The sequence below is a fragment of the Vigna unguiculata genome, chromosome 8, assembly GCF_037176805.1.
Source record: "Vigna unguiculata cultivar grain cowpea cultivar isolate G323 ecotype 2 chromosome 8, ASM3717680v1, whole genome shotgun sequence".
NCBI lineage: Eukaryota > Viridiplantae > Streptophyta > Magnoliopsida > Fabales > Fabaceae > Vigna > Vigna unguiculata.
Genome location: NC_140799.1, coordinates 4,838,109 through 4,910,197, shown reverse-complemented (window position 1 = coordinate 4,910,197; position 72,089 = coordinate 4,838,109). Strand labels below are relative to the sequence as shown.

Below are 72,089 nucleotides of genomic sequence, written 5' to 3'. Positions count from 1 at the left end.
TATCCACCCTTATTTTAAGACATGTATGTCAACTTTCTTTGGATATGGAGTTAGGGTTTAATGTGATGGTTAGGTTTTAGGTTTCTGAGTGGATCAATAACTCCTTTTAAAGACTTAGATTCCTTATAATATAAGAGTAATAAGGTAAAGGAAGTTATCTTAATTTTTACTTTTAAAAATTACAAGTAAAAAAGATTTAACTTGAAAAAGACATTTTTCCTTAGAAAATTGAAGGGCTTAGTTCTAAATAATGATGTTTACTTTACGATTTATATTTTTGAGTATGTATTTTGTGGGTTGAAAAATATACTTGAGTGTTAATAGGTAAAATGTTGAAAATTTAAGAATTTTGTTGATTTTGAAAGATTTTAGGATTTGAAGATAATGATAAGACTATATTATACTTATGAGTCGTTCATCAAGACTAATTATCAACTTTATATCATTGATGGATTTAATAAGGGAAGAATTCATCGGGCCTTTTATCTTCAAAAATCATCATTAATGAGACTTGAACATAACTTAGATAAAGAATTGACACCACATTATACCAAAAATCTTGAGACAATGAATTCATAAATTTTTTTCTTTATATAAATTAAGTTTTCTCATTTTTATCTAATGTGAAACTTAGACTCATATTTCGACTTTCAATTTTTTTTCTTTTCTATTAATTAAACACCACTACTCCTCTTTTTGAATTAAATATTTTCCTCTAATGCAACTTCTCCTAAACATTAGAGAATATGAAAAGTTTCAACAAAAAACTTGGAAAATCACTTGCCGATAACTCATAACCAACCAAACATACTACCTTTTTCACCAATATAGGTAACGTATGAATACATATTTAGGTGTTTTCTATGAATTCAATATTAACATGGGAACGTAGGTGCTCCTTCTTTCAAAGAATTGTTAGAAAACTATTCAAAGGTTTTATCTTTCACGTTACACACGTAAGAATCATCCAAAAATTCGAATAGCCAAAAAAGGTGGCATTATGTGTATCGTGGGGCTCGTGGTGCTGAAACTTATATAAAGTACCTTGAAACGAATTTGACCTAAAACCATTTACATGGCTTTTCTGGAACCATCACTATTTGAACAAGATGAGGCACTGATAAATGTGACAAAGCAACAACACCACCAAACTAAATGACATTGACTTGTAAATACAGAATCACAAAGCAAATATCACTATATATGAATAACAATTTTCATAAACACCTTTCATTATTTAAAGTTTCCATACTTTTCTTTTTCCATTTCATACATTTTTTATCAAATACTTTTTTTTATCAACAATAACAAATATATTGAGAATATGTAATTATTAGGAATTTAAAGATGAGTCTAAGTCTCATATTGGTTAGAGATGAAAAAATAGAACACTATATAAAGATAAAGACTCATAAATTCACTGTCTTTTTGGTTGAGAGTGATATCAATTTTTTATGTGATTAAACTCAGATCTCATTAATATTGTATCTTCTAAAAAAATCGTCTCTATAAACCTAACAGCAATAGGATTATCTCAATCCTTACAAAAACAAAAGAATGGAGAAAAAAAAATAGAAAATACATGATGATAACCGAATAAAAATCTTTTCCATATAAGAAAAATATATTTGAAACTCGAGAATTTATTAAACTTCAATAAATATAAATATAATTACAACCATAATCCCTTATCAAACCCACAAAACATTTATGTAGAAACAACTATTTATAACTTGTAGAAAAGGATATTTATAAAAAGTGGGTTCCACGTATAATTTGAACAAAATAAATTGGAAATTTCCCAGAAAATTTGCGGTAGAATATTAACATGAGGCGTTTGATCATGTTACGTCATGGGATGATGCTTATTAGTGACTTCATATTTATGTCATGTTCACACTTTCAAGCTGGTTTAGTTCACACACTCGTGTAAAAGTATAATATGTTTTAAAAATTAATAAAATATTGAGACTAATTGGATTCCGTTAAATATATTATATTTTAATGTTTTCTTTTGCCATCTTTTCATGTGAAGTGGAAATCTTATATAAAGAAATCGTTCACAATTTACTAAAAGTAATGAAATTTCATCTGGTTTTCAATCAAATATTATATAAAAATGAATTCAAGACTAGTTAGCTTGATAAAAAAATAGTATATATCATTAAGATTCACACAATTGGGATTCATGGAAGTAGGAATGGCAGTGGCGGGTGGACGGAGATTCATTACTGTATACTTGTTGTCAAAGAAAAAACTCGTCTCCATTTTATTCATTTTTATTACAGTGAGTATACATTCGTATATTCATATCTATTTTTTATTATTTTAGTATTGATTAATTAATTTATAAAAAACAAAAAATTATGATAAAAATCATAATATTATTAAATATTTAAAAACAAATTCTAATTATATATTTTAAATTAGAGTATCAAATATAAAACTTTATGACAACTATTCGGAGTGGACTTTTAAGCCTAACTCAACCCCACAAAATCAGTTTTTAAGATGAGGTTTGTACCTCACTTATATATTATGAAATTGTCTTATTTTTAGTCCATGTGAGATTTCTAACAACAAAAATATTTCTTAATTTTGCAAACGTTAATGAAACAAAGTTGATTATTTTTACTTCTTCTTTATATTTTTATTTATTGTCTATCTTTGTTCACGTAAAAAAGTTTGACTTTCAATTTCAAATTTTCAATCTTGTTAGTCCTTCATTTAATGGTTAATATAAAAACTAATCTTCTGTATTCTGTTTTATAATCATAATTTTTGTTTTCTTTGATTTTTTTTTCTAAAATAATTTTTATTATCTCTCAACAGTTCAACTATTTTGATATTTTTGATATTTGGAAATTTTTATAAGATCTCTAAAATATTTTCTATATTATTATACCCTTAATTGTACATTTTGTTCGTTGTGTAATTTTATTCAATGGTAAATGAAATCGTTTGATCATTTTTATCTTTTTTTTTCAATATTCTTATTTGTTGTTTAGTTTTATTGTGTAGAATAGTGTTTTGATAATTTTTTATATAATTATTCTTATTTTCTAATCCATTCTCATAAATATAATTTTACCATTACAATTGCATAACAATCATTCATTTACTATAATATAATAATTTAATATTTTTTTCATAAATCTTGTTTACACCATTCAACATAGATTAAAGTTCAAAAGATAAATATTTATGTCTAAATTTGAATTATTATTAGTTTAATATTTTTTTCTCGGTGTGATTTCATTCAATATAATCTTTATTGATCTTTAAGAAAAGAAAGTAGTAAAGAGAAATTTGAAATATTTTTAAATTTTTTTGATTTTTTTTATAATTTTTAAAAATACTTTTTTTAACCGTATCAAATCTTCATTAATGTATGTAAACTTTATGGATGTTTTGGTTCTTATGAAATCTTATTTGTGTATAATTGTGAAATATTTTATATAATATTCTTTCACTTTTATCCAATTGTTATTTGGTATGAAATTTAAATAATTATAATTTATTTTTCAATATTTCACATTGAAGATATGACAATGTCTTTTCGATATTGAATATTTGATAATATTATGTTTCTTTTGACATGATTTATACTATTTTTATAAAAAATAATTAATTCATATTGAAACCGTAAGAAAGCGAGTATGAGCACGAATACGAGTTTTCCCTTATTCGATGGGAGATAAGGATGGGATGGGATGAAAATCTTATACTCGTTGAGTATGTGGGATGAGAATGAATTTTTACTTTGGGGATGAATACGGAATAATGAAATTTGTTTTCGTTCCGTTTAGTTGCTATCCCTAATCACATAAAATAAAAATACTATACAAATTCAAATTTACTAAAACATAACAAAATATATGTTCTTACCAGAAAAAAAACCCTTATTTTCCTTTAGACCTCAGTTGAGGGTTTGTTCCAATACATCCAATAGTTCAACATTGCTTAAGAGTCGAGGTCAATGGTAGTTTACATACATCTTGTTCCTTCAACCTTTTGAAGTACCTTTTAATAACAAAATTGTGACAGAGCTTTGAGTTCCAAAGTGTACAATATACCTTGGATGCAGTGATTGACCTAACGATGTTATCTCAACGAACTTGAAGTCAGAATATTGGTGTTGTGTTTGAGGACAAAAACTCTCCTAACCCTCAACTAGGGGGCTTGTTTCAGTACACTCAATAGTGGTGCGTCGTTTAAAAGTAAAGGCCAAGGGAAATTTAAATACACTTTTCTTGTTCAACTCTCTAGGGTGCCTTTTAAGGACAAAATCATAGAGGAACTCCGAACTTCAAAACGGACAATACCTTGGATGTGGTGATTGACCATAACAATGTTATCTCAATGGATTTGAGGTTGAAACATTAAGAACAATTTAAAGACATATTTTTCTTTCAATCCTCTCAGACACCTTTTAAAAACAAAATCGTGAATAAATTCTAAATTCTAAAGTATATAATACCTCATATGTAATGATTGACTTTGAAAATGTTATCTCAACAAACTTAAGATTAAAACAATGTATAATGTTAATATAAAAATATGATATATTAATTGTAAATTATCGATTTAGATTTACGAAAATAATTATCTTGATAATATAATATAAAATTAATGGTGAATTTAATACTCACAGAGTGTTTTTTATTAATGTCATCCAAATAACTCTGATTGTAATTTCAAAAATAAAAGTATCCAAACAAGTTATATCAAACTTACTTTTAATTTAAAATCAAAATAAAGTTTAACCAAACTTGATATTTTAAACACTAATCTAACCACATCCTAAATTATGTAGACTGCGGTTGTTCAAATAATTCCATAAGAAATTGCATAATTTGTAATAAAATTTACATAACAAAAAAAATTTATAAATATAATGTCATTTAAATTGTCATTGAACTCATGAGTCGCAAAATGTGAGTCTGAGTAGATCCGGTACGGCCGACTTGAAGCCCGTGGGTCCGCAGCTAGCCTGCATTGATGACTACATTTTTTGTTTCTTGCGCACTCATCAGTTTCAAATTATAAGTATTTTTCTTAAATTAAAAAAATATACATTTATTTTGTTAACAAATTTTTTAAAGTTTAATTTTGAATTGCATTTAACCCTTCAGTTTTAGTAATTTTTATCACTTCTTCATTGCTTATCAAAGCGAAGGAGTTTGATGTATTTTTATTTAAAAAGTTTGTCCCGATTTGTAATAAGACAATTTGTAAGATGTTTTTTTTTTTCATAATTATGTTTAAACTTTACTTTTTCGTTTAGTTATATGACATTATAATTTCCTTATAATAAAATACGCAAGAAGATGTCATCTGAACATGTCATCATGATGACCACACATTACTATAAAAAGGATTTGGTAGTTTGGCATGACTTGACTTGCTTGATTTTGAAATATTCTTTTGAAAACCATATTATTATGATTGACCTAAATCACCAATTTATGGTCTTTCCTGCATTTATACACGAAAATGCATTGCATTGCATGTTGTATGTTGTCGACATGATTTATTTAATATGATATTTAAGGTTCCATACTCTCTTATTAAATAAATTATTGTTTCCTTAGATTATTTTTTTTTTCTCGTTTGAATCTTAATAATAAGTGTTATATTAAAAAAATGAGTTAAACAACATTAATTGACTAAATTAAAAAAAAAATCATTTAATATGATATTTAGTTCATGAATCTCATGAATCTGTCTTAACTAATGAACTTTTTTTTAAGTATACTCTCTACTCTTATGATTAAGTTTTCATAATTATAATAATAGAATAGAAGTTTCATTGAATATATATACTTATGTATTTTAAATTTTTATTTTCATGTATTTTTACGTGAATTTTATGTTGTGTACAAAGACTATTCAAGTGTGTAATAATGCATCAAAATAATATTTTATGAAAGTGATTAGTTTTTAACTTTTTGTGTGCATGTTATGATAATAGTGTGACATGATTAATATATATTTTATGTATATTTTGTTATGATAATAGTGTGATATGATTAATATATGTTTTATGTTGTATGTTGTTTCTTTTAAAATTAACTCACTCTTTTTCTTTTTGATATGTATTGTTATGATTATATTTGGTAAGACAACACATAGTATTAAAGATGGAAGTAAAAAAGTTAACTGAAATTAGCTCAGTTTTTTTGTATTTTTGTATTTTTGTATTTTTGTATTTTAATATTATATATTTCATCTAGCTAGCTGAATAGATAATAAAGCACGTTACATGTAAAAGAAGTGTTATTTATAAGCAAACTAATATTGACCATACTTTTTAAGGAACACGAGATTTTTTATTTTACTTTTAAATAATGTGAGAATTTTGACCTCAATATTTTAAATTATTTAAGACTCCTCGCTTATGAAAACAAATATCCTTATTTAGATAATTTATCTATGGCTAGTATTTCAATTTTAAGTGTAATGATATATTACAATTACTATATGCTGTAAAATTTGTATTTGAGTATTTAATTACTTTGTTAAGATTAGTTTGGTTTGAGAAAGACAAATATTTATAAATATATAAGAATCTCTTAAAATATCATAGCATATATTATAAAGTATATCACGATTATTTATTTTTAAACACTAAAACTCAATATGGTACACCAACAAATTGAATTAATTCAGTAATATATTAAATGCAAATTCAAAAGCACTTTATGAAAATTTAAGATAGAAACAAACGTACCCACCCATTTTTCCAACACCTAATTAAGTGTGGTGGCACGAGTGTAAGTAACTAAGAGTTTAATAATTGAAAAGTTGGGAAATTAATTAATAAAAAGTTATTGACTGAAAGCAAGTGCAACCCACTTTCCATTTTCATCAAAGATATGGAATTTCATGCACAACACTATTCTTTGATTTAGACCCGCCATTAATGGAGGATAAAAATCAACGTCGAAGAAAAAAAAAATGTTTTGTGTAGAACAAGATGCTCAAAAGAGAGAGAGAGAGAGAGAGAGCAATTTCCTTTGAGATAGGAAAATATGAAAACGACTGAGATATTCGTTGGAAAGAAAAAGAAAGAACAAAGAAAATTCAACTTTTTCAAAGTTTGGTAATTGAATCATGTGGAAAAAAACATAGAAATAATTAAAGAACCTACCCTAACGTAATCGAGTGACGTGTAAATGTCCACGATTGAATGAGGTGTCACCCAGATTATTTTCAAATTATGATATTAAATTGTTAATTAAGAACACGTATTGATCTTGATTAATATTGGCGTTGGAATCCAAAACCATAGTTGTTGTCAGTTCAATAATATAATTGTCTTAACTAATGTCTCTAATTTATAATTAAAATAAACTCGGATTTTTGATTTGACGTTTGTTTATCTATCTAAGTTGATTTTTTTTTTAAATATTATTAATATACTCTTTATTGATTCAATTACAAGAAATAAAAACAATATTTTATAATAAAATATAAAAAACAGTTAGCTACATTTGTTATGTTATCTCAAAATCCCTTCAAACAATTGAAATTTTATTCTCCATGCCCTGTTTTTTATTATCTATGGAAAAGTACAAAAATCGCAATAAATTTATTTTTCTTAGTGCAAAATCCCAATATTAAGTCATAGGGAAAAATATTTCAAACAATCCATTTTAATTAGTAAAACTAAATAATATCAAGTTTAATTAATAATTTGGTCTTTGTTTTGGTTTTTTAATTATTTTTTACTAAATTGAGTATCAATTTTTATTAAATAGAATGAATATGATTGACTAAATATGCCTAAATATAGGAATTAAATTATTATTTAATTTTTTATTGGACTAGCATGTACCTTTAAAATTATGTTAATATCAAATTAACATATAAGATTACATTAACTGCATGAGACTCAATTGAATAAAAATATAACAAAATAACTAAAACAATCAATTTTCTAAATACAAGACTCACATTACTAATTATGCTATAATATTAACTTATTGTTTATTTGTATGAAAGTTTGACAATTTTTATTATAAATATTGCTTATGAAAAAAAAAATCCTACTATGATTAAGTCCAGATATTTAAAACAATTTTATATATTAAATTTTGAATTTAAGATATTTAAAAAATTTAAAACAATCACGTGTAATTTGATATATGTAGTGGATATATTTAAATGCGTTGATTAAATTGGAAGATATTGTATTAAAAAAATTACATAGAAGAGAAATTCAAACGTTCATATGAAACATTTAAACTTCTTCTTATTTTATGATGTTTTTGACTAATTTGATTTGTTATAGCAAAATTGTGGGTCTGACCAATTTAATAGTATCATGACCACGTGTGAACCTAACATATAAAATTAAACTCATTAAATTTATCTACCAAACTAAGATTCTTGACAAATGATTAGTTATTAATACTATTAGAAATGGTAAAATGCAATCACCATACTTTAGTTAACCGAAGATGAAACTATAATAAATAGGAGGTACACATGATACTAAATAATAAGAGTTATTTTTTTAGTAAATTAGTAGATGACCATACTTATACATTTTCAAACATTTCTAAGAGATTTATTTATAAATTGAATAAGAAATATTTTTTCCTAGGTTATTTGTTAATTCTTAATTATATTATACAACATTTGTGATTTGCGAATAGTTTTTCAATATAAGGCTTCTCCCATTTTAAATAAGGTCACGTTAGATATCACTATAAACTTTAACATTTCAATTATGTTGACACCTCATAAACTTATCAATATTTTGTCATCATATAAAATTTATTAAAAATAAAATAAATGAATACAAAGTATGGAGGTTCACACTAAATTCATAATAAAAATTACCCTCCGCACAATATAAGCAAATTATACTTATTATAAAAAAAATATAAATAAATAGTTTTGTTTGAGTTATTTTTAGGAGTGTCAAAATGGGCACTAGCACGTACCAACCATCAACTTGTCAAAACAGGACAGATTGAGTTGCAATTTTCAACTCGCCAGTCCATTTTGGTCCGACTAGTCTAGCCCGCCAAATTTAACAGGTTAAGAGCGTAAATATGCAATACTATTATAATTTAAATTATTAAAATTTACAAATTAAATTTTAATTATTAGTTATAAAGAGTAATTTAACATAATAATTATTTTAATTTATCCAATTAAAAATACCAATTAATCAATTCAAAACTTATAAAATATTTATATAATTAAATATACTTTAAATATTAATTTCTAAGTATATATACAAATAAATTAAAATAAAATAAAATAATATATATATATATAATAATAATAATAATAATAATTTGATATGATTTTAAAAATTGAATTTAAGTTCAACTTAACTCCACTAAACTGACTTATAAGAGTAGCTTACTGAATGATACTATATGTCCAATAAATAACATTTTTTATTGCAATGAATTTGAAACAATTTTAATACCATTTTAAAAAGTGAATTTAAATTTAACTCAACTTCTAAAATAATGTTTGCACTGACTTAAATATGTTTTTGTTTTTTTTTTCTACTACAATGTTGAGATGGGATTATTTTAGATTGATTCAAAGCTTACATTAAGCTGAAAATATGAAATCAATATTGGAACTTAATGATGAAACTTCATTGATTTTGTTTAAAATTTACCTATTCAAACCTAAATCAAGTAGTACTTAATTATAATTTCGTTAAATGTGTTGAGTTCACAAGTTAGTTTGAAACCATTTAATATTTGTATTCCGACCACAACCATAACCACGTGGATTTGGCGACTCCTCAAGCTTCTGAAAAGTGAATGCAGACAGTTGCACGAGATTCATATTTTAAAAAAAGTTTATTTTAAAAAAGGTTTATTTTATGCAAGGGCTAACTCAAAGACACGTGTTGCATGAAATAGTATAAGAGATTGATTTGCTTAGTAAGTACCAACTATTTTATTATTTACTCATACATTAAGATATAGGGATTTATTTATTTATTCATTCATATATATCAAAGTGAGTTGAATTTGGTGAAACAAGTTGGTATTTTTAACCTTAAAATTGGTATTAAAAGTAGACAATCAATATTGAAAATTTGTGACTTTTCAATAGTCGTGTCAATAACCATGTTGAAAGTAACACATTAATTCAACCTTTTCCGTAATATTTTTAAAATGAGTTGCTATTTTGGATGCAATGTGAAAAACATAAAATCCATATATACAATTTATTCAAACATCACCCACCATACTACAATACAATATATTCAATAATATATTGCACTATCCTTGCATAAAAAAGTTGTACATTGTTACAATGTTTCAAAATAGTTACAAATCCCTAAATATTGATTCATTTTTTAAATGTTTTGTGTGAATAAGTTAATTCAAATATAGTGAATTTTATTTTCTTGTTTGGATGAAGTATTTTAATTACACTAAATGTAAAAATTATTTAAATATTAAATAAAAGTAAAAATTTAAAAATTCTAACATTGATGATATTTGGTAGTCAATCTTAATTGATGTTATTTTTTATCAACGTTTATAAAATAAAAAATTAACTAATATTTATGAAACTTTTCTCAATTAATGTTAACAAATATTGTTTTAAGTTGATATTTGCTATAATTGTTTAGGTTGAAATCAATTAATGTTATTTTTTAGAATGTTGATAGTTGGGTGATTTTAGCCGACTTTTTATTGACGTTGGCTAAAAATTGCCTCAACTGATATTGATAAAAAAAAAAAAAAAACCATACTTAATGTTGTCTGAGAGTTTTTGAGATAACATTAGATTTTTTTTTTTGTAATGAATTATTAATAAAGAATAACATTTTGTATCTCTCATAAAATGATAAAAATCAACTTATACATTGATAAACAAAATCATGCCAGACGTCAATTAAAAGAAATATAATTCACATATGTAAAATAAAGTAATTTTCCTGACATACCGTCCGATAAAACTCTAATTAATATCGAGTAATATATAATTGTGATAAAAAAATAATTTAACAATTTAAATCATAAAATAATTATTAATTAATACCAGTAAGAAAATTCCATTTAATACACTACAAAAATATTATATATTATCACTATTATTTGTCAGTAATAATAAAAAGTCATTATTTGTTGGTAACAACCAAAATTTATCGGTAAATTATATTTATCAAGAATTATCGACAGACATAAATTTATCGGTAAAATTTTTTATTAAATGCACGATAGGATCTCTTTCTTCCTCTTTATTCTTTTATTTTTTTTTACCTCTTTTTTTTTTCCCTTGACAATCGCACCACCACCACCGGTTCAGATTATTTTTATCTTTTTAGGTTTCATTTTCCATCTATTGTTAATAAATATAATGATAAAGTATTGACAATCCGACAAATTTTATTGATTTAGTTTGTTTCAATAGAAATATCCATCAGTAAAATTTACATTCAAAATCCGTTAATAAATTAAAATTTATTGTGAAAAATATTGATAATAAACAAAATTCTTATAATTATATTAACTTAAAAATGATTATTTTGATAATATCTCGATTTTAATCAAATCAATAATGCACAAAAAAAGTTGAACTATGAGAAAAATACGAATATATAAAAGAAAATGATAGCATATAAATTTTTTCAAATTCATCTTTTAAACTAAATGTGAATTTATCTAATTTTAAATAATTTTATTAATTTAATAGAATTCTAAAAATTCCAATTTCTTTTAAAACACCTTATCCAAATAACATCTTTTATTGTAAAATATTTAAAATCCTCTAAAAAAAATAAACAATTTTTTTAAAATATTTATCCGAACAAACTCTTTGTTCATTCTAAATTTTTCAGCTTACAAAAAATGTTTTCTCTCTTTCTACGATAGATAAAGTTGGATCCATAAAAACTTGATTTTTAAGTATAATCGAACTTATCTAAATTTATGTCCTTTTTTTTATTCTTCTCAAATGAATTAGTTAAGGAGAAATTTTCCATCAAGAATATGTTGAAACTACTTACCAGTGTTTTAAAAACGTTTTTTTTTTTTATAAATGCTTCAACTAGCAAAAAAAATCATCAAATACTACTAATAAGATCACACGGAAAGACAAAATATTTATCCTGAAAACTTAAATTATAACATTACTTGTATTTTACATAACAGTATTTCTTTTGCGGGAAAAGTTAAAACCAAACAAATGAAATTCACAAAAATAAAGTTATCTTAATTTATCTTCCAAACAAATATAATTAAAATGTTCAGAAAATCAAGAGGCAAAAACGTGTTTTTTCATCAATAATTACATGAAAACAGAAGATTGAAGATTCAACACATGTAATATTTTTTATAATTATTTTTATCAGAAAGGACAAGCTATGGTTGTTTCAATTTTGTGTTTATGCATGAAACGTGATGCACTTTTTTAAATAGAAATTATATAACTTTTTAAAGTATACGAGGGAGGAGTAAAAATAAATAAGATAAATACAATAGTGGTAGAAAAAAAATATCACTGACTCTATACCTCCTTTCTCCTTTTTTTTCCACATTTTTTTTAATTTTATCCTTTGTATAATTTTTTTAATTAAAATAATTATTTTATTAATTTTATCCTTTAAATAATATTTTTTAATTGACTGTTTTTTAAAATTTAATTATTTTTTAGTTATAAAAGTACCTACAAAATAAATAAAAATTATTTTAAAAAATCACAAAAAATATTTATTTTTACAATAAAATTATAAAAAAAATTATTCATAAAAAAATGAAAAGAAATACAATACTGAATATTTTAGAAAGACTTCATTATCAATGAGAAATGAAAAGCTTAAAATGTTACAAAGTCAAAGAGGTACTCTTTTTATTTATTACTGATTGAAAATTAATATTTCTAAATTCAACGTCAACAATTAATGTTTAAAGAGATAAGCTTAACCACTTGGTGAAATTAAATTTTCAAGCACTCTTAGAAGATCAAACATCAACGTCTTTCCACACTAATATAGTTTGATGTGTTTTTTTTTTTTTAATAAAATCATTACATATTTCAGCTTATGAAATTGTTTTAGAATCACTCGTTAATTTGAAATGATATATCAAAATATTAATTTATAAATTTCAAATTTATTTTAATACCAATTGGATAAGTTGATGTTAACTAAATTTGAAAAAATAATATCGTATTTTGTTTTTATTTATGAGAAACAGATGATAGTGTTATTAAAATGTAAATGTTGTAACACTATCATCAAATCAATTTAAAGTTAAATATATTTGATGAAGTTGTTGATTTTTATCTTTTTTTTTTAAATTATGCTAACGATTATTTTTTATTAGTTGGTGGTAATTAGAGATGGCAAATAAACCCGTCCCCGTGGGTATTGTCCGAACCCGTCCCCGTTTTGACGGGGAATCCCCGCATTGACTGGGTATGGGTATGGGTATGGGGAATCCCCGACTTTTTCAGTTGGGTATGAGGATGAGTATGGGGATGTACATATACCCGCCATAATACCCGTCCCCGCCATATCTTCATTCTCGTTTAAATTATTAAAATATTCACAATTAATCAAGTAACCCATATATATATATATATATATATATATATATATATATATATATATATATATATTATTTTTTATTTCTTTTAATTATTTCATTTGTCATTAAACTCATTCTCATCTCCAATATATTTTTTATCTTATCATAACCTTTATGTAATTATGTTAAAATAATGTATGTTAATAAAAAAAATTATGCCTTACATTTGAATATTTATATTATTTTTTAATATTTTTATTTATTATAAATTTTCCTTTCACATGAGAATGTTTATACTCTCAATTTAAGGTAATATAAAAAAAAATTTTCACTTATTATTATTATTATTAATTTTTGTTTAATTTGAAGAACTCTTTTGTTTCATTAAAGTAATTTTCGTTATTTTTCAACCATTAAGTATATATGTTGATATTTGAAAAGTTTTCTTAGTTCTCTGAGATATTTTTCGTCTTATCATACCTTAGTTATACATTTGATTTCCTTTGTGTGATTTTTTTCGATAGTCTTTCAAATTATTTCTAAAACACACATTTGTTAGTTTTTTAATATTTTTATTTATTGTTTTTATTTTCATCATGTAGAATAATATATCATAATGTAATTGTTTCACTTTAAATTCTGTTTGAAGTGGTTAAAATTATATATATATATATATATATATATATATATATATATATAATGATATTTAGGAATAGTATATGATAATTCACTACAAGAAAAAATGAAATGGTGACTGATTTAGTCAGTAACCCATATCAGTCACTATTTTTCGTCATTGGTGGTAGTAGTTGATTTATTGTCTAAATTAGTGACTGATTCAATGATCGAATCGGTACTTGATTTAGTGACCAATTTAATTACTAATTTATTTGTAATTTAATGATAAATTTTTTGGTCACTAATGATATTTCTATTTATTTTTAACCACTTCAAACATAATTTAATAATTAGTTCTCTAAGGTTTTTTTCATTTTATCATACCTTAATTATACATTTGATTTCCTTTGTGCGATTTCTTTCGATAGTCTCTCAAATTATTTCTAAAACACACATTTGTTAGTTTTTTAATATTTTTATTTATTGTTTATTTTCATCATGTAGAATAAAATATTTCGATATATTCTATCTAATTATTTGTTATTTTATAACTCACTATTAATCATACTGTAATTTTTTTTACTTTAATTGTATAAATAACTTTTATTTACTACAATATAAAAATTTAATGTAATTTCTATGAATATTTTTTTGTCACTATGCAACATATATTGAAGTTCAAAAGATACAAAATCTATGTCAAAATTTTATTATTATGTTTATTATTTGTTTTTTGTGTTATTTTGATCAAGTGATGTATTATAACTTTTTATTAGTGTATAAAAAAGAGATTCATTATAATTTAAAAAATTGAAGTAAACAAATATTTAAAATATATTTTAATTTGAATATTTGTTCTTTGTGTCATTTTGATCAAGTGATATATTATAACTTTTATTAGTGTATAAAAAAGAGATTCATTAGAATTTAAAAAATTGAAGTAAACAAACATTTAAAATATATTTTAATTTGAATATTTGTTTTCCTTTTATACTTTTTTGAAATATTTTTTAATTTTATCAACTAAGTTCATTAATGTTGTAGTTTGCAAATTTAATAAATGTTTTGGTTCACATGAAATTTTATTTGGTATTCTAATATAAAATATAAACAATTATAATTTATTTTAATGTATTTGGCATCGAAGAAAATCCTCCTAATATTGAATATTTCATAATATTATGTTTTCTTTACCGTAATTTTTTTTCTTTTATAAAAATTAATATTGAAGTAGTTAGAACATGGGTACGGGTATGGGTACGAGATTATACCCGTTACCCGGTGGGGATGGGGATGGGAAAAAAGTTTGATACCGTTGGGTTTGGGTATGGGGATGGGGATGAATTTTTTATGCGGGGATGGGTATGGGATAGTGAAACCCGTCCCCGCCCCGCCCCGTTGCCATCCCTAGTGGTAATACAAAATCATAATAACCGTTAATAGAAATTAAAAAAAAAAGTGTAGAAAATGAAAAGGAGCGAGATATAGAAGAAGAAAAAAGAGTGATATAACAAATGATGTGATAATAGAAATAATGAAAAAAGAGAGGATAGAAGTGTGATAGAAGACCATTATTAGGCGTATGTTTGTCTACTTTTTTTTTTCTTATAACAATAAAGTATAAAAAATAAATTACAATAATTACTATTGAAATACATTATATTTTTAAAAATAACGAATAATTATTAGAATAATTATTTAATTACTTTTACAATTTTATCCTTGATAATTTATTTACTGTGGATAGACTTACTTAATTTCTTCTTCATTTCTCATCTATTTTAAAATGTGATAATGTCACGTTGAAATTGAGGAGCTAAGGAGTATTTTGAACATATCAGATTTTAAAACAAAGTAAGTTTATTTTTGTTCTGTAAAATGGTTTTATCTTTTCTGGTTATTTTAGTTATCAATATTAGTGGGATCAGTTGATTTACATTACTAACTAAACTATTACAAGTTACGTATTAAGCAATAAATCATCACATATTATATATAACATGTATTTATAATCCTCCATGAAATCTGAAAGATACATTTCTTTGAATATATAAAGATTTTCAATCGAATAGATAAATGAGTATGGTTTGAAATTACAATGGTTATGTGAAACAAGAACAAGTTGGAGGTTTTGTTGGATTATGTTGAATGAATGATTATTTGGTAGGAATATATTAGTTTTCTGATTGACATTGTAATAGGCCGTGTAAATCTAGGTCGATCGTGACATTGTACTATAAGACTACATGACAGTGCATGACTTCATTCATATTCGACTTAATACATGTTATTTTGGAATTGAGTCTAAATCATATCAATATTTTGATGAATGATAATTATCTAATTCAAACACGAAAGACGTAGTATGAAATGCATGAAAGAAATTCATAAATAAGTTTACCCTTTGTTTTTGTGGTGTGTGATATCTATTTGCGATAATCGTATATTGTACGTGAACAAATGATAATACATGTGAGAAAGATGAACAACGATGAGACTATTGAAGGTTGAATAGTAAAGAATTATACCTTAGGTATAAGAATTTTATATTGTAGAAATCATCCTCTTTATGGAATTTTACATATGTATAAAAGTTTTAAAATATAATTTATTGTGGAATAGTATAATATCTACTTATAAGTTTAACTATGCTTAATACTTTGTGATACTATAATTAATAGGATGATGTACTTAATTGAATTGTTACATATAGTTAATTAAATCTAAAAGAGAAAAATAATTACAAAATTTAAATAAGATAGAATTGTGAATTTATATATATATATATATATATATATATATATATATATAAAGTAGTTATGAAAAAATATTAATGATGTAATTATTATTATTATTATTATTATTATTATTATTATTATTATTATTGTTATTATTATAAAAGATAAGGAGGTTATACATATTATTTCTAACTTGGTTGTTTTATATTTAAGTAGGTGATTGCGTTAAATATTTAAATTATATATTTTTTCAATAGTACAAATGATTTAAAAAAAATTCATCTCCGAAATATTTTTTGAATATATTTTAAATAAAAATTTCATACATTTTTTTTTTGTATTTAAAAATTAAATAATTGTTAATTATAACAAGTAATATTTTATTTTTAATATAGTAAAAGATTACAATTTTAATAAAAAAATTATTATCTCAATTATTAATAAAATTTAAATAGAATTAATAAAGTTAATAAAATTAAAATATATATACTAAAATTATACATTTTTATTATAATAAGTGTTATATAATTATAATTTTATAACATTTATTATAATAAACATATTATTTATTCGATCCTCAAAATCATGTTACATAGTGTTTCAATTAATGAAACAGTCTTCAAATGAATTCTTTAATGTCAATGAAAATATTAATCTAGATGCTAAATTAATATACATTTTAATACTTGAAAAGGAACTTAAACAGTTTTATTAATTGGGAAAAAAAGTGGTAATTCACAGATGACATATGGAAGGTAGAAGCTGAAATAAAATATGGAAGAAGTTTTGTTCTAACTTTGTCGTGTCACCTGTATATAAAACAACCGACAAATAAAACGACGGTTTATTAAGGGGATAAATATTTTTTTAGTTTTTAAATTCTGATGCAAAATTAAAATTTATTTTTGTGAAATTTTTTTATATATTTTAATTCTCAAATTTTTTAAATAAATAAATTGTTTTGAAGGATTAAATATGTTTTTTTGCTTAACATTTGGTAAATGTTGAAATTAGTCTATTTCAAAACTTTGGACCAATTTATTATGTTTCGAAATACATGTGAATTTAGTCATTTTAATCAAATCTTGTTAAGTTTATTTAATATTTCAAGCACATTTCATAATAATATTTAACTTAACATTAAAACAAAAATATGTTAAACAGTATAAACAACTCAAATACAATCTCGAATGCATACGAAACATTAAATAAACCTAACAAAATTTGATTAAAAGGACTAATTACACATATCTTGAAAGATGAAGGACTAAATTGGTCAAAAATTTTAAAATAGACTAATTCCAAAATTCATTAAAAGTTAAGAGATCAAAAATATATTTAACCCTTTCTATAATTCAATTATTTTTTATTGTGTTAAGTTTTTTTTAACATATTAATTGTTTATATAATTTAACATAATTTCACTTTAGAATAAGTTAAAAAATGGATTTAACATTTAAAAAAGTTGAACTAATTAAATAAAAAAATTATATTTATTTATTTGTAAAATTTGAATCAAATTTTATACGAACCTAAATTTTATTTCATGTAAAATTTTAATAACTAAAACAGACTTAACCTTTTATTAATATATAATAATAATGTTTCAAAAACAAAACGTGTATGCTTAAATATACACCAAAGCAAAGCAGTGACGACATTTGGGTGACGTGAGTTCATCATGTTGCTTTTTCTTCTCATTTCCTGCAACTTTCCTCTCTTCTCCTCACTCTTATATATCTCTCCCCTCACTTTCTCCCAAACATTAATTTCATTTTCTCTTCCAACAATCTTCAATGGAACCAACATGCTTGGATACTTCACTCAATCTCAACGTTCATCCTTCTTCTCTTCACACGGTCAGTACATATTCTCATACACAAAAAGCATCAGTTTTCTGTAAGAATCAAAATTGTTGTTGTGTATGAAGGTTTGTATCCAGAAAAGGGTACAAAAAGAATCATTTTACTTCTTGAATTTCTGACACCGAACATTCTGTGAGCAGGACATGGTTTTGGAGGAAGAGTTGCAGAGGCTGAGACGTGAGAACAAGAGGTTGACTGAGATGTTGACCCACTTGTGTGACAGCTACATGGTTTTGCAGAAGCAATTGACCCAATTGATGAACACAAATTTAGAGCAAGAGCAACTTGAATCACGCAAGAGAAAAGCAGAGAGTGAGTGTTGTACCAACAAATTTGGTGTTGTTAACAACAACAACAACAACAATGGTGAGTGCAGCTCCATAACAGAGGATTCCTTCAAAAGGTACAAGGATTTCAGCTCCTCCCCAAAGGTTCAGAAGGTTCTTGTAAAGACAGAAGCTTCTAATAACAGCTTAGTAAGTTACTAAACTTGTGATTAGCATCTTCAATTTTGATTAGTTATCTCTGAATAATAATACTAACAATCTTGATTTTGTTTTTTGGGTGTAATTGAAGTATGTGATGGATGGATATCAATGGAGGAAATATGGTCAAAAGGTCACTAGGGATAACCCTTCTCCTAGAGCTTACTTCAGGTGCTCCTTTGCCCCAACCTGCCCCGTTAAAAAGAAGGTAACTTTTTTCACACTTTAGTAGTAATTCAAAATCACTGTTAAAAAAACCGATAAACTCATTGTATTAGGTTTTAGACGAGATTGATATTAATATCTTATGTAAGTTTATCTTAGTTATTGGTGAAACTTTTTGTAACTTTGTGATGAACAAATATTGTGCAGGTGCAAAGGAGTTTAGAAGACCCTACAATACTTGTTACAACATATGAAGGAGAGCATAACCATTGTAATGAAAGAGGTGAAATTGGTTCAAAGCAAAGTGAAGGAGGAAAAGGGTCAAGTCCAACTGTAAGGCTTGATTTGGTCAAATCAGGATTGTTTGAAAGTGCCCAAAAGTCATCTATCCAACAATTTTTGGTTCAACAAATGGCTACTTCTTTGACAAGGGATCCCAATTTCACTACAGCACTTGCCACTGCCATTTCAGGAAAAATTCTAGAGGCCAAATGGTGAATTCGTTCACACACACACACACATTATTAATTTTAAAAATAATCTTTTTTTAATTGGAACAAGATTGAAAAAGGTTATTTTCTTAGAATAAGTTCAACCACAGCATGTATGCTCTTAGCAGGGAGTATGTTAGATTGTTTGCTTCTTTCTCAGAGGCTGCAGAGTCAAATATATATATATACACCGTAGGATTGTATATAAAAAAGTGAAGTGGAAAAAAAAGGTTGAAATTCCATTGGTATTTGCATTTCCTTTCCAATAAATTTGTGAACTTTTTTTCTTTTTCTGACCAGCGAAATTAGTTTCACTTAAATCTTAAAGTATTGTGAATCCTTTGTCAACTTCTTACCACTAGATACATTCATTTATATGGTTTGGGTTATTAGTGAAATCTTGTATAACTAACCTTCACACTAGGGGTGGCAATATGGATTTGATATGACCTGTCGGACCGACTCGCATCGGCTCGCAGACCTGCAAAAATAGCATGGGGCGGACCAGGATAGTGAACCCGTAGGCTCATATTAACCCGTGGTTCGCGCGGGCTGGCCCACAAAGCCAGTATAAATAAAAATAATAATAATAATAAATTAAAAATTAAAAATTTGTACTTGTGTATATCAATTATTTTTTTATGGACTCTTGCATTAATGTTTCAAATTCTTATATGACTGATAAAGACAAGTATTATGTATTGTTTACTGTGCTAAAATTTAAAGAATAGATCGTGTATGTCATAGTACGAACATGATAAAAATGTTAAATTATCAATTTATCATCAAACTCTCCCAAAGTCTTTGCTTAATTTTGTGAACTTCTTAAAATTTTCCAATTTTTTGAATATTGAAAGTTTTATCATCAGAATTTAAAAATAAAAAATAAAAAAAAGCGGCCTGGCCCGCGAGCCCGTAGTTATGCGGGGCGGGCCAAACATTTCAACCCACAATTAAAATGTGGGGTAGGGCGTGCCAACCCGCATTGTACGTGCCAAATGTGGGGCGGGGCGGGCCGCATTGCCACCCATACTTCACACCACTAATAAAATTTATATTTGAATTTCCAATTATTCATTAGAAGACAACCTTTAACTTTTCAAGAATGAAATCAAAATACCATATAACAATACAATTATATACAAATCATATCATATGAAAACACCTTTAAATAGCAAAACATATAATACAAAAATAGGAAATATTGCTGGAACGAGCTACCTTCAATCGAGCGATTTGTTCTCACTTAAACGATATAATCCTAAAAAAAGAATGCATTTAGTCTTTTTTTTCACTTGAAAGATGAATTGTTACTTCAGTGACACTTCATTGTTCAAGAAACATCATTCAATAAAAAAACCATAAATTGAATGATGAGTTATTGCTTGAATGATGTACCTCATTGCTTGCAAAAAAACTCCATATTTGGAAATCAGTATTCAACATCTATCTCACTTGAGTAATAACTAATCAAAGTGAGACATCTAAAAAATAAAAATCATAAATCACTTGCACTTAAGTCAATTAAGTGAGAGATGTAAAAAATAAAAATCATAAAACACTTACAATTAAGTCATGTGAAGGTTTTCACATATCAATACACACATGTCTTTCTATTTCATTCAAAATCACATCATTAAATCAACACTAATACAAAATCACTATCTCTTAGGTTAGCGATCTAAAAATAAAAATAAAAGAGTTTGAAATCATATTTTCACATTTTTGTTCATTCAATATTGTAAAACTACTCCAAATTTAGCTAAGAAAGTTTTATTCCAAAACTTCATTAATTCAATACACTATTACGATTCCAAAGGCTTGGTAAAGAACCACATTGAAATCCTAATTATAGAAGAAAAAAAAACTTCTCCCAAAAAGAGATAAAGAAAGAGTTTTAAAGAAATAAAGAAAGATAAATGAGAAATAAAAACATTTATTTTTTCTATCTTAACCTAAAAACATAACTACCATTTTCTTATTTAACTTTTATAAATCAACTCGTATTTTCTTTTTGTCTCTGATTGGTGAAAAAAATTATATCCATCTCATGTTTAAATTAAAAGTAAACAATATATGTATAGTGTTGGAAATCCCATATCAAGTAGAGATAAGACAATTTCATAATATATATGTGAGATGCAAATCTCATCTTACGAACGGGTTAAGACAATTGCACCTGCTATCGAACCGCTAACAGACCACCCATTAATTTCTAATCTAATAAATGAAAAGTTTGTTTTTGCTTATCTACATACTTATAATACATAAATTATAATATATTTCAAATAAGTAACACTCAGTAACTCTTCTTCAAATTTATAAAAAATGTTATTTGATAGACAACACACAAAATTGAAACAAGTTCAGAAATACTCATTTTATCATTTTTTTTTATTTGTGATAGAAATAAACTAAGGTAAGAACAAATATTCATTATTGATTTTAAATGTCATAAAAATCCAAAAGACACAAGTTTTTCTTACCACTACAACATATTCTTAATGTGACAAACATGATATACAAACAACAAGACGCTCACGCAAAACCACAACCGAGTTCTCTAAGAAATAATCACAATCACGATCACAAATTAAAAGGAAAAGTTTAGCAAAAACAAAACTCAACGACGAAACAAATTGGACAAAAGTTGTCCAATAGAAGCCCATCATACAAGAAGAAGAAAAAGAAGACTTGGTCAGAAATGAATCTCAAACTAGCATTATTTCATCATTAGAGACAAACTAACTCGAAAAAGCATTTTTGACATGTTTCGCACAATGAAAAATAATGAGAACCTATATATGATATATAAAAGTAAATTTATGTCAAACTCCTTATTGGTTGACTAGACAATTTATGTTAGACCCAATAGTATTTGACATAAATTATCTTATTTATGTGAGCTAATAAAGAGCTTGACATAAATATCTTCTACTTATTTATAAAAATGTTATTACGCTTTTTTACGTGAATTATTTCACTAGACATAAATTAAGTATCAGATAATTATTTCTCTGTTGATGAACTATCAGATCGAATAAAATGAAATTTGGAACTAAGAAAATCGGTAAAAGTAAAAAGAGAATTTAAATGTAATTAAACTCATTTTTATTTATTTACTATGCATTTAGTTTGTGAATAATGTTTTCAATTTAAAAATTGTGTTAGGAAATCATTATTGACGTGATGGATATATATATATACAAATATCATATAAAATGTTAAAATTATTTATTGCTTATTTTACTTTTACTTTTAGAATAATTTATTATCTAATTTAATTGGAACACTTTTCATTCCAACTTAATCTACTTTGTCATTTTTTATTGACAAAAATACATGTAGTTGTGTTGATCTAAGAATGAGCAACATTTAATTCAAATGACAAATATATGTATTGAATTTAAGAAAGTTGATTGCCTATCATGTAAATTAAGCATTTTTGTTTTTTATTAGTGATCTGAATTAAGAATATTCTATTATAAACTAATATTTGATTAATTTAAAACAAAAATAATTTATGAGTGGATCTCAACTTTACAAGTCAGGATATTTATTGCACCAACATTCCTACATCCACCAATGTGTTTTTGGTGTTCAAGAACTTTTTCTTCTTCTTTTATCACTTAATATTTTAATATCAATGGTTTAAATAATAAGTTAAACATATATCTCTATTAATTATAGCTTCTTGTGCTTAATTAATACTTATACTTTACAAATTAGTCAATATATTTTCACCAGGTAACCTCAAATGATTTCATACAATATAATTTCATGCACTCAATATAAATTGATAATTATTCAAATGCAAGTCCAACTCAGGTAAATATTATGTCATTAAACATTTATATATTATACACACATGTCATTCAAATTAATTTAAGCTTAAATATACATTTCAATTCAATCATAAATTGTTTGCAAACTACTTCTCTAACATTTCAGAGTAATCTCAATACATTTTAGGTTAAATTACCCTTTTGGTCTTTCTATTTGTCATGAAATTTCATTTTGCTTCTTACGTTTTTCGTTGTCTCAATTTGGTCCTCATTTTTTTAAAAATGACTCAATTTGGTCCTCACAGTTAACTTTGACCAGACGGTGTTAAAGTCAATGTCACTTTGACCAGACGGTGTTAAAGTCAATGTCACGTGTCAATTTCTAGTTTTTTTTTAATTTTTTTAATTTTTTTTGAATTTTTTTTGAATTTTTTTTTGAATTTTTTGAATTTTATTTTTATTTTTGACACGTGTCATTTCACCGTTGTGCCACGTGTCAAAGTAACTCAATTTGGTCCCTATATTTGTTTTTAGTTTCAATTTAGTCCCAATTTTTATAAAAATGAAGCAATATTGTCTCTCCTTAGATTGAGACTCAATTTAATCTTTGTATACAACTGATGATGATATTCTTAATAAAATTGACATTTTTATTAAATATTTATAGAAATATTTTTAAATAATTTTTTTTAGTTTTATTATTAAACAAAGTGAAACCCCAAACTTAATTTCAAAAATTAACAATTTTGTCATCATATATAAAGGCATCAAGTGTATCATATTATACAAATTTGGTAAAGATTAAAAATCAAATAACTTGTCACACATAAATTTAGGAACTAAATTTCAAGTTCAAAACAAAATCAAAGTCTAATATTTTGTGTAGAATTTAAAGTTAATTTAAAATATTTATAGAAATATTTAATAAAAACGTTAATTTTAGTAAGAATATCACCATAAAATTTATAAAAAAGTAAATTTAGTGTCAATTTGAGGAAGGACAATATTGCTTCATTTTTACAAAAATTGAGACTAAATTGAAATTAAAAACAAATATAGGGACCAAATTGAGTCACTTTGACACGTGGCAAAACTGTGAAGTGACACGTGTCAAAAAGAAAAAAAAAATCAAAAAAAAATCAAAAAAAAAATCAAAAAATACTAAAAAAATAAAAAAAACCAGAAATTGACACGTGGCGTTGACTTTAACACCGTCTGATTAAAGTTAACGGTGAGGACCAAATTGAGTCATTTTTAAGAAAATGAGGACCAAATTGAGACAACGAAAAACGTGAGGACCAAAATGAAATTTCATGACAAATAGAGGGATCAAAAGGGTAATTTAACCTACATTTTATTACCTAGTTTGCAACCTATACTAAAATTATATATATTCAACTACCCCAACTAAAATCATATTCGCACTACAACAAAAATCACTTTAGACAACAACATAAAATTATGATATAAATTATAAAAACCGTGGTCTAAAGATTAGACCACAATTTTTTAGGCGTGGTGTAGGTGAGTGTAGCTATAAGTAATAGACAACGGTTTTTAGTATGACAAGATTTTTAAAACCGTTGCTACAAATTCTCACAATAAACAACAATTTTACATGTTGATTTTATACCTTACCTATGTTTTTAGACCACATTTTTACTAGTTTTGCCCACATAGTTTAAAACAACAATTATATAATCATGAACTTTCATGATATTTATATATCATTTATAAAAATGTTGTTTATTATATGTTTAGACTACATTTATTTAGCCGTTGTCTATTTTAGTGTGGTCTAAATTATAAATTGTTGTAGTGTCGAAATCAAGTACAATTTAGTATCCACCCATTTAAATCCAAAGAGACCACAATTAAGTTTTAAAATTCCAAACCAACTACTATGTTCCTGGTCAACAACAACAAAATCACACATGTTTCGATTCAAACACCTCAAAGTGTAACATCAATATATAATAATTCATAAATTAGAATCTAATTCAAATTAGTTTTCTTACCTAACAATATACTTTGTATTTTGACCATCCATGTTCATGCTAAGCGACATTGAAGAACCATACAATGATGACTCAAGCTTAGGTATTACTTGGGCAATATCAGGCAAAAGTAAAATTTCACCAACAAATACAACATATTAACTTTTAATACTAATTTCTAAACTCTATACCTTCAAGTTCATATTTTAAACATCTCACAACTATACACATGCTTATATACAATCATTTCCACATGCATATTTATGCATCAAGATTACATTTTTAAGTCTTTGTTTCGATATTTCTATTGAATATTATAAAATAGATACTAAAATAATTGTCTTAGGTAATGAACCTATTAAAAAACTTTCTACTGTGCACTATCAAAATAAGATTTTAATGAACACAATGTACCAATCCTTACATTGATCCCTAATCAAATTATCAAAGAAAAGAAGAAGAAAAATTAAATACATATACTTATATTCATAAAAAAAAAATCTAATCAGTTTATTGTAATTCTTAAGTTATTATTTTCTCAAAGTTTATATTATATATTAAGAAATGGACTTTAAATTTAATTTAACCTAATAAAACCAATTTGTAAAGTTTGATTTACACTATTTATATAATGTAAATTTATCTTATCTCTAGTCGATGTAGAATATTTAACACATCATTTATGCTGAGACATATACATATCGAACATGAAACTTATGAATAATCCAATATCAAGTCAATAACGATGTCTAACAAATACTTGATAGAATAAAAGTATTTTTGTATTTTTGTAATAAAATACAAAAATATTTTTAAAAAATGAATTTTAAGTTTAACTCAATCTTATAAAAGTATTTTTGTAATAAAAACAAACTTAAAACAATGAAGGATTAATACAAATACAAATATATCTAATAATATCTAACTTATATTATGTTGTATAAATAAATAACTTCAACCTTCAAAGTCGAGAGAAGATTTAGAATAAACCTAATTTTAGCATTTTCTCTGCTATTAATGATTAAAGACTAAAAAAACACTCATATATTCTAAAATATCTTTCACAATATCCAAATTAATTTTCCATTTTCTATTTGTTTTTCATAAATATCTTTCGGCGTCTACATATGTGTTTCACGGGTTTGATCTCTTCTTTAAAAAGCAAGACACATAATGAAGTTGTCCATGTTACACCGAAAGAAGAGATAACTGATATCTCACGCGCACACATATATGAAAAGGTTGCTTACAATTTCTAACCTTCGAAAAGTAATGGATGACAATTTTGTATCCATCATTTTTCCTGTCAAAAAATTTGAGTCACCTTGTCAAAAAGATAAAGAGAAACCTATGTGATGCTTTTTTTCCGTACAACCTCGATGCTGTGACATACTATAGCAACGTGATTTGGAAGCAAAACATGTGGCCAACATTTTTGGGAATCGTGGCTTAACCACAACTATGCATTCATTCCTTAACAAAGTAACATCATTAAAGTGAATACTATTTTGTGAGTTTGTGTTTGGTTGGACAAGTTCTTTATCCACAGGACGAAAAGATCACTACTCAAAATTTTTATATGATCTTTTTGTGAATTTGTTAAAAAAAAATTATTGAAAAGGATTTTTTTTTGTTATTTTTTTTAAGAAAACAAATAATTTTTTTGAGAATAATTATTTTTTACAAAATTTTAAAATTAACAAATATTTTCTATAAAATTTATTGTCAAAAGTGTTTCATACAAAATATTTTATAAAAAAATTGACAGTAAGTTTTTTAAAAAAAATTTTATAACAAAATTTATAAGTATCTTTTAAAAAAGAATTTAAAACAAATTGATAGAAAATATAAATATTTTTAGTAGAAGAATTCATGTTGAATTTGACTATCTTCGTTCCCATTTATAAAAAAAAAAACAATCTATCATACTACATTTACATGTTGTTTTAGTTGTTCATGTGTGAAATTGTTCACTACCTTTTCTCTATAAATAAACCTCTTAATGATGAAGTTGAAATTTCAATAGACCGGTTGTTTGTTAGGTTGAAGTTATTAAAACACAAGTGTTTCGAAAATCGATTAGTTGATCAATGTAGAATAAAAAATCGAATACATTTATATATGACTTTATAAATGTATGTGTAAAAAAAGAGTTGTATTTATTATATTCATGAATTAAAAAATTAGGCATAAGTTGAAGTATTATTCACATAACATAACCAACCCCAAAAGAATAATAACTATGTCTACTCACTCCCACGTCAGATTTCACACTTATTATAATTTTGACAGTAATAAAGAAGTGATGATATTCATTCACATCACAACCAATCTGAACATAGAGTGTGGAGCCTTTACTTCGTTATAAGAGTCCAAATTATGTTTTTCTTGTTGACATTGTAATTGGAGATGAAAGAAAAATTGTGTGAGTAATGTTTAAATTGTTTTTAATATTAATGATTGACATTTGGATTGCTAAATTATAAGTAAATTAATAATAGAGTATATAGAGGAGGGCGACGTAGGTAAATATTTGATTGTTTTTATTTTTATATAATTTATATTAAATTTTTCTTACTTTATTTGATATTTTAATGTAAATGAACTAAGTAATTATAATTTTTTATTGTTAGTTGACATTGAAGAGAAGATGTGTGGGTTTTTATATTGAATTTTTTTATAATATTATGTTTGTACTATTTTCGTAGAAAAAATTGATAAACATTTTCGTAGATAGTGTGCCAATATAAGTGTACACATTAATTAATAAAGATGAAAATAAGATATAAATTTCATAATTATGAAGTATATAAAATAGATATTGGTACACTTGGTTTACTTTAAAATAACTTGAACCAGTTGATTGTCATTGTTGTGGACGGATCGTTGTGGAAGCCGAGGTCTTATGGTCCTTCAAATTTTTAAAAGTTTTAAAATTCTATGCAGTATATGTTGAGAATTTATAGCGATTAAATTAGGTTTTTTTTTATAAAGTATATAATTTAATTTTAATAAAAAAATATATAATTAAATATAATAAAAATAAAAGAATTATTAGCATTTTTTTCATATTTTTTAGCTACTCATCAATTGTACTAATTTTCTATTTTGACATGCTTTCTTTTTGTTTATATAAAAAAATTATTATTTTTGTTTTCATTCTACATATGTTTTGTTCTATTTGTAAAAGTAAAAGTAGCACTCTTTTATCTCACTTGATATTGAAATATTAGTTTATAATTAATATTTATTTTTATTTCAAGAGCTTTTTGTATTTGTGAACATAAAATATAAATTATCTATTATGTGTTTTTTTATAACATAGATTTTTAATTGTGCCTAATTATCATAACTTTTTATTTTATAAATTATGTCTTAATTTTTTATTCAATTTTGATAAATTATATCTTAGTTTTAAACTATGTTTTTTCTTTAAAAAAAATATATTGATAAAAAAAAATATTTTCGTTTTTTACGAGTGAAAAAATGAAGATATATGTAAAGATCAAAACAATGCATATTTAACTTTTTTGCATATCTTGAAATATGAAGTATGATACTACTCAATTGATTAGAGCAAATCTTTCTTATTATTCAAATAATATAGGTGAGAAATTTCATATTAATTATTTGTGATCCAAGAAAATATTCTCCTAAAATATGGGAATATCCTCAGTAGAGCCAAAGCATAAGAGGGGTGGGTGCCCCCTATTTTTTAATTTTTTATATTATATGTATATATTAGGAATTTTCAAATTTTTCTAAATTTTTTAAAATTATATGTAGTATACATTGAAAATTGATGGAAATTAAATTGATTATCTTTTTATTTTAAAACAAATTTTTAAAATTGGTCTTATGGTACTTCAAATTTTTAAAAATTTTAAAATTTTATGCAGTATATGTTGGGAATTTATAGCGATTAAATTAGGTTTTTTTATAAAGTATATAATTTAATATTAATAAAAAAAATATAATTAAATATAATAAAGATAAAAGAATTATTAGCATTTTTTTTTCATATTTTTTTGAACTATTCATCAATTGTACTAATTTTCTATTTTGACATGTTTTTTTTTGTTTATGAAAAAAAAATTATTATTTTTGTTTTTATTTTACATATGTTTTGTTCTATTTGTGAAAGTAAAAGTAGTACTCTTTTTATTTTACTTGATACTGAAATATTAGTTTATAGTTAACATTTTTTATTTCATGGACTTTTTGTCTTTATGAACATAAAATGTAAATTATCTACTATGTATTTTTTCATAACTTAGATTTTTAATTGTAAAAAAATGAAGTTACACGTAAAGATCAAAATAATACATATTTAACTTCGCATATTTTAAAACATGAAGCATGATACTACTCAATTAATTAGAACATATCTTTCTTAATATTCAAATATTTATAGGTGAAAATTTTCATATTAATCATTTGTGATCCAAGAAAATATTTTCCTAAAATATGGGAATAGCATAAGAGAGGTGGGTGCCCTCCTATTTTTTAATTTTTTTATATTAAATGTATATATTAGAAATTTTCAAAATTTTCAAAATTTTATTAACTTATATGTAGTATATATTCAAAATCGATGGAAATTAAATTGGTTATCTTTTTTATTTATTTTATAAAACACAATATTTAATATTAATAAATAATAAAACATAAAATTAAATATAACTGAATAAAAATATTTATTAAGATATTTTTATTTTATTTTTCGTTGTTTTTTTTAATTTTCACAAATTGTACCGAAGAAAATATGAACACAAATTCATTATTTATGTTCTCATTTCTCATTTATTCTCTACCATTCTTGAAGAAAAAAATGTAATTCTTTCTTCTCGCTTAATAATGAAATATTTGTTTAATAGTTAGCATTATTTTTTATCTCACGAGCCATTTGTTTATTTATTTTTTATGAATATAAAAGAAAAGTAATGTATTATGTATTTTTTTCATAACCAATTTTTAATTGTGACTTTATTGATTATTGTTTTTTCACTTAATAAAATATTTGTTTTATAGTTAGCATTAGTTACAATTATACTAGTAGTTACAATTATACTAAATTATGTTAATTTTTATTGTATAAATGAACTAAATTTTGTATTAATTTTTATTGTATTAATAATAATAATTAAATTTATAAATTTTGAGCGTGTTATTTTTTTGTCATCACAATTATTTGTCAAGATCCCATTGATTAATAAAGAAATGAAATTAGAAAAATTTATTTAGATTGGGGTTCATATTAAATGCAACTTAAAAACTATTTTTTTTAAGAGAAACATCTAATTGGTTTAAAATGTTTGCTTTCTAAAAATGAAGCTTATTGTTTGTCATCTTATATGTTTAAAATGTATGTTTTTTATTAATGACATTAATTAAATATATGAATTTTTGAGTGTATTTTCTTGCTTTTCAAATATATTGGTCAAATTCTACCGCTGATCTTGTATTGTTATGAATACATGTCAAACTATTGCCAAAAAATTGTGAGTACAAAAATCGAATTAAACGTCTTTAATATGAATTAATTCATTCATAGTACTTATTAGTATGATGAGGTGTAATTATAAATTGGTGGGTTAGGTCCAATTTTTCTTGAACTTTTCCTTCTATATACAGTTTGTTGTTGAATACCTTTTTCTACCAATTGTTTATTAAAAAATTAATCACTTTGATTCATTTGTATGAAAGCAAGAAAGATGATTTCTTAGAAAAAGAAGAATATGGACAAGAGTTATTAAATTATTTCTTTTTACTTATTCATCTTGTATAGGTTGAGAAAATATTCTTTTAGGAGTTGTTCTAACTCCATGTTCTATGAGATAATATTTTGAAATTCTGAGATCAATCATAGTTTTGTCCTTTAAATTTTTTTGAAAAGGTTTGTAATATTTTATCACATAATATAGAAAGTTATATTAATTATTATTTATGATTGATTTAAAATCCTACTAGAAAAAAAAAATAATTAGTATTTTCTATTAACTCCAAAAATACTTTTCATAATTGCGTTCGCAAATTGACCCTTGATTTTATTTAGTATTTACATCTTAGTCCTTGAATTTTTTTAATAATTATCATTTAGTCCCTCATCAATTTTTGATTATTGTAATTAGGATTTTGATAAACTAATTATGTTTGCAAATACTTCAAAATTTCAATCACAATTATTCATTCAATATTCAACTCTTAAATTTATAATCATTCTTGTTTCTTATTTGATTCTAATATGAATTTAAATTAGAATTTCTAATAATTTGGGATTTTGTTGGTAATTCCATGGCAAAAATTCATCACTAATAAGATTTATAGAAAATATCCTAAAATTTTAGAAAAAATAAGAATCAAGATAAATTGATAAATAATCCATAAAAATATATGTCAGAATGTATTAAAATCAATTTGAATTGCACACAGTCTTTTTCATCAAAGAAGTTTTTTTATAAAAAGTTTGGTATGAACCTTAAAGTAATAGTTATTGTACTATAACTAATGTCACAAAGTGACAACTATTTTAACTTTTTTTTTTTTTTTCTATCACATGTGGAAGTGTTGGATGTCAAAGTCTTTAGAATGAGTCGACAAAGGTGGAGTACTATGGCCGAGTTATAATTATGAAAAGAAAGGAACAAATCAACGTACGCTACTTACAAAAAGACATGTCCATTCAATTTTCACTTCACCCATTCTTAGTTTGGAAGTTAGTACAATAATGTTACATTTTTCAAACAAAAATTACCTCAAAAATCAAAATCTCAAGTAAACTTATATAAAAATTTGTAAAATGAAATTTTTACTTCCAAAAAATTTGTCATATATAGTTGGAATTTGTAACCGGTCTCAGTTTTAAATTACTAATAAATGAGAATTTAAAATTGTAAATGTGTGAACTGGAGAGGTAGTGAGTTTCACGTTATGAAAAGAAGGTCCAGAAAATTCCATTCCCTCTAGGAGGTGGAGAAGTCAATTAAAAATATGATGTTTTGTCTTAAATTGAAATAAATTGAAACAAGATGGTCGAAGAAGTATAAATACAGTGGATAGTGGTGAAGTAACAAATAAAGGCCTTGAATAGAAGGAACAGAGAGTTACGTGCATGGATTGTATTCCACTTGCTGCAGTATCATTTGTCTTCTACAAGGACTTTCAAATTCCAAGAACAACCACTTTTCTTCTTTTCTTTCACAACCCATCATTTCTAGAACTGCTTATATAAATCTCTCAAATTTAAATAATTTAATTGGTATAATTAAAATTATCTTATCATAATATAGTTATGGGTTGCTGTTTTATTTTTTGGATTAAATATATTTTTATCTTTAAATTTTTGTGAAAATTGAAATGAGTTTATCTTCGATTTTTTAATCTAATTTAGTCCTCCAACTTTAAAGATGTGTGTATTTAATTTTTTTAACCAAAATTTTATTAAGTTTATTTGATATTTTAAATGCGTTTTAAGATAGTTTCTTACTTAACATTGAATTGAAAATTTGTTAAACGATGTAAACAACTCAAATGTTATCATGAAACACTTTTAAAATGTTAAATTGGACTAAAATTTTGAAGATGGACTAATTTTAGTTTTTAAAAAAAGTTTAGTAAAAAAATCCTTATTTTTTTAATGTTAGAAAGTGTTTTTATTTTTGTTTAGAATGTGAACAAAAGACTTTTGTAAGGTTTTGACTCTTATGCGCCGGCGCCATGGAAAATGTAAAGTTGTTGTCTTCATGGATTGGATGCATAGTGTGATTACTGCGCACCAACGTCTGAAACCTCTTCTTAATCATATCTAAATGGAATTTTTGCACTTCATCATTCTATTCTAACCCTTATGCTGTACGTGAGTACTTATTTCAACTATTTCTATATAATTACTATTTTCTTCTAATACTCCATTTTAAAAGAATTATTCGTTCATTTATTGTTTTCAAAATTTAAGATAATCTTGCCTCCAATAAGATTTTATGTTAGAATATAGTGATAATCGAGCTCAATCTCATATTTTTATTGTTATTTTATCTTTTCATTAAATATTTTTCAATAGTCTTATCGTGTGTATGTGAAAGAGTAATAAAGATATTTTCTAAGGAAGATGATACGAGATCAATATCTAAAAAGGATTAAATTACTCTTTCCTAGACTAAGAGAGTGATCGATTATGAAATGTTATCAACATAATTTATTATAAAAATATCTTTCAATTTTACTTAGATGTAATATTTGTAAATATTGTTTATTTACCATACATTTCGTGTTCAAAGTCACATCGTTATTAAAGTTAAATGATTTCATTAAGTAACACAAGTTAATACTATTTGTTTCAAATTGATACAAATTAATTAAAACAATTAATATTGAATATTATAATTTATTAATTAAGATAGAAATATTAACCGGTTGATATTGATTAAAAATAATAGTTTCTTTATATTTAATGATATTTATTAATTTTATTTTTTTTAATAAATCGACTAGTTTCACCTTTTGTTCACACATATTAAAGTGTGGACGGTTAAATTTGGTTTGATTTTTTTATGAAATAACTAGCGTAAATATATGTGTGATATCGCGTTTGTGTGTATGCATTTTTTAAATATATATAATATTATATTAGTAGGTGATGATATTGTTATGTTATTAAGTTAATATATAAAATAAAATTATATTTATTAAAAATAAAGTGAAATATATCATAAAAGATGAGAGAATAACGATTGATAAATAGGAAAAAAGGAGCATAGATAAACAGTTTTATAAAAAAATTATAAAAATAACGATAAACTTTTAAAAATTTAATAAATAATTACAATTTAATTTTAAAGGATAAAATTAAAATTTTGAAATGTGGAAAAAAAAGAGAATCTCTTTGTTATAAATAACTTAAACTAAACGTAAAAGATTAAACGTGTTTAATTTTTACTTAATATAAAATATCTGAAACTCATATCAATGTTTTATAATTAAACTTTATATGGATAGATTTTTACAATTTTTATTAATTTAAGATTAATAAATTTTTCAAAAAATTGTAAAATATTTTTTTTTTAAAAATTAAATATTTTATAATGAAAATTGTTCAAATATAAAGATACAGTGTGAATTACTTGTATAATTATTATCATACTACAATATAATAAATTGTCATATTAGTGATGATAATTGATTGACAAAAAATAATTTATCGATAAAATAGAATTCATTGACAAATTTTTTTGATAAAAACAAAAATTCATGAGTAAAACTAAATTTATTGATAGATTATATAATTTTAATTATTTTCAAAAATATTCATCAATGAATTCGTTGTTAAAACTCGTTAAAAGAATTTTTGATAATTTAAAATTTTCATTACCAATGGTTATTTTTGTGGGTAAATTTCTTCAGTAAAATGAATATTAAAGTTTTCGTTTTCTATATTATATCATAAAATTTGTCGATAAATTTGTTGGTAATGATTTTTTTTTAAAATTTGTTGATAAATCTATTAGTAATTGTCTTTGCTAAAATTTGTTGATAAATCAGTAATTATACTTTTAAAATTTGTCAAAAAATTGTTGCTAATTGAATTATTTTATTCCATTGGTAATTTTATCAATTAATCGGTAAGTCAAATAGGTATCAACTTTTTTGCCAAATTCGATGAAATATTTGCTATAAGAAAATGAAGATGAGTGAGAAGAAGATAGGAGAAAAAGAAGGAGGAAAATGAGATAACGATGACAACAATATTGATGGAGGTGACAACGACAACAATGATAAGGGATTGAGAAAAAAGAAAAAGAGCATAAAAAAAAAAAGAAAAAGAAATAAGTGGTTATAAAAAGAAGAAATGATGATATATGTTTAGTTTTAACTGCAAACATATAACATTCTATTATGTAAAAGTAAGTGGTTATTTAATTCTTGATTTTCAAAAGCAAAGTTCAAACCAAACCGTTTCATTTTGAAGAAGAACTAGATAAAAGAAAATATAAAAAAAAAATGATTTTGATAAGTTCTCAATTTTTTTATCCGCTTTCAATTATTTTTCTTTTGTCGTCTGGATTTTGAATAACTCCACCACATATTACAATTATGTAAATTTAGTATTTCATATTCTACATGCACCAATTTGGTTCTTCAAGTATAAAAATATATGCAATGTGAATCTCTTATATCCTAATTGTTCAATTGAATCTTTTGAATATCCCAATTATATGATTTTAGTTTTCTAAATGTCATAACCCAATATCTAAACAACAAATTTTTAATTAACCATAGCTTTAAATTTAATATCTAAAAATTCAATTAACAAAATTGAAATATGCGTGACTAAACACATTCACACTTAAAAAGACTCAATTGATATAAATAAAACTTATAACACTAAAATTATATAATTGAGTTATGAAATTTTCGATCAACCCGATAAACTTTAACCCATAATAAATTGCCTTGCTAGCACCCATAAGTAAGAAAATGATTATTTATATAAAATATAACTCAGCCTTTTAACCTTGACCCATTTTAACATAAAATAAAAAAATACAAATAAAGAAACTGAAGAAATAACGAAAAAAAAAAATACCCTCCCATAAAAGTGGTTTTTAAATTAGGAAGGGTTTTTTTTTTTTCGAAGAATGAAAATAATTTGTCTATTTTTATTCAATAATTATAAATTATTAAATTACTTTCGGCAACAATTGATTTTAAAAAAACCATTGCAATCAAATATTCTCTGCTGAATTGTCTACAAACTACAATAAGAAAAATAAAATTCTTACGCGTCATGTTCATTTTCAGTAACAGTTGCCACTGCATGTTGTTCACATTCTAATCAAGTTCTATATGACAACACTATGTCATTATATGTATGTATGCATATCATTATAAAACTTTAAATCTCGTTGGAAAATAACACAGATAGAATCTATAACACTGCAATCAAATTTTATAAGTGCTTATATTTTTCAGATAATTATGCTATATATATTACTGGCTGATTTCTCAGGTGAATTTGACTTGTAATTTTTAGTAAAAAAATTTCTCAGTCACGTTTTTATATGTATGAACACTGGAATAATTTTATTTGAATCAATGACTTGAGAATATACTTATAGACTAACTTTACATGTTAATTTTTGGTAGTTGCTGAAAAAAGTCTGAAATTTATGATAGAAATAATTGAATAAAACAAAGTATGCAGTTTGTGTGTACTGAATGGCGTTATCATCGATGCCAGATAATCAAAGAGTTGTTGGCTTTATTTGTGTACCTTGGAACACGTTGGGGACATCATAATCTGTAAGAAAAACTAAACCAGTTTTCTTTCCAAAAGGGTTCTGCAGATGTCATCCGACATGACATCATTCTACAAACGAAGCACAAACTAGAAAATATGACTCACCATGCATCTTTTCAAAGCATTTATTCTTGTTATATATAATATTCCATCACACAAGCTTTTTTCCAACACATGGAGTTGAATTGAACCATTTACTCAATACTAAGATCTATCTACTTTGGTCCCTTTTGTTTTCATACTGTGGAATTACCAGAGAAAGTGAGGGACCAAAAGCCATATAAAGAAAGAGATTTTCTTTCATTTCACTCACTCATCTCAACTACCCCTGTTCAATATTATATTCTAATTAAGAGGGCTTCTTCATGTTTAACACAGTTTTCTTATCATCGTTTGCTCTAAGTTAAGAGAAATTCTATCAGTTGTGATTGATGCTCGTTCAAGTCCTCAACACAGCAGTCATAATGGACGAAAAGGTAAACTAACTCTTGTTTTTTGTATTCTCACCAAAGAAGAAACAAGACTTGGAAACACACAGTGAACTTGTTTTTCTATTTCACTTTTGAGTTTCTCTGTGGTTTGCTTTTAGGTTACCACCCTTAACAGTTCAGAAAGCATATATGTAGCTAATTCTTAGACTTATTACAACAATCTTGATTTGATGACCAGGTGGAAAGTCTTAAATCTGAGTTACAGAGAGTGAGAGAGGAGAATAACACTCTAAGAGTGATGTTTGAAGTTCTAAGCAGCAAGTACACAAAGCTTGAGTCCCATCTTCAAGAGATAAACAAGGAACAACACAAGGGCATGAATCAAATAGGATCAGTAACAGAACCTATCTTGGATGTGAACAAGAGACGGAGACTAGAGTTTCCCACAGCAAAAAAACCACTACAAATCTTTGTCAGAACACATCCCATGGATGATAGTTTGGTATGTGCTATGGCCCATCACTACAAATTTGGTTTGTGTATCTGTGAACTGACTTTAATTCATGTTCAAATCAAATTCTATATTGAAGTTAGTATGTTGATGCAAATTTTGCTTTGGGAATATAGATTGTAAAAGATGGATATCAGTGGAGAAAGTATGGACAAAAGGTCACCAAAGACAATGCTTCACCAAGAGCTTACTTTAGGTGCTCCATGGCTCCCATTTGCCCAGCCAAAAAGAAGGTACATAGAATGAATATATTCTATATGAATGCACAATAAAAAGGTTTGAATCTAGGATGCTTCATAAACTACTCAAATCAATGAAGGGATAAGTTAAAAACTTTATGTTCAACATTAGGACACTTTAAATATGAATTATTGTGTGATTTTATTATTTGTCAAAATAATTATGCCAGCAAAAATTGAGATGGGTTTAGTCTATTAGGGAAAAGGGACCCGGTCATTTTAAATAGCAAAAGTTTTCTAATTTATTAGTTTAGTTAGCTAGGAGTAAAACCCATTTCATTTCTTCAAGATGGTTAACTAATTATACTATATTTCATGTGCATATATGAGTTCAAGAAGTCTCAGTGTTGTTTTGTGTTATCATATGGTTTTCTGAAGTGTTTTTTACTTGATCATTGTAGGTGCAAAGATGTTTACATGATAAGTCTATCCTTGTTGCAACTTATGATGGAGAGCACAACCATGGTGCTCTTCATGAGCCATCTTCATCCACACCTAGAGGCTCTTCAGTGGCCAATCAGTTGCCTAGCATAGCAAATGACAAAGAAGCAATGAACATTTTGGCTCTTTCTGCATTGTCTCAAACAGATAGAAGACACAGTGAAGAAGTAATGCATCAACATAACCATGAAACCAACGTCAAAGTTGAAGAATATGTAAGTTCTCTAATCAAAGATCCTGACTTCACCATGTCATTAGCTGAAGCAGTTGCTCGCACCATCACTGGGGAGCTCAAGCAGCAAGATCTAAACCTCAATTTGAATATTCCGGAAGAGTGAAATCTCAATCTTTTTTCTTTTCTTTCTCCAACTCCACAACCCCCAAAACCCAAATACAAGTGTAAAGACAAATTTTAGTTCAGTGAAATGCTAGCTGGTAGCAATGAGAGAGAGGAAAACTTCTTTAGGTCGGTTTACTTTGAAGAAATATATTATTTTTCATTTTCTGTTTACACTTCTAGTTGCACAAATGTTACATTGTTTGTCTGGTTTTCTTTCAAAAGTTTGTAAAGAAAATGGTAAGAATATTTCCCTTACTAACACAAACTTTTGGAAACAAACTAGAAAATGAAAAATATAAAAAATATAAAGCGCGTACCCAAATCAAACCACCTCTTAGTTTTCCATGCCAGATTGGAATACTAGCTTTGCAGTTTTTCTATGTTGTTCTTACTTTTAATGCCATTCGGAAAAATTTAAGATAAAATAATAGCTCAATTGAGACAGGTTCAATTAGTCATTTTTCATTAACCTTAATCTGCTTGGTACAATTAAAAGAAAGCAAAAGTTTAATATTTAAATCTAGACAATAGTGGAAAGAAGAAATAAACTGTTTCTATAAATTAACATTTATTTTCCTTACACTTTCACTATCTTTCTAGCCAAATAGAAAAAATAACATCATCATTAGTAATTTATTTTTCTTCTATCCAAGCATGCCATAAGTATTCCTCCAAGGGCTATTTGATCGAAGAGGTGATGAGATTTGATACAAAAAAACAAAGCAGTTTTCAGTAAAATGAATAACATGTACTCTAACCAGAAGTTCAATATTTACAAAGCATTTTCCTTCATCAGTTAGTTAAATGAAAACTCAGTATTGGTGCCTCTAAGCACTCTCAAGTTGAAGTAAAATTTAAATACTGCTCTATCTTATAGGGGGGATATACCACTGGATTAACATTTACATCGCTAATGTGAGTACACAACTTTGGACTAGAAGAGTAAAACTAGATCAATTTGTACACTGACAGTTCACCACTCCTCACTGAAGTGAACACCATAAAACTGCTTTTCTGCATGACATGGAACAAATTGAGATTGAAATGAATGTCAATTAAAAACTCATGACTATGCAGGGTACACATCAACATAAAACGAGCTTTGAGAAGGCTTATTACTTAACATGAACATAATCCTCAGCCATATATGCCATGAGCACCACATTTCTTTCATTAGAGAACTTGAGTTATAGGGTCATCATCAATGTCAATGCAGCCAAGAACAAGATGATTCTGCACTTGCGCAAAGGGTTTTCTTCATCCAACCACACGGGATCTTTATCACTGTGGAACAACTCTTGTTTTGAGGCCTTCAAAGGATCATATCATTTAATATCCCCACTCTTTATGGTGGTCCTCATCATATGTTCAGCCTCCTTCTTGGCAGCAGCTAGCTTCAACTTCTCATGCTCTGCTTCCTTCTCTGCTCTCTTTCTGTCTAGTTCAATCTGCTTGCAATTTTCGTCATGTGCTTTCACGAACAACCTCACAAAGTTGAGCAGCGTAGATACAACTAGAGAAAGGAAAAGAATCAAATCCCCCAAAAAGTTGAACCAGACAACTAAACACAACATATAAACGGACCAAACTGGTGCATAAAATGGTAATAAAGGCTAATTAAAAATACAGTTTACCTTGTTCAAATGGACAACGTGCTGGATCTTCACCAAAGTATAAAGCCAATGCATCTGCATTTCTACCCTGGTGCATCCAGATTCAGGAAATCAGATACATCTCCAGTATCTGCAGTTCATCATGTAAGCAGAAAGCTACCTAAAAAAACTAAATCCATACCACATTGGCATAAAGTTGAGCCAAAGACCTTACTTCAGATTCAGCATAAGAAAGAAATTCCTTCAGAATCTGAACATTACCAAGAGAACAAAAACAAATCATTCAAAGGTAAAGCTAAACATTTTATCACCATTCAAATTTATTAGCAAAATCTATAATTCAGATGAGTTGCACATGCACGTAACCATAACAGAAGGGTAACTACGTATCTGAGATACTTCACATCCCTTTTAATCATTATATATGATGCTGCATCACTGACCCAGATTTGCTTTAGTCTATTAGAAAACAATTTAGCTATGGAGTTCTTTGTCATAAAATTAAAGTCAACATAAATTCTAAATGATTGTGCCGTCAAATTCTTATTAAGGAAAGCAGGTGCTTTCAAATGCACTCTTGTTTACAGCATGTTAATATTCAGTATGCCATGATTTACATTGATGTTTGTATCATACATAGCCTAGGCCAAGCTTCACAATATATATTGATCCAAATTCATGAGAATTCAGAATCAGTTCATTCTGGTTGAAGCATTTTTAGATGACCAGTTACATATCATACCTGGCAGAAGAATTCTGACACAGGTCCATCATTCTCTGATGCAGTCAATTCCTGAACTACTTTCTCCAGTCCTTTACTAATAGCTTGCATTTCCTCTGCCAAGTATTTTAATTGTATCTGTATGGAACACAAGCTTATAACTCAATACATCAAAATTGAAACAGACACTGAAACCACCTGGTATAACTGTAACATAAATGAAAAAAAAAAAAACCTTGGTTGCCGCCTCCAAACTCAATAGGTCTTTATGGAAATCGAGAAGTTCTCCTAGTTTTTCAGCAAGCACCTACAATTCAGCCATCACCAAACAATTAATATTACTTCACAGGAAGAAGCGAAGCCAAAGATTTACATTGAATAATTGCAGTAAAACACAATCGAAGTTGATAATTCTCTGGCAAACTTATGTTGCATAAGCAGAGTGCAGGAAACTGTCATCCATGGAAACAGCATACATTCGCAGCTGAATCTCCAAAAAAATCATGACAATTAAGGAAATATGATGATCAATCCTAAGTGATAGTGAAGAAATAGAAAAACTAATCCCAACAAATAGCCTAAGACATTCTGAAAGATGAAATATTCTAACAAATGTCAAATATGCGTTGCAATTATGTTGACCTATAATTTTAGAGTGAACCTATCATTTTCCTGGAGTGTCTATTTCTTTAGTGAAAAAAATGTAGAAGGAAAAAGATTTTAGTAATCTTAATAGTATCAGTTACATATTTACTTAACAATTCCAGATGAATACACCTGTCTTATTTTTTTAAAATGATATGGGGTATCAAAGGAACAGTCAAGCACCACGAAGGAAGGGTTCCAAATATCCAGATTTTAGCCCTTTTCCATGTTTCTTTCCCAAGAAGCTATAAAATCCTTGTGTGAAAAACAATCTATTTATATCACTATCTCCAACCACAGTAAAATTACGAAAGGAAGAAACATAATTTTTTTCTCAACAAGCCGAGAGGGATGGATGGTTACTGGAGAAGCAATTGATATCTTTCTCAATATGAATCAAAACTTTCCAGTGTAATTATTAAGTTCACTGTAAAACCCTACTTTTTTACTTCTGTAATTATGTTTGCTTATTAAAGTAGGTTTGCTTGTCTCCGTAGTAGTAATGTTCAGTTATGGGTTTTGTCTGAATTTGGACAGATTTGTACTCTAAATGTAGTGGGCACGTGATCTTTATCTGATAACATGTATGAGTATGACGATGCACAGTCATTTGTCATGTGTTCATCCTTAAATATGAATCAAAATATGAATAACAGTATGATAACGCAGCAAATACAAAATTGCTGTGTTTCTATTCACCACTCCTCTCTTTTCACGACTGTTTTATGTTTTTATGGTATAAGTTTTCTTCCTTTAACTTTTGTATCTGGAGCAGTATTTTTATAAGCTGAAACTGAAAAATATTGAGATGAGTGAATAAACACTAGTCAGAGGTCAATACAACTTCAGGAGGCAATGTTGTTTTTGTTGTTCCTCAATTTTTCAGGGAAAATTCTCACGTGTGGGTTGTCAAAATGAGACAATGTTTAAAGTCCTACGGCTTATGAGAGTACGCAGACCAAGGTAAGCAAACTATACAATTCAGGGCTAATCCAACTATGAGGAGACTATGAAGGAGAAAGTTTTCTCAAGTCTCCATTCAACTTTGACTGATGAGATGTTTTCTAGCATTATGAATCTAACTTGACCTTATTTCTAGTCAATGTGTGACTTCCAACACACACACCCCTCACACATAGGTATATACATCTCGAGCATGAGATTTGACATTAATGGGTGATTGTGGGTGGAACAATATGCTCAACAAACAACAAATCTCACTAGTATAGGCTCTAACAATGACTTTGATACCATGTTAAAAAGTGAACTTTTATCCTAACTCAACCCCACAAAACCGACTTGTAAAGTGAGGTTTGTACCCACTTATATACTCTAACTTGGCCTTATCTCTAGTCGATGTGGACTTCCAACAGTAAGGTTCACGAAGATTATGAATCTAAAAAGATAGTTTGAAATATGAAGGAGAATGAGTCTGTCAAGGAGTACACTTCATAATTGTATCGTTTGGTGAATATGAAACTATATGGTGAGGTCGTAGAAGACAAGGTTGCAGAAAAAATGTTGATGTAGACTATCTCAAAATTTTGAAACCAAAGGTGTTGCTATTGGAGAGTCATGTGATCTCAAGAAATTATCTATTTCTTAGATGGTTAGTAAATTGCAAGCTCTAGAGCAGAGGTTCTTTGAGGATGGTGATGTAATTGAAAGTGAATTTCATGTTAGACATAAGGGGAATATTCACTTCAGAAAACTAAAAAGAAGTGAACTTTAAACCTAACTCAACCCTATAAAACTGACTTGTAAGGTAAGATTTGCACCCACTTATATACTATAAATTAACCTTATCTCTAGTTTATACAGAATCTCCAAACATCCCTTAACGTCAAAGTATATACATATTGAGAGTATGATTAGATATTAATGGATAATTCAATAGTAGGTAGCACGGTAGGCCAAACAAAAAATCTCGCTAGGATATCACTGTGTGGCACATCCTTAGCAGAACCAAATTCACCTCAACTATAGTTTCCCATTCTTGAAAACTTTGAATCTAAAAAATTACTTTCACCAACCCTTAGGATTTATAGAAGAAAGGAAAGACATCCCTCCCTTAGTTTTGCGACATTCCTTTTGGAAAGACCATAATCATCAACAAGATCCATTGTTGCAAGGAAAGTATGTAGAAAAATTAAATGCATTAGGGATATTAATTTGATGAGAATGCATATTGAGATTGGGAAAATAGTCAAGTTCAAAGAACCCTTAAGACTGAACTGCATCAAGCTAGCAAAGAAGATGAAGGTCAAGCTGAAAATTCTCCAGGTCTCAAAACCAAGTCTTTGAAATTTATGAAAAATGCTGTGTCTATGTCTCTCTCTCTCTCTCTCTCTCTCTCTCTCTCTCTCTATATATATATATATATATATATATATATATATATATATATATGTTACTCACTGAATTTTGGACATCCAGTAAATTCAAGTCTTGCTTACTTGGGACTTCATTCTTATCAACTCTACTGGAAATGTAATTATGCTCTACCAAGTTTATGGTAAGTTTATGAAGGTTTTCTTTCATGTCTCGAGGGAGATATCATATTTTATATTGATTGCCGACATCTACGGTCCAGTTTTCTCATTCTTATCATTAAGGGCAAAATGGACAGTGGCAAATAGTCCCCTCTCCATCACTCAAAATATTAATAAGCAGAAAACAGAAGAAACACACATGCACACACATATATGTTTCTCCCAGGCACAGACACCACCACCTGATAGCAATTATAAGCACCCAAGCATTTGAGGAATCCACCCTCAAAAGCTATGGATTAATAGGGAATAACCCAATAATTAAATATTCCACCAAGCATCTTGTACTACTCGATGTGAGACTTAGAAGTTCTATAATAAACATAAACTATAAATCACTTCATCAACTTTATTACTTGCTGCATTTCACCAACCAGTGTATCAATATATACTAAGAAATGAAGATGCTTCTTAGAAAATATCATTTTACCAACAACTTATAAACTGACGACAAACTAAACTTCTTGTACAGAAACAATTCATATTGAAATTTAAGGATATCAGGTGGTTTACCTTACAGAGATAATGCATAAGAGTCATCTTGTTGTTTCTTGCTCGTGTATCAGTTAGTTTAAGGAGACTATCCAATCGAAACCCAACAGCCGAACCTTCAGTAATCACATAAATTAATAGGAAAGCAATCAAGGCTACAGTGGTTTTGTTTTCATATAAAATTTAATTTATCAAGACCAAGAATAAATCTTAAACACGAGCAATAGAATGAACATAAACTATCTGAGTTGTGAGTATTTGAAAAGTCCATGTTTCAATAAAAACTTCACTACATTATTTGTACAGAAACATGATTTGTGACTGTGAAAGCTAAAGCTTTAATTCACCTCTTGCAGTTCCATGGTTCAAAGCATTACCCAGAGAAAGAATGGTCTGCATGATTCTTTTCAACTTGACTGAATTCCTTATCTGATACACATATCAATGGAAGCTGAAGATAAAAGTATATTGACTCAGGAAATAGAGTATTCAACAGAAAAAAAAGGTATGACTCACCTCTTCAGATGCAGAATTCACAATATTCAAATCTCTTTTCAGCTCTGAAACCTACATGAAAATTACATGCAAGGTGCATCAGAACAGCTAAATTTTTCAGTGGCACGAAAACAGAATTATTTAATAATAACTAAAAATATTGTGTGGTTATCTTCTGACCTGGGATAAGAATTGCATCTTAAAAGAGAAAACTCTTAGCTTGCTTTCCACTCTTGGCACTTTCATCAATTCTAAGAAGAACTATAACAAAATGCAAAAAGCAAATAAGAAAAAAATAGAAATGAAAGAAGCAATCTTGAAGATGGTCTGCAAAAGCTATATATTGCAAGATATATTTGAGAGGTTGACCTTAAGTGATATCTCCTTTATCAAAATTAACACTGCCCACAAATACATGGGTTTAAATAAATAAAAAATTGATGTGTCTTGTTAGTGTAATACTCTGTTTGACATGTATTGGCTCTGCTAGTGTTGTTGTTTCAGTTTAAATGTTATTTTTGTTACAGCAGTGGTTTCTGTTAGAATGTTCTTGGCTAGTGTAATACATTGGACAATTACAACGGTTGGAGTCAAGTTTGAGTTAGAGTCCCACATTGAGTAAAAAAATATGCAAAAAGAGTAACATACAAGGAGAAAAGACCCACAAACTTATTGTCTTAAAGTTCTGGGCTGAAGGTGATGTCATAGTTCCTTATATGGATTTCCTTATGACTTATATGCCTCAAATCTCCTCAGTGTCTCTCCTCAACAAACCCCAACAAAGTGGAATCAAAGTCGTTGGTCATGGTGACCAGCTTGGATGAGTACAAATGTGGATTTGGTGAAGAAAGTTTGTGCTCGAGGGAAAACGTAACCAATGTGAAAGGGACTCACCTGAGGGGGAGTTTGTTGGAGTCAAGTGTGAGTTGGAGTTTCACATTTACCTAATGGATCTATTGTTATAACTCAAGCTAAGTACATTAGATTGACTTAACAAGACTAATATGCTGAATCCAAGCCCATTTCATCTCTTATGCTATCTAACTGCAAATTGTCCAAACATGGTTCAGATCTGATACAAGACCTTTTTTGTACAGGTCTATTGTTGGTGCACTTTGGTATGTTACTATAACTCATCCAAAATTAAGTTTTGAAGTCAACACAGGGTATGCCAGTATATGGCTTTCCCTCTTGAATATCATTGGGTTGCTGTTAAGAGAATATTGTGATATCCTAAAAGGGCTTTACATGGTGGTCTCATTGTTCATCCTGCCATTCCTCATCAATCTCTAGCTATTAGAGTTTTTGTGATGCAGATTGGGCAACGGATGTTGTTAGATATTGTTTGATATTGGTAAGATATTGTTAGATATTGTTAATCACGATATCAAACAATATCTTCTATTCACTCTATTTATTTTCAATTACTCTTTTTAGTTGTACCTCTCTCTATTATAAATAGATTATCCTATGTGTGATTTATATACAAGGGAGATTAATCTCAAATCCTATTTTCTCCATATTCAACAGATGCTAATGACAAAAGATGTACTTTAGGGGCTTCCAATTACTTGGGACCTAATTGAATTTCATGGTGGTCAATAAAACAAATTCTTTTCAAGATCTAGCACAAAAGCTGAATATAGGGGTTTAGCTGCTCCTACTGGTCACACATTATGGATACAAACTCTTCTGAAGGATCTTTCAGTTCCTCATTATACTCCTACTGTTCAGTAGGGATGGCAAAAATACCCGTGCCTGTGGATATCTGCGGATAAAATCCGCGGCGGATAGTTAGTACTCGTGGGTATTTATTACCTGCGAATAGCGGGTAACGGGTATTTTAATACCCGCTTATAAACGGGTCGGGTGCGGGTATCATACTATCCGTACCCGCGGGTACCCGTTATCCGTAAAAAAATTAAAATTAAAATTTAATTTATATTTTATTAAGTTAAATTTAATTAAAATTAAAATTAGCTGTATATTTTATTATGTCAAATTTAATTATAATTAAAATTTAATTTAATTTTATATTTTATTTTTATAATTTTATATTAAACAATTTATAAAATATATATATTTTTTAAATATTTGTGGGTATCGGGTATCCACGGGTACCCGCGGGTTTTAAAAATATCTGCGGGTATTTTTTAAGCGGATACCCAACGAGTAAACGGGCGGCTAGCGGGCGGATTTTCTTTTGCGAGTCGGGTTGCGGGTAAGCACTATTCGTACCTGACCCGACCCGTTGCCATCCCTAATTCAGTGTGACAATGTAATTTGGCTCACACATGAAGTTTGGTGAGTACAAAAAGGTCAAAAACAAGCAGTTTTTTGTTTAACACATTCTTGGTCAAGATTAGTGGGCAGATCTTCTCACCAACCCTTTGCCACCTACTAGATAACTACAATTAACTTGTAACTGAGCTCTCTCTGTATACAGTCTTATGTTATCGTAGTCTCATATTCCTCTTGTGTCTTTTACCCTTTTTCACAATAATAAGTGTGTGTTTGATTCTTCGTCAAATTGATGTAGAATTAATTAGAATTGATTTTCTAACACATAATCAGCATGTGTTTGGTTTCCAAAATCAATTAACGGGTAAAAAATTCATGTTGAATGAGAAACAACTAATTTTTGCTTCTGCATTGGAGAATCGATTCAGCTGGAATCAGTTCTCCAATGCTGAACCAAACACACCCTAAATCAGTGTATCAGTTTTCTATCATGTCTAGTTATATTGTTCACCACTGATTTTTTTTTTTATTGTTCAATTAATGCAAGAAAAGTTATTCTATCACAAGTTGTCTTACGTGAGAGAAAAGAGTTGAAAAAAGTGAACAACAAATGGTAAAACTCCACCCACCTGCTCACACTTTCCCAAGTTGTCCTTATTCCCGGTATAGTTCTGCATAAAAAGTATGGCTATAGCTCAAATAAAACTAGATTGTACCAAATTCGCTGATGCTCCACCTGACACAAAGTACCGCTAGAAGAAACAAGAAAAAGGCATGGTACCTTGAGTGTTTCCATCTCTTCTTTGGTTGGAGAGAATTTTATAAGGTTCTCAATTTGATCGATATCTAATACTGTATCATCCATTGCAAGCACAGCACACTGAAAGACAATGACTGGAATGTGAGACTATAAGTATGAACTGAAATGTTTCTGCGGTTAGGAAAATTCGCTTCTGACTAATTGAGTGGTTTAAAAAATTGGGATTTTCAATTAAAACCTAAACAAAACAAGGGCATTCAACAGTCAAGCAAGAAATCATATGATTATAAACAACACTACAACTACAATATTAACTTGTAAAGCAAAAGGAACGTAAAATGATCATGATAGGTATCTTTATTAATAACATAATAGCCACATATGCAAGTTCTTAAGTAAAACCAAATGATAGCTTATGCAACCCATTCAATGTCATAAACCATGATTGCAGTTAGTATTGTATAATCACTAGATGTTCAAAACCTCAGGAATAACCCATGGCTTTAATACTCTGTAAAGTGAAATTTAAGCCTAATTCAACCTCATAAAATCGGTTCGTAAGGTGAGATTTGCACCTCACAAAATAGGTTCAGACCTCATCTTAGAAAGTTAGTTTTGTGGAATTGAAATAGATTTAAAGTTTGCTTTCTAACATGGTATCAAAGCATGTCAAGGGCATATTTCTCATAAAATACATATTCTCACCCTCGAGATGACCAATCCTCGATGAACCTATAAAATATATATTCTCATGATCGAGATTACCAATCCTTGATGTTAGAGGGTGTGTTGGAGACCCACACCAACTAGATATAAAGTGAAATTATAATATATACATGAATACAAATCTCACCTTACCAAATCATTTTTGTAAAGTTGATTGGGCCTAAAGTTCACTTTCTAACATAATTATGTAAATCATGGAATTTCCAAATTACAATAATTAAGGATATCTATCAATTTGTAACAGTCTCAAAATTACCATACTTAAAGATATCTAACAATATAACAATATCTTAATGTCTCTATTATGTCCTCCTTCCAAAAACCTTGTACTACCAACACGAACTATTTATGACCTTTCTGTGTGTAAACATCTTCTCTGCCCATAGTTTTCTTTAAATTAAAACCAAAATAAAATTGCATAAAAGAGAAAGTATTCTACCAATCCTATTTAAGTATCTAATCCAAGGAATAAAATAAAATCTAGCCAAATACTAATTTAGTGCACTCGCAGCAGCAAAGCATGAATACTGCTTTAATGCCATAATAGATATCCCCATAATTTGAGCTAGGCAGTGGCTAAACTTTTAACTTGCATTTTAACATCAATCGAGCCCAAATCTCTGTCCACATAATAGAAAGACTACTTGCTAAGTCGAGAACTACCCAGTTGAGACAAGAAATTCTTCCAAATATTAATTCCTTGAGCAGTTATGATTTATAAAGGCTTAAAACAGTGACTGAGAAGAGAAAGAATGTCCACTAAGACATAAATTCAAATCAAAATATCAGCATCTATGTGTTAATAAAAACCATAATGAATGATATCTTACCATCAAGTCAGGCAAAGGGATTTTGACTTTTGTAAGCATGATCTCACAGTTATAGGCCCGCCTGAGCTCAATCTGCAAGGTAACGTGAACCTTCTATCAAGAACTCAAATTCTATAAAATGCCTTCACAAGAATTAAATAAACAACTTAATCATTAAAGAAAGGCATGAGATGAGACATAAGAGTCAGGAGACCAAACAAAACCTACACAGATAAATCACAACCAACTCACTGGTAAAAAAGAAAAAGAAATTATCTTCAAGTTCCTATAATGAAAACCATTACACATACATGACAGCAGTCACGAGAAAATGGTAGAATAAAAGCTCTTATTTAAAAATGTCAATTTCTACTAATTTTGTTTTTAAATTTAACATCTAATATTTTAATTAATAAGTTCATTGAATAGATGTTAGAATAATTAAAGGGATTTTTTGGGACTTTTTCTGAAAAAAAATGAAGAAAAAAACTACTTATATGTTTCTTTATCTGGACTACTTATATGTTAATGAAAAGGCATACCAGTTGAACTTTCTCAACTTTTTGCCCAGAGGCACGGCGATTTGACTTTCCCCCTTTTTCATTAGAAGCTGGAGAAGCTGCGGAGAACAAAGTTTCAAGTTCTGACATGTCAAACTCTGGAGCCCTAACACCAAAAAGGGTTTTAAAAAAAGAATAAATAATGAGCACAGTTCATATATGATGAGATATAAGATATTTATAACTCAAGTCAGAAAAGACACATACCTACAAAACTCATCTAGTTTTTGTGTCTCAGCCCATAAGCTTCCTTGCATCGCCCTTGTTAATTTTAACCAATGGTAAGGTTTCAGATTGCTCCTCTTAGATTGACCTTTTGCATTAGCTCGCATCAGGCCACGACCCTTTGCACCAAAAGGAGCAGAAGGTGGTCCAGGAACTCCAGGTGGTCCAGGTGGTCCAGGAACTCCAGGTTTTGACAATCCATTGGCAGAAAGGGGAGGTGGGGGTACAGGTGGAACATTTGTGGAGCTAGACAAAGAACTTTGGGACGTAGAGCCTGGAGGAGGGGGTGGTGGTGGCGCTGAAGGTGATGATGATGGAGCTGAACCAGGAAGGCTAGGAGGTGGAGGTGGGGGTACAGGAGGACCACTTTTGGAGTTCTCAGACAAAGAATTTTGGAATGCAGAAGCGGGAGGAGGGGGTGGTGGTGGTGGTGCAGAACCTGAAAGGCTAGGAGGTGGAGGCGGGGGAGGAGGAGGAGTGCTAGGCACAGAAACTGATTCATTTATACCCAATGAAGATGGAAACCCAGACAGCGCAGGTGGAGGCGGCGGTGGAGGAGGACCTTTAGGAAGGGAAGGAGCTGGAGAAATTGATGGGGGAGGAGGAGATGGTGGTGGCGGTGGCGGTGGTGGTGGTGTAGTTGCAGCTGCAGGAGAAAGGGATTCAAAAGCCTTTTCCGTGGTTTTAAGAGCATCAACTGAAGTTTTCAACACCTTGGAATCTGAAGCTGGAGGAGATACTGTAACTGCATGAGTTACTTCTTTGATATCCACTGCTTCATGATCCTGCAACACAGATGTTATTCCAAGAGCTGATGGTGCACTACGATATCTTGAGATAGCTACAGGTGAACCTTTTAAGGAGTTAAAATAAGAAGTGGAAGCAGAAGCAGATCGGACAGTTGGACGCACCGGTGAAGAAATTATTTTTGTTTGAGTGGGAAGCTGGAGGGAAACCTGCAATTCATGAGGTTCAATTTTCGTTTTAATTGTGCTTGCTTCAACAGGTTGTTCCATTAATGACTTTGTTTCTAATGATTCAGTATCCTTTTCCTTTGTCTCTAATGGTCCCACGTCCTGTGTCATTGAATATGCATCCTTATATGGAACCTTGGCCTCATCTAATGAGGGAGTAAGCTGTTTCCCCTGACTTGTGGAAGCAGAAGTCCTGAGGCTATTTTCTGGTGATTCCTTCAGTTCTAGAGAGTCATTGTTCTTTTCCATAGGAGCACTAACAGATGAGTTATCAATTGTTTTCTCCTTTGATCCTAACAAATCAATCTTCTTTGCCAATGAATCTCCATCAGTGGATGCTAATGACTCTAGAGTCTTCATGTCATTTTCGGACAATGTCTTTGACTCTAATGGTTCGGTCTTATTTCCCAAAGCAAAATCCAAAGACGATCCCAATGAGGATGTAGAATGTTTCCCCTGAACTGCAGAAGTCTGAATGTTTGGATCACTGTATGCCTTCAAAACAGCTGCAGAATTTTCAGATGACTCCCTTTGCAAGCCACTAGTTGCAGCAGAAACCCCAGCGTCGAATTTTTCCAGAAGGATATTTGAAGATGTGATATGTTGGAGCACACTTGCTACTTCTTCCTTTGAATCTAGCCAATCCACGTTGCTGAAAATCTCCTTGACCTTTGCAAATGCTTCAACAGGGAGGCCATCTTTCTCCTCAACACGAGGCAGATCAATTGAAATAACAGAAGATGAAGCATCCATATCTGAGAAAAGAACCTTCAACCAGAAATACAATATATAACCCCCACAAACATTAAGTTGGTTTATCACTAACCAATTACTTAAAAACAGGAGAGACTGAGAGAGATTAATACCTCCACTCTGAAATTCTTAGGGAAGCAATCTTTAGCATTCCATAGTATGTCGATTTCATCACGGTTAAGCATCAAAATATTTGATCTTATGAATGCTGTATTAAACATCACCCGAAACATCATTTCTTCATGCTCTAAATCACTGTGCAGATGAATACACTCAAAAACGACATCTCCTTGAACATGACAGTGGATGTCAATCTTAACCAGTTCACAATCAGTCTGAAACAAATATGAAAAAAGAAAACTAAATAAAGAGAAATGGGGAAAACAACAAATCATTTATTAAGAACCCTGTGTAACTAGAATATAAATAGAGCAAAATAAAGAAATAATATACTTCTTTTTTATTCTAACTCAGTTTAGCCCCAACTGATAAAATCCTGTGTAGAGATAGAAAACAAAATATCCAAATTCCAATCACATTTTAAATAGTTTTATCCAACCGTTTGTATGCAAATCATAATAAGAACCTCACTTTATCAATTAATGCAAATATTAGCTAACTATGAGAAGAAGTTTTTATGTTTAACCCATACAATAAAATGGCATAACAAATCATCATTGCAAAACAATTGCCACACTCTCCCTTATAGTTTAGATTGGCAACCATGGATGATAATATTTCCATACAGGCATTCTCCTATAAAAAGCTATACTGGTTTTCCTCCATTCTTCCTTCTCATGACCAAAAATGGTCCATTTCCTGCTCAGTCCATCCCTCCTTAGATTGCATCAAAGCCACCAGCCCCACTGCCGATTTGCAACACTAACTCTTCCCCGACTTACCAAGAACATAACCCAATTAAAAAGATAATGCTTAAAACGAATTCACAAAGTTCTAATTTTATTTAAATAATTTTGGGTAATCACTGACTTCATATAGCACAGTAACTTCAAATAAAAACTTCCTTAGTTAAAAAACATGTTCAGATGGATTACTGTATGTTTTTATATATGTTCTCCTGTCTTTCTGTCTGCATGCATACACTAACTCAATGTAGGAATTCCACAGCACTGATTATGGTTGAAATTGAGATAATTAAACAAACAATGGAAGGAACATCTCAATATAGGTAGTAAGAACAAAACAAAGGGTGTTAAAAAGCATATTAAATTAGGGTAAAAGGACTTAGGTACCCCACCTGCTTACAGTAGCGAACAAGTTTGCTCCTTTTTGGAGTTGAAAAGAGAACTTTGGGAGTTCGATCTGCAGGAATAAAAGGGTCTTGCCCATATATTCTAAATATAGGACGGCAACCACCCTCTCCACCCATGTTAGGAATGAGTCTTATAATTACACAGTCCAAAGTAAGTGCCCTATCAAGAGGAGGCCATTCTGAACCAACATTTCTTCTTGATATGTACTGAAGATATCTCAATTGTGAAGGTAAAGGATTCAATGGTGACATCAACTGCAGAAGTTCCCGAGGAGCTTGTTTATATATCATGTCTAGTGTTTTCTGCTCCCCTGTAAACATCTTCCTATAAATCAAGAGTGCAGCCAGCATAAACGCTAGTAACGGCCACCCACCTCGTTCACAATGCATCAAGACAACATTTTGATGCCCAAGTTGAAGCCAGTTTTCACCTGATCTCAAGAAATGATGGATCATCTCCATGGTAAGCAACGGGCACCCTTCATACTGTCGAGGATAATCTATCACAGTCATATCATAGTCACACAAAATGTTTGAAATCTGGCTTTGGCTGTCTCCTTCCCGCATGTTGAACACCATGAATGAAGCATCGGGGAAGTGACCACGAAGTTGCCCAATTATTCCTCCTAGATACACTCTATATTCATCTTCTTCCATAACATCCGTGGTAAAGCAGTAATCAAAGACTGCACGTGCAATGACACAATAATCACAATCACACATATGAATGACATAAAGATTCTTTATGATGAAGAAATGCTTCAGTTACCAAGTAGAATGACATGTCACACATAAAAGCAAAGTAGCGAGAGTCTAAAATCAGAAGAGCCAAATTCTAAGAGATTATAAAGTTGTTAAGAAAGTATAACACGTTATAGTTCTCCACAAAAAAAAAAAAAAAAAATAGCTTGAGTTTTTCGTGTCGAATCTATGAAGGTTCTTCCCATTACCAACATTCCTTCCACAAGTATGTATCTCCAGAAGATAAAACATCCATTCAGCTAAGTCACAAACAAGATGTTAACAGCTATTGACCAACAAACTTTTAGATGGAATGATACATTGTGGAACATGAAAATGTAGAAAATTACAAGATCCTAGTTGTTCATCCTATATCTGCAAAATAGGCCCCATACCACAACCCACTAACACGAAATGCTTAAAGATGAAATATTTGCACTGTACAGAAACAAACGTTGTTCACATTATACTATTCCCATTATTAACTTCAAAGATGCAAAGCAAGACTAACCCAATCCTCCCCTAACACACAAAAAGATTAAATATGTGCACTCAACAGAAGCCAACATTCTTCGCATTATACTATTCTCATCATTCGTTTTAAATATGCAACACAGGTCTTACATTCCCCAACCACCATTAACACAAAATGCATAAAGATGGAACATTTGAACTCAACAGAAGCCAACAATGAAGACGTTATAATATTCCCATTATTCACTTCAAATCTGCTAAAAAGCCTTACATACCACAACCCCCCACCAACGCGAAATGCATAAGGATGATATATTTGCACAGAGAAGAAACCAACACTGTTCACTTCCACCAGAACAAATGAGTTCACAGAAAATGAGGCAACAGGAAGCGTACCATAAACCCTTTCAGTGATTTCTAGAAGCCCATCTGGGGGCTTCTTATAGAAGAACTTGCGGAACAATGCCATTGTGTGGAAGATCCAAGAGGGTCACCCTGACAGGTAGGACACCTATAACTGCCCTAATTCAACCCACATTGCATCCAAGCTCAAATTTTTTAGATCCCCCACCAAATAGAAATAGATTGCAATCGTAATCATGAAGACAGTATTGGTGTTGGCATTGAAGGGAGTGTGTATTCAGGAATCAGAGGCCTGGATTTTTGCTGGGTCTTTAAGAAACACTTTTTCTGGAAATGTCCTTGTCTTCACATGCACACTATATCTATCTAATGGAAAGAGAAAGAAGGGAAACTTAGCTTTCAATCAAAAAAGACAAAGAAAGTGGGTGATGGGAATCTAACCTCAATCCTCAGTTGCATAATATGTCATATTCAAATGGAAAGAGTTGAACAATAGATATGGTTAGTTGTTGTTAGAAAAATAAGAACTTTAGAAGAACAATTTGGATCCGAGGTTTCTCTCTCTAACGCAATCTCTGTTTCTGTGTCCGTATCTTAACATTTTGTTTTCTGAGAATGAACACATGTGTATGTGGTCAATTGTGATGATGATGTGCCCATGTATGTTGTTATTTTTTTTATTTTTTATTTTCTCTCAATCATTCCCTTTATGGTTAAAGACAAGAAAAAAACACAAGGGAGAAGATCCGTACTAGGTTGTGACCATTCGGTTTTTCCCACTTCAAATATAAAATATTGGCACGAGACAATCAACCTTGCTTACAATTATCAAATTATACAAACCTAGGACTATGGTTTATACTTTATTTTATTCTATCTAAGAAATTTCTCTCTAATCCCTCTTTTAGTATCGAGTAAATTATACACTTATCTCTTTTGAAATTTCCCAAAAGTATACATAACAATCACTATAAATGTTATTTTTCAATTAATAATGTAATTTATAAAGGATATTGTTAAAGCAATTAAAATATTTTTTGTGGGTAACCACAATGATTATTATGAAATTCAAATTAAAAAGTGAGAGACAAGTATAATTCACTCAAATACTAAAGTTACATTCAACAAAAGTCATCAGAAAGATAGTTAAAACCTAGATAGTAATTAAAAATTGGTAAAAAAAAGTGCTAAGCTACTTTATTCAATTATGAGTGTTTGATGAATTTATCAATTAAAGTAGGTTAAAATATAAATGATAGAATTAGATATGCTTATACAATATTTTCTATATAATTCTTTTTTGATAAAATATATTTTGATGGTATTTCTAATTTTTATTTTTAATTGATTTCAAATCTTAACAAATTTAATTCACTCAAAATTATTTTAATTACATTTGTTTTACTTCCAGTTATTATGTTTGTTCATAATGTAGATCTATTGTTAACCTTGTACAATATTTCTTTTTAAATTCATAATAAATTAAAAATAACAATTTTTAAATAGATACAAGATGTATAAAATAAAGAAAAAAGAGTTAAATACAAATATAATAGGAAAATATTTTTAAAAAGATCTACCATCTATTAAAATATACTTATGAAATAGTAAAATAAATATTACAAGTAATTCCTTTTTCATTAGATCAATTCATTTTAATTTATTAAGTAGAACAATTTATAGAGTAAATTTTTTAATAGCCAAAATCTTGGTAATTAATGGTTGATAGTAATGACTAATTTAGAGACAAATTCATAATTTAAATTATTTTAGTTACCAATTTAGAGAGTCAATATAATTTTTTGAAACTATTTTAGCTATCAATATTTTTTAATTAATAAATCAGTATCTAAATTAATTATTTTAATAACTAATTATTTTATGTCATTAAAATTAATCATTATTCAATAATTTCTTTATAAAGACATGTTTATTTGTAAAAACAATAATAATTAATAACATGTGAAAGGAGCTAATGGTCATATGTATCAAACCATAAATAATTAAACGTAAAAAGTCATTTATTAAGGACAAGGATAAAAAAATGTAATGTATTCAACAACTAAATTATGCGTGTAAGACCCACTTTATTTTCTGCCCTTATTTTTAAAGGCCACCCTAATCAGTTGGGTCTAAAGGCTGATCCATAGGGTGTCAAGACCCCTAAAGCAGCCAAGGTCCTTCATTCTGCACTCACTTGTCAAAATCAGTGCCCTCACTCTTATCTTTCCTCTCCACAGAAACTCTGCTAGGGCTCAATACCACTATGGTCAAGCTAATTCGAACTCATTCCTTCTTCACGTAAGTTATACCTCATCTCGTACTTCCTTTTTTTCTAGCATTGTTGTCTTTCCAGCAAGGGTACCTCTTGGTAACATTGTTTTCCTCTGTTCTACCATTTTTTTTCCAGCTTAGTAAGTTATTCTCAGAGTTGTGGTGCTCACTGTTTGGGTATACGAGTCTTTTGGCTAGCTCTTTCCAGGTAAGGAAAGCTAGATTTTTTTTTTTTGCTTTTATAAATAATGTGTTTGTTTTGGTTTTGTTGGGTGCTCTTAATGATTTGATGTGCTTTTGATGGTGTGAAAATAATTTGTGTATTGTTTATGGATGGATTTTTTTGGCTTGGCTTGCGTGAGAGCGGGGCAGATATGCTATGCTCGCCTAAGCGAGCTGTTTTTCGCCCAAACGAGAAGCTCTCGCCTAAGCGAGGAGCTCTCGTCTAAGCGAGAATGGCAGTAACTCGCCCCCCTTTGGTTTCGAGTGCTCGCCTGAGCGAAGGCCTCTCGCTTGAGCGAGATGGGCTAGCTTGAGCGAGAACTCGAAGTGCTTTATGTTTTCAATCTCGCTTAAGCGAAAGCTTTTCGCTTGAGCGAGAGACCCATGTCGCCTAAGCAAGAGCTCCTTAGCTTGAGCGAGATTGACAGCATAGTTGTTTAAATACTTGTATGCTCCCATGATTGATTTGTTTACCCTTTTAAAGCATGAAAATATGATGCCAACGTTTTATGCAACGTGTTTGTGTTTTCTTTAGTTTTTGTTGTTTGGGATTTTGTGTTCTTACATGTTGAAACTAGTGAAAAGCTGTCAATTTAGCTTAAGCGATAGATTTTAGCTTAAGCGAGATCAGTCTAGCTTAAGCGAGGATTTCTAGCTTAAGCGAGAATTTCTAGCTTAAGCGAGACTAGTCTAGCTTAAGCGAGATCAGTCTAGCTTAAGCGAGAATTTCTAGCTTAAGCGAGATCAGTCTAGCTTAAGCGAGAATTGCTGCAGAATTTTAATTCCTTATTTTAACTTGAACTTGTGGATTGATTCAATTACTTTTAAAAGCATGAATTGGGCGAATGGGTATGAGTAGAATGGTTTATGGTTTGTGATTGATAAGTTTAACATGACCTTGGCATGTGGCATGTATGAGATGGTTGGTAATTAAAGTGGCATGGTATTGGTATGAGATGAAATTCTATATTCATGGTTTGGGAAAGATGAGTTGGTATGGACTCTACATGTGATGGGAATGAGGATTGGTTATAGAGGCTGACATGACATTTATGTGCATGATAAATATTACTTGATTGATTGAGTATGATTCGTCTGTGGTCAATACGTAATCCCATGAGCCTCTAGGTGAGACCCCATGGTGGTGCTTCAATGGTCGAGACGTAATTCCATGACCCCTGTTAGTGGGAGTTCATGGTGGTGCTCCATCTATATAATTTGGTAAGGATTCAAGGTAAGGTTGCATCCTGACGCTCTAAGGAGTCAGTTAGTCTCACATAGAGCGAACTGACTCTTGTGGTGAGAGTAGCAGGAGGCCTGAAACTCATTAAGGGCTAACCTTGTGTGGGGGGGATTGAGACATTGTAATACTTGTAAAACTTAGCTCGGGGGTTGAGCAGCTCGGGGGTGAGCAGCTCGGGGGTGAGCAGGATAATCCACCACAAGTGCAAGCATCCGCTGAATCCGACTAGATTATATGTATCCGGATGAGTCGAGTCTGAGTCTAGTGTATTGATTGAGAAGTCATAACATGTTTTGGATGATATAGACTGCTTGGATTGTGTAATAGCATGTGACTGTATGATAAATTGTTTTCTACTCTAGCTTACCTTATTTGCTTGTTGGTTGCCTTGTATGCGATTCTTCTCCTTTTGTGATGATCATCAATTTATTGATGTGAGCAGATTCGAGAGCTTCTCACGGTCAACAGGGAAATGGTGACTCTGTTGCTTAGTCCTCCTGGGCTGGTTCCCGCTTAGTGGATTTTCTCTTAGGGTTATGGCCCATGTATTAACTTGTTTTCAATCTTAATTGTATTACGGTTGGATTATGTATCCTGTGTGTATTGGCATCGTGATGTGCCTTAGGTTTTTCTTTTAAGACTCTTGGATATTCTTAAGGAGTGAGTTATACTTCGAACCTTTACTCGGAATATTGTTTATGTGTGACGTGTCATTTAATTACGTCTATTTATTAAAATGGGACGTTACAATAGGTTTAGTCCTACAAGAATTACTTGATATAGAATTTTTATGAATTCATTTATAACATACGTTTTATTTATTAAAAATTATAAAGTTAGGCTACAGTCCCAAAATAAATAAATACATAAAACGAATTTTTTCATAAATTAAAAAAAAATTATGCATAAATTGAAATTAATATTTTAGAAAAGTTACATGAAAAAAAGTTGTACAAATTAACTTATTATGCATGATTTAAAAATAAAAATTTTAAAAATTATATAAAAAAATCTACAAATTAACTTATTCAAAAAATAAAGATTTTAAAAATTAATTTTATTTTTTTCTCATATTTCTCTCTTTGTAAAAGTTTTATATATAAAAAAAAACTCATCAAAATATGTTTTTTAATATAAACTAATATCATCATTGGTAAGGATGTCAACGAGACAAGTAAGGTACAGGTATTAACTCTCCCGTACCCTACCTGCTGGATAAATATTCACTCATACTCATCCTAATAGTTCTACAAGTATCTGTTATGCGGGTACCCACATATGTTTTTTAATATCTACGGATATTTATAAAAAAATAAAATAAAATATTTAACAACATATTTTAACTATAAATTCAAATAAAATACAATACATATCAATGTGTTAACATTTTAATCAAATTTTTTATAATTTAAATTATAGTATAGCAGGTACGGGTATCCACGGGTACTGATACTATGATACTCGTACCTGCCCTGTTAACATGCGGGTATAAAAATACTTGTACATGTTACCCGCGGGTATCCATTTACAATATTCATTTCCTACTCATTCCGCGGATACACGCGGGTACAAATTTTTTTGACATCCCTAATCATGGGAGATGGAGTTCTTATGACTTTCCAAACTTACTTCTCTATATTATAATGGAAATTTATGGGAATTAAATTAGGTGGATTTTTATTTCTTTTATAAGTGTAACATCTTAGTAGATTTACACTATTATTTGAACTATTACATGTTCGGTATTAAGCAATAAATCATCACATAAACATATAATATGTATGTAAAGTCCTCTATGAATCTCAATAATACACTTTTCAGGATATATAAAGTTTTTCAACAAATGGAGGATTTATAAAATACAAAAACTATATACATATGCATAAACTATAATCTATATAACCATCATGTAATCTCATTGCTTCACAATTCATATACTCACATATAACAAACGATCATCGCAGGAGGATAAACCACAACCAAAAAAAAAAAAAAACAATGTAAGCTAATAGTATTTTATATCATTGCATAATATAACATCACAAAGATTAAACAAAAATATCAGTCCACACACAAAACAAGTATGATTAAGTAATTACATCTTATAATTCTAACATAACTTATTCTAGACTCAATTATGAATTTATGCATTGAATCGAATATTCATGAAGTATGACACTTGTCATGAAATCATGAAGTAAATTGTCATGACCGTCCCTGATTGACTTGGTCTCAATTCATCATGACAGGGTAAATTCACTTATAACTTCGCTAGAAAATGGGTTCCCGACCCTAAATCCCGTAATAGGAACCTCCATCAACGCTCACCACCTAAACCATATCCTCAATATGAGTCTAATAGAGTTAGGATAACTTCAAAATGTGGATTCCCTACTCAATGCGTAACACTATAATAAACATCATGACATTGTTAGCAATTTGGGTCATACATATACATATATACACACACACACACACACACACACACATATATATATATATATATATATATGTATATATATATATATATATATGTATATATATATATATATAATAAATAATTAAACGTATTAGGGCCATTATATTATCATCCAAAGTATTTAAGTGATCTAATTGATTAAATCTATGGCTAAGAGAATATATATGTCATGATATATTAAATGTGTAGATGTCATCAATATTCCAATTTGATGAAGGGGCTAAATTATGAATATTGAAATTAAGTAAGTAATTGTCAAAAGTTACATAAAGGGTTATGGTCTCATATGTGAACACACTACGTCACGTATTATTCCTGCTCATTTTCTCTCTCTCCCCTCGGGCGGACGTTGTAGGGTGTTAACACCTTCCCTATGCGTAACCGACTTTCGAATCTAAAATCTGGTTTTTCGCAGACTTGTTTTATTTTCATGGTTTTTCATAGTTTTTCAGAAATAACTATGGTGACGACTCCAAATCTCTTTTCAAGCCCGTTTTTTTTTTTTCACTATCCCGACGCGATTTCGGTTGCGACAAAATCCTCAAGAACAAACTTAAGATCCTCAAGAACTCATGCTTCATGAGCCAATATATTTGCGGAGATCATTTGGACAAATGGATTGAAGCAATGAATGGAGAGTATAGGTCCATGAAAGACAATAAGGTTTGGGAACTTATCCCGTTACCATAAGGTGTAAAATGTAACATCCCTAAGGAATATTATTGATATTAAATAAATAAAGTTCAAAATAAAATAAATACCGCATTTAATATAAACTATTTCTCAAAACACGGGAAATTTAAAACTTTGATATATATATATATATATATATATATATATATATATATATATATATATATATATATATATATATATATATATATATATATATATATATATATATATATATATATATATATATATAGCCATAAAACTAGGAGTCCATAATTCATAAAACTGAAATAAAAGTCAATGGCTCCCGACAGGGTTACATAATATTCTCAAAGCTAAAATAATAAACATATATATATATATATATATATATACAAAAATATCCCCTGCTAGCCCTCGCTCCGAGTCTAAGCATCTCCTGGCCCGCCTGTCAAATCATCTGCTCCTAGATAACAAGTTATCCAATCATCGCCACACACACACAGAAAGGGTGAGCTATGCACAATATATATATAAACAAAACATGAATATAAATATGTTCCCCAACCCAAAATAACATAACTAAATTCTCATACTTTTCAAATCACCCAACCATGACCTCATAGTCCTTTATGAGTCATATGCATGAACTAGGTCTTTAGGACTTCACTGTGCTCCCACGAAACTAACTCATTCGTGGTCCAACCCTATGAGCCTATCCCGCTCATAGTCCTGCCCTACAGACTCCTCATCTGTAGTAAATCATCCAAGTCTTCTCAACTTGGACCCTGGCATGCATGCAATCACCATACTATGAACTCCTCGCCCAATAGTAGCCGACGGGAACATAACAGTTCCTTGTCCATCGTGCGCCCGACACATGCAATCACCATACTAAGGACTCCTCGCCCATTAGTAGCCAACGAGAACTCAATCTCGCTTAGGCTAGTCCACCTCGTCTGAGCGAGCTTAAAATAGTGGCATAAACACGTTATCTCGCTTAGGCGAGATCCTCTCGCCCAAACACTCAAATCAGCCTCGCCTGAGCTACACATCACGCAAAAACATCACACATGACCACGACATCTCGCTTAGGCGAAGTCTTCTCGCCTGAGCGAGACCAGGGTTCGCTCAACACACTAAACTCCTCGCCTGGACGAGAAGTCGCGCTCAACACGCGCACACTTCCTTGCGACCTCGCTTAGGCGAGCCACTCTCGCCTAGGCGAGAGTGTCCGTCGCTCAAACCAGAACCCATTCGCCTAGGCGAGAAGCGTAAAATAGAACCAAAAACGAGGTTCTGCAACTCTCGCTTAGACGAGATAAACTTGCTTGGGCGAGACTTGTAGAGTTTCTCTCTGTTTACGCACACAAACCATCCAAACCATACCCAAACCAATCCACAATTATACCAGAACATAATACAACAGTACCAAAACAATTCATACCCAAAAGCACAACGTATGCACATGGTATAAGCACATTTGAATCACCAAAATACAGGTTTGGCCACAACCAACCCTTACCGTACCCTAACACCCTCCTTCCCAAAACATACAATGTATAAAGCTTTCTGCATAATATCAATTACACCAATTTTTCAATCCCAGTACCTATAATATACAATTCATATCTTACCCAATCAATTTGAGACTAAAACAACACATAATCACAATCAGAACCTGGATGTTTGATTGAAATTGGAAAGAAAAGTGCGATTCCTTGGTTTGCCAATAATTTGCCACAGACTCTCTCTCAATTTGGAAAGAAAAGTGTGGGCTTAATGGCTATTCAAGTCCCTTAGTAGGTGATTTTTCAGCACCTAATGGTTACCCTTCTGCTAGGTTTTCTTTGCCCCTTCACATTCATACCACAACTAATAGTTAGCAAAAATAAAGCTTATTCTTTGCCCATCAAGGTTTGAACCCGTGACCTTCCACTCATAAGGCCAAAGCACAACCATTATGCCAATTCACATTTGGTGATACCCTCTAATCAAAAATAGTTTACATTATCAATCCCATACTCATACATATTATTAAAAATTAATAATAAAATAACAACACATAATTGGCATACATAAGACTCAAACCCAAGTCCTCTCACATAAACCAAAGTACTCTCAACCACATAAGCTAGCACTTTTCCACATCACATTAAACAATAAATAATTCCATAAAGGCGCTTTCTACTCGCATTTATTAATTAATTAATTATTTAATTAATTAATTTCACGGGTCTTACATGAAACCCATTGGTTGTAAGTGATTTTTGAAGAACAAGAGAGATTCCAAAGGTAATGTGGAGAGGTATAAGGTTTGTCTTGTGGCAAAGGGTTATACTCAAAAGGAAGGGATTGACTTTAAAGAGCATTTTTCTTTAGTTTCATTGAAAGATTATTTTAGGACAATCATGACTCTTGTTGCACACTGTAACATCCCGATCGGATATTACGGATTTAAATAAATAAACTAAAGAAATAAATAATAACTTCATTTATTGAATATCATTTTCCCAAAAATGCGGGAAATTTAAAATATTTAATACCTTAGAATTTATTCCAAAAACCCATAATTAAAAATCCAATTACAAAACTCAAGTTTGATAATTTAAAAGTTTACAACTGATTCAAAATCATATTAAAACTCTGATAAATTCCCAAGCTACTAAGCCTCACCAGATCCACTTGCAACATCATCTACTCACGTGTATCGCGAACACGATCATCACCAAACACATGCAAATAGAGTGAGCTAACAATAAAATAAGCATATATACAAGCATATACATATATCACAACCACACCAAAGGAAATCCATCCTTTGATTCCATAACACATGGCCACTCCCATGTCAATCGTGTTCTACGTCTTCTAGCGAGTATCTCAAGATGTTTTACTGCCACACCTATCAGTCACAACTGATAGAGTACGTGCGGGAAACCATGCTATGGATCACACACTGTAACGCTAGGTGGAGTTCCCAATATGAATAACATTCGTAACCTCCCAAGACTACCAAACTCGTAAGTTAAATACTGAAGAGAGCAATCTAACTGAACCCTTTCGTACACGCCGCTATGTGCACACTCACACTAGCAACACTCGTCAATCTGAGCCATAACTCAAAAGTTTCTCGTGTTCATCCGGCATCCCGAGCCACAACTCAAGAGATGCTATTCCGAGTCACAAATCAAGGAATACCATGTGCTTAACCCCTATCATGGGCCACAACTCAAGGGATATGTTCTGAGCCACAACTCAAGGAACACCAACAAGTCGACCTTTAAGATATCGTAGAAGCCTTGTAGGCCACGCACATCAAAGCGATCAAAACATGATTCTACTACAACAATATCGTTTGGCGTTGCTCACAAGGCGCCATGCGCTTTCCACTTCCAGACCGCCTGGCGGGGGACACCCTCACTGCTAGGCGCACGCATTCTAGGAGCCCTTTGAACCTATAACTATCGCCTGGCGACTCTAATCCCACCGCTAGGCGATGCACCAGTATTGCGAGACATACTGGTTTTTCCACTACAGTCAGTTTTGCCAAGTAATCCAAGCTCCCTAATGCATCACATGGTGCTTAAGCCTACACAATTCATTCCACACAATTGAGACTTGTCCTTACATGCTCTCTAACAAATTTGAATCTCCAAAAATCCACTCTCATACTTTCTTTTTATGCTTATATGTACTTGATTGCAACCATCAAAATGCATCACTTATATGTACTAATTCTTACCTCTCTTTATACTTCAGACCACAATACCCAATACACATATCAACCCACACGAATTTCTTCAACCTTTAAACCAATTCCACCATTAGTTATCTCCATGTCCCATTAATTATATTCCCTCTCCAATAACCCAAAATACTACTACTTTGTTTTTCATACCATTCCTACTAGTCTTATCTTGACACTACAATTAAACAACTCATGTCCTCTGCCCATAAATTCAACTTCTCCCAATCAACTCAAAGTATATTATATTCACTCAATTCCAAGTTTATGTCAACACCTTAGTTCATACATTATTTTTCTCCCATTAACCATTCAAAAACATCCTCAAATCCCTCCTTCCAGTTCCATTTAGGACTGCAACAGAACCCAAACCCAGTGCCTACCATCACAACCACGCAGTGAAGAATCCACTATGTTGGCGCCTGGTGGAGATGCAAGCAGGCGGTGCTTGAAAATCTGGAAAATTCCAACTTTTCACTGCACCTACGAATGCCAGAAACTCCAACCACCCTGCATTGATCTTTTACTCAATTCCAACATTCAATCACTTCTAACTAGGGTGTCTATTCTCCAACCTGAATCAAATGTTTACATATTATCAACGCAATTCCAGCCCCAACACTAATAACCTCAATTTTCCCAATTTGCCAAACCCTAAAATATGTTCATATGAGTTCATCCAATTCAACTCCGCAAATTCCAAAATTTTCAAATATGTATAACTTCCAATCATCCACAACCAATTAGAACTTAATTTCTTCCCGATCAGAATCCTCCCAGAACAAGAAAAACATCAAATTCAAGTCAATTCGACTCGCGTCGCCTGGCGGATATTCATCACCGCCAGGCAGTTCATGCCAAAACCTAGAAATTGGGTTGATCTGCTCATGTTGCTTGGCATCACGATGTAAGATCCGTGAAATTAATTAATTAATTAATGCGAGTAAAAAGAGCCTTGATGACATTAATTATTGGTTGGTGTGACGTGGAAAAGTATTAGCTCAAGTGGTTGAGAGTACTTTGATTGTGTGAGAGGACTTGGGTTCGAGTCCTATGTATGTCAATTATGTGTTGTTGTTTTATTATTAATTTTTAATAATATGGATGAGTATGGAATTGATTATATAAACTGTTTTTGATTGGAGGGTATCACCAAATGCGAATTGGCACAATGGTTGTGCTTTGGCCTTATGAGTGGAAGGTCACGGGTTCAAACCTTGGTGGGTAAAGAATAAGCTTTATTTTTGTTAACTATTAGTTGTGGTATAAATGTTAAGGGGTAAAGAAAACCTAGCAGAAGGGTAATCATTAGGTGCTGAAAAATCACTCACTAATTTGAGGTACCTATAAAAGCCAAAATTGAGGTAAAGGGAAGGGTTTTTGGGCATTCTGGTGGACTGCTATAGAGAGAAGCACGAATTTGAGAGAGGGAGTGGAGTTTTGAGTGTGCAAGGGGAAGGGTTTTTGGGCATTCTGGTGGACTGCTATAGAGAGAAGCACGAATTTGAGAGAGGGAGTGGAGTTTTGAGTGTGCAAGGGCTGGACCAAGAGAGGGATTGCGAATCAAGGCTTCTACCTTTTCAATTTTTGAGCACTAATTCCAGGTTAGGGGAGTTGTCTTTGTGCATGTAAATTAATTGAGATGTGTGCTTCGAATGCTGGATTATTGCCTTCTCAAATGAATTCTGAATGATGTATTTTCGTACTCTATGTGCTGTGATGGGGAATTGGAGTATTTGAGTTTGGGGTGTATGATATTACATGGATAATGTATTGTGGGATGAGGGTTTTGATATTTCAAGTTATTGAGGGTTGTATGTTTGAATGTAGTTGTCAATATGTGTGAAAAGCAAGGTTCTGGGTGCTAATTTCCATTACAATTACATTAGTATCGATTGCATGTTTGGTGGTATATTTTTGGGTATGAATTGACAATGTTTTGGGTAAAATGCGTGTGTGACAGTGAGGGAACTCTACAAGTCTCGCCCAAGCGAGTCTATCTCGTCTAGGCGAGAGTTGCAGAACCTCACGTCTGGTTTGGGTCGCGCTGCTCGCTCAGGGGACGTTTGGTTTGGGTTGAGCGACTTAGTCTCGCTCAGCCGAGAGACACTCGCCTAAGCGAGGTCGCGAGGCAATTTGGGCGCTTTGAGCGCGACATCTCGCCCAGGCGAGAGTGTTTGGTATTTTTGAGCGACTTAGTCTCGCTCAGGCGAGAGACACTCGCCTAAGCGAGGTCATGATGAGAAATGACGTTGTTTAAGCATATCCTCGTCTAGGCGAGGTGTGGGTGATATTTTGAGCGATGCTTCAGCTCGCCCAAGCGAGGTGAACTAGCCTAAGCGAAGCAGAGGCCTTAGCTTGGGCGAGAGGCTTTGGCTTGAGCAAGTTTATGTGGATTTCTCATGTTTGAATGATCTTGTGTGTGTGGAATGACTGCTTTTCTTAAGTATAGGAAGTATGTGCATGTGGTGGTGTGTGAGCTTGAAGGACTAAGTCCAATAGGGGTTTGGGATGTGCTTGGTGGTTGGACACATGATGGGCATGGAACTGATTGAGTTCCTGTCGGCTACTAATGGGCAAGGAGTCCTTAATATGGTGATTGCATGTGTCGGGCGCACGATGGGCAAGGAACTGTGGTGTTCCCATCGGCTACTATTGGGCGAGGAGTCCATAGTATGGTGTTTGCGTGCGTGCCAGGGTCCAAGTTATGAGACTTGGATGTTTATACCACAGGCGAGGAGTCTGTAGGGTAGGACTATGAGCGAGATAGGCTCATAGGGTTGGACCACGAATGAGTTAGTTTCGTGGGAGCACAAGGAAGTTCCAAGACCTAGTTCATGCATATGACTCATGAAGGACTATGAGGTCATGGTTGGGTAATTTGGAGAGTATGAGAATTTTGATTATGTTATTTTGGGTTGGGAAGCATATTTATTTCATATATCTGTTTATATTTTTCTTGTGCATAGCTCACCCTATCTGTGTGTGTATGGCGATGATCGGATAATTTGTTATCCGGGAGCAGATGATGTGACAGGTGAGTCAGGTGATGCGTAGACTCGGAGCGAGGGCTAGCAGGGGATAATTTTGTATATATATGTTTATTACTTTCGCGTTGAGGATATTATGTAACCCTGGCAGGAGCCATGGACTTTTATTTAGTTTCATAAATTTTGGACTCTAGGATTTATGGATTTTAATTTTTTAAAGTTTTATATTTCCCGTGTTTTGGGAAATAGTGTATGTTATAAATGTAATATTTATTTTCGAATTTTTATTTGTTTAATATCAGTAATATTCCTTACGGATGTTACACACGACGCTCACCGCCAGGCGGTTCCTCAAAGGAACCTAGAAACAGGAAGAACAATATGTGTCGCCTGGCGGCAGTTCATCGTCTGCCAGGCGGTTTCTGGAAAAATTCCAGAAACGTGAAATTCAGACGATAACAGAGAATGATCATGCAATAATATACTGTACATCATACATTTAATCATTAAACAACCAAAACAACGTTAATCAGCTCCCCTAACCTGGTTTTCCTTGCTAAAACTTGAAGTTTCTTGGCTTTTTCTTTGATAAAAAATGGATGCTCCTTGCTTTCCCCCACTTTAATTACCAAGAAAATGAAAATCACCTTAATGGTGATGGTAATGACCATTCAAGAATTATTAAAAGTGGTTTTCCTGGCATACATAGGACTTGAACCCAAGTTCTCTCAACACAACCAAGTACTTTCAACCATTTCAACTAGTACTTTTTCATATCATACATGTCAAAATTAAATATCATAAAGGCTCCCACTACCCGCATTTATTGATTAATTAATTATTTAATTAATTAATTTTCACGGGTCTTACACACATTATGATTTGGAGCTTCATAAAACGGATGTCAAGACAACATTTCTCAATGGTAACATTGTTTAGACGAATTATATGGTGCAACCAGAAAACTTTGTATTAAGAGACTCAAAGAATATGGTTTGCAATTTTATAGAATCCATTTATGGGCTAAAACAGGCATCTCGTTAATGGTACCACAAATTTCATCAAGTGATTCTCTCATTTGGTTTCGAGATGGATGTTGTTGATAATTGTGTGTATCACAAGTTCAGTGGGAGGAAGTTCAGCTCAATCTCATTCAATGTCCAAAAGGAAATTTGGAAATTTAGGAAATGTAGTCGTAGAGAGTTTGATGTATGTCTAAATATGTACGCATCCGGATAATGCATACATAGTTGGGCTATTAGGCATATATTTAAGCAATATCATTTGGAAAGCAACCAAAAGAATTTTGAGGTATTTACAAAGAACAAGAGTTTATATGCTCATATACAGGGAGTCAGATTAGTAAGAGATCATTAGGTATTTTGACTCAATATTTTGCATGATGCTATGAGGCATCAAATAAGGAATATGGCTGAAGGATTTTGTCACAAGGTTGCACATTATGAAGTAATTGAAAGACCACTTAAGTTATATTGTGACAATAAATCAGTTGTGTTGTATTCTAACAACAATAAGGTACAAAGTGGACAATTTTCAATAGAACACTAATGGACAAACTTCGTGATGACAAATCCTCTTACTAAGGTACTTCAACCCATGGTCTTTCATGAGCATATTGCTCATATGGGTGTTTTATTGTTTGAGGAATCTTTGGTTTAGTGGGAGTTTGTCACTTTTATGTGTTTTGTGTTCTATGGTTGATTTTATGCATGCATGCAATGTCTTTGGACATACTTTGGATATTATTAAGAAATTACACTATGTATATTAAGGCTATTATATTGATCTCATTGAGATAAAGTAAGGACCAGTTGAAAATAGGCGTGTACAGATCACCTTCACGTAATTTTCATGCTACACATGTCATGATGAATCCATGTCATTTGGTTTTGTCAGCATTAATGATCATTGTTAGGTTTAGTTGCGATTAATGCAATTAAAATTGTTTTGGTTCTATATGCGGATGTAATTAATGAACATGATCTTTTGAGTATGCCCAATTTATATAATGACAATTTTGAGCTCATAAAGTCTAACACATTTATAAGGATTTATAAGGATATATATATATATATATATATATATATATATATATATATATATATATATATATATGTATGACCCAAATTACTAACAATCTCTCACTGGTCATATATATATATATATATATATATATATATATATATATATATATATGACCAGTGAGAGATTGTTAGTAATTTGGGTCATACATATATATATATATATATATATATATATATATATAAAATAAATAATTAAACGTGTTAGGACCATTATATTATTAGCCAAAGTATTTAAGTGATCTAATTAATTAAATTTATGGCTAAGAACATATATATGTCATAATATATTAAATGTGTAGATGCCATCAATATTCTAATTTGATGAAAGGCCAAATTAGGAATAATGAAATTAAGTAAATAACTATCAGAAGTTACATAAAGGGTTATGGTCCCTATCTATGAGCACACTACGTCACATATTATTCCTACTCCTTTTTCTCTCTCTCCATCAAGAGAGAAAATCTAGAGGAAACCTTCAGGTGCTCTACAGTTGGAAGATCAGGTACCATCTTTCTCCATCTATTGTTTCCAATCATAAGGTACGCTTCCGCATTTAATTCTTTGAAGTATTGGGAACTACTTAATTTATTATTTGTAGAGTTACTTGCTCTTTAATATTTTCATAAACCAACAAGCATTCCTCCTTATGAATAGAATAACCATACAATATACACAATTTGAATATACAATTCCTTTCAAATCATTTCATATAAATGGTATTTCTCATAATTTTCTCCTCATTCATATCGTATTTCCACCAAATCTTCATACTTCCATGTATTCTTTGTATTTTAACATTTTAAATCATACTCTATTCAAAAAAATATCATACAATATCCACAACATCTATGTACAAATCCTTTCATGAAATTAGCATACTTCCATTCTCTTAAAATTGTAACCATTCCATTGTATACCAATTTATAAAAAAGATTTCCCACATTTCAAACCAAACATCATATACCAAAATTAACAGATGAGTCCATTTACTCACTTAGCGAGTTACCTCTAGGAAGGCACTTAATCAGCGAC

General features: G+C 29.6%; 3 protein-coding genes across 3 annotated transcripts; 2 read left to right on the top strand and 1 right to left on the bottom strand.

Moving 5' to 3' along the window:
- The first annotated feature begins 18,577 nt into the window (after nucleotides 1-18,577).
- LOC114193721 (WRKY transcription factor 18-like) lies at nucleotides 18,578-20,208 on the top strand. Its single transcript, XM_028083625.2, has 4 exons — nucleotides 18,578-18,741; nucleotides 18,888-19,223; nucleotides 19,324-19,440; nucleotides 19,605-20,208. Exons 1-4 carry the CDS (start codon nucleotides 18,679-18,681, stop codon nucleotides 19,893-19,895), a joined length of 807 nt encoding a protein of 268 aa, XP_027939426.1. The 5' UTR covers nucleotides 18,578-18,678; the 3' UTR covers nucleotides 19,896-20,208.
- Nucleotides 20,209-37,123: 16,915 nt separating this feature from the next.
- LOC114193929 (putative WRKY transcription factor 40) lies at nucleotides 37,124-39,099 on the top strand. Its single transcript, XM_028083932.2, has 4 exons — nucleotides 37,124-37,442; nucleotides 37,636-37,899; nucleotides 38,025-38,141; nucleotides 38,549-39,099. Exons 1-4 carry the CDS (start codon nucleotides 37,398-37,400, stop codon nucleotides 38,924-38,926), a joined length of 804 nt encoding a protein of 267 aa, XP_027939733.1. The 5' UTR covers nucleotides 37,124-37,397; the 3' UTR covers nucleotides 38,927-39,099.
- A 555-nt stretch (nucleotides 39,100-39,654) lies between these two features.
- LOC114193137 (actin-binding FH2 (formin 2) family protein) lies at nucleotides 39,655-55,963 on the bottom strand. Its single transcript, XM_028082840.2, has 18 exons — nucleotides 55,787-55,963; nucleotides 55,379-55,711; nucleotides 53,753-54,453; nucleotides 52,608-52,829; nucleotides 50,750-52,509; nucleotides 50,525-50,648; nucleotides 50,004-50,075; nucleotides 48,469-48,567; nucleotides 48,317-48,358; nucleotides 45,627-45,707; nucleotides 45,468-45,518; nucleotides 45,299-45,380; nucleotides 44,973-45,067; nucleotides 41,498-41,569; nucleotides 41,284-41,400; nucleotides 40,723-40,791; nucleotides 40,563-40,629; nucleotides 39,655-40,441 (listed from the first exon to the last, which is right to left on the bottom strand). The coding sequence occupies exons 2-18, from the start codon at nucleotides 55,449-55,451 to the stop codon at nucleotides 40,254-40,256; spliced, it is 3,915 nt and encodes a 1,304-aa protein (XP_027938641.2). The 5' UTR covers nucleotides 55,452-55,711; nucleotides 55,787-55,963; the 3' UTR covers nucleotides 39,655-40,253.
- Nucleotides 55,964-72,089: the final 16,126 nt, after the last annotated feature.

Excerpts from the sequence above, each read along its gene's own strand:
- LOC114193721 (XM_028083625.2), top strand. The coding sequence starts at position 18,679 with ATGGAACCAACATGCTTGGATACTTCACTCAATCTCAACGTTCATCCT. Across the intron at positions 19,224-19,323 it reads AAGCTTCTAATAACAGCTTA|TATGTGATGGATGGATATCA; the intron begins GTAAGTTACTAA and ends GTGTAATTGAAG. Across the intron at positions 19,441-19,604 it reads CCTGCCCCGTTAAAAAGAAG|GTGCAAAGGAGTTTAGAAGA; the intron begins GTAACTTTTTTC and ends AATATTGTGCAG.
- LOC114193929 (XM_028083932.2), top strand. The coding sequence starts at position 37,398 with ATGCTCGTTCAAGTCCTCAACACAGCAGTCATAATGGACGAAAAG. Across the intron at positions 37,900-38,024 it reads ATCCCATGGATGATAGTTTG|ATTGTAAAAGATGGATATCA; the intron begins GTATGTGCTATG and ends TTGGGAATATAG. Across the intron at positions 38,142-38,548 it reads TTTGCCCAGCCAAAAAGAAG|GTGCAAAGATGTTTACATGA; the intron begins GTACATAGAATG and ends TGATCATTGTAG.
- LOC114193137 (XM_028082840.2), bottom strand. The coding sequence starts at position 55,451 with ATGGCATTGTTCCGCAAGTTCTTCTATAAGAAGCCCCCAGATGGGCTT. Across the intron at positions 45,068-45,298 it reads GAACCATGGAACTGCAAGAG|GTTCGGCTGTTGGGTTTCGA; the intron begins GTGAATTAAAGC and ends TGATTACTGAAG. Across the intron at positions 41,401-41,497 it reads GTTTGGAGGCGGCAACCAAG|ATACAATTAAAATACTTGGC; the intron begins GTTTTTTTTTTT and ends TGTTCCATACAG.